We start from the raw sequence: 72,089 nt of genomic DNA, 5'->3' as shown, positions 1-72,089 counted from the left end.
GTCAGGGAGAGGGAAATCCGTAACCACGCCCAGGCCTCTGGCTGGGGAACAGGGGTCACAACATTGCTGTTCTCCGGAGTCAGAGCAGGAAAGGAAAACGTGGAGTGGGAGAAAATGATGCTGAGTTTGAGGGATACGGGAGGCATCCAGTGAGCGGCTGGGTCTGTGGGTCTCAAGCTCAGGAGACAGAAGTGAGCTGGAATATAGACTGGACATACAGAGGTTATCCCCAGAGAAATCGGTGATGAGGACAAGGCCTGGGACACACTGCCCTGCCATGTCCCAGACATTGAGGAAGCTGCCTGAGGAGGGCTGGTGGAGACATAGGAGGGAAGCCCAGACACAGTGATGTTCGGAGGCCAGGGAAAGAGAGTTAAGTACTCCAGGAAGGAATCACCAGCTAGAAGGAAAAAAAAAAAAAAGGCCAAATTAGATAATAACTAATGCATTAAAATCTTAATCCGATTAAAATGTATTTACTGGATTTAGCAACAGGGTCAGTGGTGGTCCTAGTGAGAACAGTCTCCGGGGAGTGATGTGAGGAAGCCAGATTGTAGGGTGCCGAGGGATGGGGATGGGAGGTGAGGAAACCAAGCTAGATTTAGACAACATTTCATGACATTTGACCTCAAAGGGGAGGGGAAAAAAAAGTAGGTGGTAGCTAAAGTGGGGCCTGTGGTTAGAGGAGGGCTTTATTTGTTTAAGACGAAAGTTGTTTAAGTAGGTTTAAATGCTGATAGAAAAGAGACAGACAAAATACAGAAGAGAATTCATCCAAAAATGCTTTCAGATTTATTCATTTATTTAGCCTTATCCCTTCTAGGAGGCTATTAGTCTTTTTTTTTTTTTTTTAATTTTTCTTCTTCTCCATTTCTAGGTGGAGAAACAACATGAAACCCAGAAAGATAAAGTGGATTCTCTAAGATTCTATGTCAGGAAAATGAGAGAGACAAACCTAGACTCTGGGGTTCCACCAGACAGTAAAGCTTCAGGAAGAAGCATGCATTTCCATCCACAGAATCCCTTGAGCTCAGAACAGATCAGAGGAACTGCAATTACCATGCCCCCCATGCCCCACCGCCCTCGACTGGCAGAAGAATGGATCTCATAGCTCTTATCAGACTCTATTGAGCTGAAGCTTTAATGAGCAGCAACAATCTGTTATTTTCCTCTTGTTTGCCTGGCAAGTTGCTCTTTTAATTCACATCAAGAGAGGGAGAAGGAGATGAATATTAAAAGCATGCATCGAGGGACCAAGGGAGGCAGGGAGCCAGGCAGCTCCTCAGTATGCAGGGACAGAGCAGGGTTTGACATGAGGCAGGATCCACTGGCTGAGTCGGTTCTGGTCTCTGACAAGCCTGCCCTTGGGGAATGTTGCTCACTAGACTGCTCTGCTGTTGGGAGAACGGGTGTTTCTGGAATTGTCTGAACTATGGGCTTGGCTCACTCTAAAAATGACAGCAGAAAGAAACTGTAATACTGAGACCCTGAAAGAATAATTTGTTCTCGAGGAAGGAAGTGGGGTGAGGAGAAGGTTTTTGTAATGGGACATAGCTCATTAAAAAGAGCATTAAGTCCCATTGGTCTGGGATGATTTGGGGTATAGGGAAGATGGATGGATAAGATCATAATATCAAAAGTACCAAGGTTTTCCTTTGTGTTTACCCAGTAGTGAGGTTCAGATTCACCAAGTTCACTTCCTAGACTGGTGGAAATCTGGGACAGAGGCCAGCAAATGTTTGGGACTTGTTTGTCACAGCTGGTCCAGATGACCCTGTCCAGATGGGACTTTTCTGCTCTGTGAGTCTGAGAACTGGAAAGAGCAGGAGTTTAATGAGGGACCATAGAAGGATATCTTTATCCCCAGGTGCTACAAAGAATGTTTACCATCAGAGACACACAGAGCTTGTGTTTGCTGATTCAGCCAAGGTCAGTTCTTCTGGAAGACCTCAGGGTTGTTGGCTGATTATAATGGATGAAGGCCAGGATCACTTGGTTGGTTGTTAAGGGTGATAATTCTGTATCAAGCTCAAAATGACACAAGGCTGGCATCCTCAAGATCTAGCACAGTACATGGAATGTGGTAAATGCTTAATAAATTGTTGATTAGCAACTGAGTGAATGCTCTTGATTCTTTATCCCTTTTCTCAAATGATCTGTGCCAGTTCAATCCAACAAATATTTATTAAGCACCTATTATGAAGTAGGAACCTGGAAAGCTCTAGGAAGAAAAAGGAGTCTTCCCAGTTGGAGCAGAGACTGTCAGTGCCTCTGTCCACATCCTCTTGACAGGCCTGCTTCTGGAACAAGCCACTGGCTCCTCACTGGCAGTACTTGTGACTCTCTGCCTTAGGGCTTTCTCTGGTCTCAAGAGCATGCTCAGCCTGCGCACAGGGCAGGCTCAAAGTGTGGTGAGCCAGTGTTCCCAGGAGCAGTCTTCAGCTACTGAAAGATGGAAGTCAGGGCATAGATACCTCAACCTCCTCACCCTTCACGGAGAACAATTCTGAGGTTGCTCTACACAGTCTTCCAGAGGTTCTCAGAGGAAGTGAGTCCCAGTTGCCCACAGCTTCCTGATCAATAGCAAGCCCTATGTTGACTTCCTGTCCTTCCTATTCCCCAATCCCATACAGGTACTTCCTGGGATGGCTTTCCAAATAAACTACTTGTAGTCAAATCTTCATGTCAGGGTCTGCTTTTAGGGGAACCTAACTTAAAAGATGCAATCTGTAGTAAGTATATTTGAGTAGGACAAGAGTGGGGAGGAAGTTTCCACTGCTGAGCAGTTGGAAGCAAAGGTGGGGAGAAGGGAGGTGAACCGTTAGTACACTCTAATGATCACAGCTGAACACCTGCCTAAAAAAGGATAGTGAAAGACAAGCTGTCTGGGAGTAGTACTGCAATCTAAGATTGTAGTGTCCCCCCAGAATATATGTCCATTTAGAACTTCAGAATCTGACCTTATTTGGAAATAGGGTTTCTGCGGATGCAACTAGCTGAGGTCATACGGGATTGGAGTCGGCCCTAAATCCAACAACTGGTGATTTTATAAGAAAAAAAACCACAAAACAAAACAGAGAGATACAGCCAGGGAAGAAGACCACGTGATGAGAGAGTGAGAGGCTGCGGCAGTGAAGCTATGAGCTGAGGAACGCCGCGGATGGCTGGCCGCCGTCAGAAACTAGGAAGAAGCAAGGGAGGGTTCTACCCAGAGACTCACAGGGAGCCCAGAGCTGCTGACACCTCCATTTCAGATTTCTAGCCTCCAGAACTGTGAGAGAATACATTTCTGCTGTATCAAGCCACCCAGTTTGTGGTGCTTTGTTATGGCAGTCCTAGCAAACAGATGTGAAATATAGGCAACCTAGATAAGAAATGTGCAGAACAGAAAATGCTATTTAAACACAAGGTAGGGAGAGTTTTTCCTGTTGTTATTCTTTCAAACCACCTGCGACTCTCTAGCCTGCCCATAGTGTTCATTAATTAGGTAGGAAACCCTAAGAGGAATCTTTCTCCTTTCTCTCTGCCTCACATAGGGCAGCCCTGCAGGCCCAAGGCTGCAGAGACCAGGTCTGTGTTTGCTGCAGGCAGATGCTTCTTCTCTGAACTCAGGGGTGAGGAGGATGTACGAGGGCTCTGAAGGCCCAGAGAAATGTCAGCCCAATGCTCATTCAGTGGGCAGAGAGAAGGATTTGCTGCGTAATGAAATTTGAAAAATATTTACAAAGTAATTTCAAAGCCACTGGTTAGAACATTGGATAAGAAACACAATGAAAGGGGGGCATTGACCAGGTCAAGAGGGGAAAAATGATGTGTAGATATAGGGAGGGAGTCTTGTCTGATTTCCCCAATATTCCTGCAGGGCCATCTCACCATTCCGCATCTTTATAATGAGGTCGTAGAGGAGCCGCTCCTGATTTGGGGCATCTGGGTCTACCTTCTTTTGGTCTTAGGCCTTATAAACCCTACTGCCCGCTGGGTATGATTCAGTGAGGGAATGTTCCTTGCCTTCAAATACTTTCCCCACTTACTCTTCCTACTTATTATTTCCCTACCTTATATTTCTTTAATAATTGACCAACCATTTATTTCCACCCCAAAAATAAAACAAAACACCAAGGAGTTTATGTGCAAGTGACCCTGGGGGCCTAACCCATTAGCTTCAATTTTGACTTACATGTAATCAACAGTCATCAAAGCAAGTTTTGCTGGGGAAGGGGAACGCAAGCAAAGTCTCAGCCTCTCTGAGTTTTGTCTGTGTGACAGTTTGAGTACTGCCCCCCTCTCCAGGGGCTAACACCTCAAGACCAGCTCCTCATATCTTCCCAGCAAACCTATTAGGGCTCTCATGCAGGGCCTTCTTCAATGCTCTGTCTATATACTGTATATGGTATCTGGTCTAGAGCAGGCTTAATGTCTCCGGTCATCACACCAAATACTCACTGCTAGCACGTGCTTTTTTAAGTATCCCAGCTATCCCTCAAGGCATTCTAGAAGATAGCTCATCCATTTCATGGAGGCAGAACGGGAAGTTTACGTCACACAATTCCTAGGTGGCACGGCCAGGACTTGAACCCACATCTCTCAAACTCCAGAGCCTGAATCACTAACAAGACTGTACTTCACAAGGTTCTTTCAATTATTCCTTCAGTCATTCTCTAGACACCTTCTGCCTCTTTCTCCTCTTTCCAGCCTGACCCATAAATGCAGGGTGGGAGCTGTTGTTCCTTCATCTTCCCAGGATTTTGCGTAGGTTGAAGGGAAGGCTAGGGGTAGGGAGAGATGGTTAATTTCACTTCAGTCTCCATGCTTACCTTGTCAAGCAGTTCTTCCCAAATATTTTATTCAGCTGCTGCGACACCCCCAGAAGAGACCCTTCATGTCATCGCTGGCCTTTCAGGGTAGCTTCAACTTCTGTGCCCAAAATAGTCTCTCTTTGAAAGGAAATGGAGACAAAGCCTCAAAATAGTTCTTCTGTGGATCTTTATATAAAATGTGCTTGAAGGCTTTTAAATGGAGAGTTATGACTCCCAGCAAGAGTTTGGCGCCTTTCCTTCCATTTTCCTCCCAAGGCAGATACATCCCAGTTAGCTGAGCTAAGGCTCAGAAGCTCCCCTGGGGCCGGAAATGCTGTTCAGTAGTATGAACCCTACCCTCTACATCCTGCTCCAGCTCCCCTTTTCTGCCTTGTAGTTCCCTGTTGGGAGCATCACTGCTAGGAGTGGGTTGGATGCGGAGGGACAGGACTGGGTCCTGGTCATTGGCCCCTGGATTTCCCAGGGTGGGGACTGGTCTAGTCAACCTCAGAGGCCCAGGGAGAATCAGGGACATTGAGAGAAACCTGGTTCAGGCTACAAGGCTGCCAGGACGAGGTTGGGATTGGTACAGTAGGAGCTCTGAGGGATGCTCCTATGGGAGGCCACCACCCCACAGGACAAAGGTCAGTCAGTTCTGAGATCAAGGCTAGATTCACAGGCTAGGATCCTACCACTTTCCCTTTCTCCTGTTCTTACCCCATCTTCCCTAAGCCCCTCTCTAACTTATTTCCCCATCTTAGGATGCATCAAAATATAATAAAAATAGTGGGCTTTGGAGTCAGGCTGGATTCAAATCAGGGATCAGCTGTGGATTTGGGGGCAAGTTCCTTACTTGGCAGAGCTTCAGCATCCTCAGTGTTTTAACTGTTGGGGTGGCTGTGAGGATTCATAATAGTCCTCATGAATGATTGCTCTTACTATTATTCGCCTATCAACCACTTGCTGCTCCACAAACACTCTTTGCTTCCCACTTTTTGAATGACCCAAGGGTCAAGCTGGCAAGAGAGGGTAAGGGTCCCGGGATAAATATATTCAACCATCCTATTCTTTGAGGGAGACTAGATGCAGAGGAAAGCACTGGAGAAAAGTAGAGACGGAATCCCCAGGACAAAAGAAGTTTCTCTTCCTTAAGGATTTACTGTGGGCCAGGTACCGAGGTATGTTTTCCATGCTTCCTTATTTAATTCAGAACCATCCTACAGGATAAATGTTATTCTTCCCATTGTTCAGATAAGATCCTTAGAGAGGGTAATTAACAACCCCAGAATCAAATAACGAAAGCATGCATGGTTCATATATACAATGGAATATTACTCAGCCATCAGAAAGGATGAATACCCACCCTTTGCTTCGACATGGATGGAACTGGAGGGTATTATGCTAAATGAAATAAGTCAAGCAGAAAAAGAAAATTATCAGATGGTTTCAGTCATATGTGGAATATAAGGAATAATGCAGAGGACCACAGGGGAAGGGAGGGAAAACTGAATGGGAAGAAATCAGAGAAGAAGACAAACCGTGAGAGACTCTGGACTCTAGGAACTAAACTGAGGGTTACAGAAGGGAGGGGGGTGGGGGTATGGGGTAACCGGGTGATGGGTATTAAGGAGGACACGTGTGGTGATGAACGCTGGGTGTTATATGCAACTAAAGAATCGTGGAACACATCAAAAACTAGTAATGTACTATATGCTGGCTAATTGAACATAATCATAAAAATAAGTAAATAAGTAAACAAACAAATAAGACCACTAAAAAAAAAAAAAAAGAATGCATGCATGGGCACCTGGGTGGCTCAGTCCGTTAAGGGTCTGACTCTTGATTTTGGCTCCAGTCATGATCTCAGTGTCCTGGGATTAAGCCCGTGATCAGGCTCTGAGCTGGGGCGCTGGGCAGGAAGTCTGCTTGAGATTCTCCCTCTCTCTCCCTCTGCCCCCTCCCTGCTCTCTCTTTCTCTCAAATAAATCAACAAATCTTAAAATCTTAAAAATCTTAAATCTTAAAAAAAAAAAAAAAGAATAAATGCAAAGCCACCTCTTTAACTCAGTTTTTTTTTTCCTGGTCTGCAAATCAGGAGCAAGAGATGCTTGGAACTGAGAGGAGAGGCGCCCCACTGTCTCCTTGCCCCCGCCTCCCTTGCAGCCCCCGCTGAGGCTGCTTTCACCTCCTGTACCCACTTGGATCTCAGTGTCCTATCTGGCTGGCTCCACAGAAACTGTGCCATCCCCACAGCCAGGCTCCAGGCCCCACCCAAGGCTCTTAATAGGAAGATCTAAAAGGTGTAGAGAGGAAAGGAGGGCCTGTGGGAATAGTCAGTGAAAGACTATTGTAAAAGGGATTGTAAAAGACCAAACAGCAAAGATTTTCAGCTTTGCAGACCATGTAGTCTCAGCTGTGGTAGAAGAACAAAACCGGCCTAGTCAATAGTAACCAACAGGTGTGGTTGGATTATAAAATTTGTTGACTAAAATGGGTGGCTAATAACAAAAACGTCAGGATATTCTCAACCCCCTGTCCTAGGTGATGTGGCTCATGGATTGTACTTTGGGTAGTGAGGCCTGAGAATGTCCAACCTGAAGGCTTTTTGGCTTCCAGGATGCTGGAAGAGCCATTTCCCTGAAAAGCATACCACAGGCATCTGCAGGGGAGTGAGCCCCTCTGGATGAGGGGGAGCTAGTTTTTACTCATTAGTTTTACTTATTTTTACCACAAAGCCCCTAGGGGAGACACAGTGAAGATGGAAAGTTTAACCTATAAATTTTCAGTAGCATTTATATTTTCTCTTCAGCTGGGGAAAGCTCTTCCTTAAAGCCAATGTGTTATATTAAATGACCCAAAGGACCCTGACCTGCTTTCATTAAATTTTTTTCTTGGGTCTTGGCTTGGAAGAAGAGGGAAGATGCAAGGATCACAGTGAGGCTCTAGAACCCAGATTATGACCATCCCCTGAGCTCAGACACCTGCCCACATTTTCAGCAGACTTCAGCACTGCCCTGTCCCCAAGCCTGCTTGCCCTAAATTGATCAAAGTGGAGAGGAACTAGCCTTCGACTTCTTTTTCTTTTCAGGAGGAAGTTGACTCAACTCACACAAATGGGGCATTAATGCTGTAATTTTTTTTTTAACATTTTATATGTCTTCTTTTTTTAACTTTATTTTATTATGTTATGTTAGTCACCATACAATACATCATTAGTTTTTGATGTGGTGATCCACGATCCATTGTTTTCATATAACACCCAGTGCTCCATGCAGTACGTGCCCTCCTTAATACCCATCACCGGGCTAACCAATCCCCCCACCTCCCTCCCCTCTAAAACCCTGTTTGTTTCTCAGAGTCCATAGTCTCTCATGGTTCATCTTCCCCTCCGATTCCCGCCCCCCCCATTTTTCCCTTCCTTCTCCTAATGTCCTCCATGCTATTCCTTATGTTCCACAAATAAGTGAAACCATATGATAATTGACTTTCTCTGCTTGACTTATTTCACTTAGCATAATCTCCTCCAGTCCCATCCATGTTGATGTAAAAGTTGGGTGTTCATCCTTTCTGATGGCTGAGTAATATTCCATTGTATATATGGACCACATCTTCTTTTTTTTTTTTTAAAGATTTTATTTATTTATTTGAGACAGAGAGAATGAGAGAGACAGAGAGCACATGAGAGGGGGGAGGGTCAGAGGGAGAAGCAGGCTCCCTGCTGAGCAGGGAGCCCGATGCGGGACTCGATCCAGGGACTCCAGGATCATGACCTGAGCCGAAGGCAGTCGCTTAACCAACTGAGCCACCCAGGCGCCCAGGACCACATCTTCTTTATCCATTCATCTGTTGAAGGGCATCTCAGCTCTTTCCACAGTTTGACTATTGCGGACATTGCTGCTATGAACATTAGGGTGCATATGGCCCTTCTTTTCACTACATCTGTGTCTTTGGGGTAAATACCCAGGAGTGCAATTGCTGGGTCAGAGGGTAGCTCTATTTTTAATTTTTTGAGGAACCCCCACACTGTTTTCCAAAGTTGGCTGTACCAACTTGCATTCCCACCAACAGTGTAAGAGGGTTCCCCTTTCTCCACAACCTCTTCAACATTTGTTGTTTTTTTCCCTGTCCATTTTTGCCATTCTAACTGGTGTAAGGTGGTATCTCAATGTGGTTTTGATTTGAATTTCCCTGATGGCTAATGATGATGAACATTTTTTTCATGTGTCTGTTAGCCATTTGTATATCTTCTTCAGAGAAGTGTCTTTTCATATCTTCTGCCCATTTTTTGACTTGATTATTTGTTTTTTGGGTGTTGAGTTTGAGAAGTTCTTTATAGATCTTGGATACCAGCCCTTTATCTGTAGTGTCATTTGCAAATATCTCCTCCCATTCGTGGGTTGCCTCTTTGTTTTGTTGACTGTTTCCTGTGCTGTGCAGAAGCTCTTTATCTTGATGAAGTCCCAAAAGTTCATTTTTGCTTTTGTTTCACTAGCTTTTGGAGATGTGTCTTGAAAGAAGTCACTGTGGCCGATGTCAAAGAGCTTACTGCCTATGTTCTCCTCTAGGATTTTGATGGATTCCTGTCTCACATTGAGGTCTTTCACCCATTTTGAGTTTATCTTTGTGTATGGTGTTAGAGAATGGTCGAGTTTCATTCTTCTGCATGTGGCTGTCCAATTTTCCCAGCACCATTTATTGAAGAGACTGTCTTTTTTCCATTGCATGTTTTTTCCTGCTTTGTCAAAGATTATTTGACCATAGAGTTGAGGGTCCATATCTGGGTTCTCTATTCTGTAATTTAATGGTGTTTATCAATTCAGCATTAGGATCCTAAGAGTTCAAGTTTTAGAGTCAGTGAAACTGGCTTCCTTAAGTTTCACTATGTCACTTACTAGCTGTGTGGGCAACTTATTTAAACCGATTTTTTTTTTCTGACTACAGAATGACATCCATTAAAAAAAAGTAGCATCCATAAAATGAAAAAAAAATACAGAAATATCTAACATGTAAAGTAAAAAGTTCACTACCTAAAAGTTCTATCACCCCTGGATAACTGCAATTGAAGTCTTGATATATATTTCTCCAGTATTTTTTAGTGAATATTTTAATATAAAAATATTTTTCTCAAGTGGTCTTATCTTTTGTTATTATGCCTATTCAACTTATTTTTCCCATTACTGTATCCTGCATAACTTTCTATGTCAGTATATAAAAATGTCTCTTTTAACTGGTGCATAGTGTACTGATGTACCATAATTTAATCAACTGAGGTCATTTGTTTAACTTCATTAAGTCTCAATTTCTTGTAATTTCAATGAGAATAATAACAGTGCCTACTTCATAGAGATGTTGTGAGGATTAAGTGAGTTTTTATTTGGAAAAGATTGCATACAGTGCCCATGGTTTCTTAAAAACTCAAATAACGATGATAGCAAATTATTTATATTTCATACCTACATCACAAGGGCCTGCAAGTTGCACGTAATACCAACTTGTGGATACACATGGAACACAAGCATAGAAGGAATAGATGATTGGAAATGCTCCTATCACTGGAAAGTGGACTAACATCTTGAATTTCCAGATGTATACAGTATTTACTGAATCCAGTCAATAGAGAAGATTAATTGGAAGGATTAAAAATCACTTTGGACCTGAATTATCTACCACGGCACAAATCCAACAAATTGTTTGCCTACATTTCTTACTTAGGCATTTGGGACATAGCCAAGGATCTGAAAGTGCTGGATTCTTGTTTTGTACAGTGCCCAACTCATTGCCACCACACACTGTGGTTTATAAATAGGACTTTTGATGTGGTGACACAATGTAATGTAAAGTGCACTTGGCTTGTGTTGAGCAAGTGACATCTATTGCTTATTATCAGGAGTAGAAGTCTGAGCACTTCTCCCCACCGTGTCTTGGCATTGGAGTTGCCAAGAAAAATATAAACGCAGTCAAGCACTGGAGGGAACAATGCTTACGTACATAGAGGAGCAACACAGCAAGATCAGCTTCAGTAGTGAGAGTTGGTCTCCCGTGGTCAATAGGCGCCCCCCCCCCGGGATAACTGACCTGAACTCACCCCTCTTGTGTTGCAGACCCTGTCCCCTTCTTGCAGAATACAGATATAGAGGTGGGTTAGGCCAGGTGTCTTATGACACATGCTTCAGGAGAATAAGAGTATACTGTACATTGAGTCCTGAAACAGAGAAAGATATTCCCACACAAGGTGGTAAGTCCAGCACCGGTTGTGAGGACTATTTATCTGTTGGTAAGAAAGTGTTTCAGGCCCAGATCTCATTCTTAGGGCCAAAAGTGGGTTGAAGGCAGTGTGCATAAGACTGCCTTTTCTAATAGCTTAAACACAAGAGACACATTTGAACTAGAGCCTGCCCCGACAGACCTGTGACAAATAGTATCCTTGATTCTCTCATCAGTGAAGTAGGATGAAAAACTACTGAACCATCCAGACTATCTTGAGGATTAGGTAAGATCATAAAAGCACCTAACAAAAGGCTTTATTGAGATGAGTAAATGTTGAATACATGAATTGGTCATGATGCATAATTGATCATGGGTCCTCTTAAACAGGAAGTGAACACAGCTGTGTAAAAGAGAAGTTGAGGTTAGAGAAGGGTCCACTGTGAGAGTTAATGTGATTTCAGGACACATTTGTAGAACTGTGACAGGATGCAACTGTTCCACTCTGCTCTGTACAGACCATAACTCTGGGCTTGTGTGCGGTCTGGGTGGAGGAAGCTGAGGCTCTTTGGGTCTGGGAGAGAGAGCAGATGGGACACATGACCACCCTCACACCCTTAGAATACCTGAAGGCCTTCTGTGTAGCTCAAAACTCGGTGTCAGACTCCTTGTGGGCAGAATTTGGGAGATTTGGGTCCAACAAAAGGCAGAGCTTCTTCCTAGGCAGAAATGGTCATAGAAGGAAAGAACTCCAAGTCCCCTGACATGTGGGTATGTGAGCAGAGCCTGGTGGTAGTGGGTCTTCATGTTATGGGGGAGATTTAAGCCACAGATAGGTGGTTGGGACAGATGGTCTCTGAGGCTCCCCAGGATCCTGATATTCACCAACACCATGGTTGGTCCCGAAAAGCAAAAGCAACTGCATGTTTACTGGCAAGGACACAAATGCAGAGAAGGAAAAGAACTTTGGGATTCATTATTCAGCCAACTCCTTAAAGTATGTTGGTCATTTCCATACTAATACAAAAGAGGTGGAGAATTGACATATGTTTTAGGTTGAATCGGGTCCCACCACAAAAGATATGCTGGAGTTCTAGCCCCCAGTAGCTCAGAATGTGATCTTATTTGGAAATAGGGTCTTTACAGAGGTAAACAAGTTAAAATTAAGTCATAAGGGTGAGCCCTAATTCAGTACTACTGGTGTTTTCTTATAAAAAGGGGAAATTTGGACAGAGAGACAGAAATGAGTCTTCCCTTTAGAAGATGATGTAAAGATACAGGGAGGACACCATGTGCAGATGGAGGACTGCAGCAATGTAGCTGCAAGCAAAGGAACACCCGAGGCTATTAGAAGCTGGGATAGAGACCTGGAATGGGTCTTTCCCTAGCAGAGGGAACATGGTCCTGCTGACAACTTGATTTTACTGCTGGCCTTCAGAACTGAAAGGCAATAAATTTCTATTGGTGTAAACTGTCTAGTTTGTGGTACATTTTTATGGCAGCCCTGGGAAGCTAATATGACATAGTAATAAATAAGCATTATTGTGCTGGGTGTTGTGGCAAAGAGAGAAAAAAAACACATTTATGAGGTACATGTAGAAAAAAAAGAATAAACTAACTCTTGGCAGTGTGGAACTGGTAGAACATTCTGAGGAAGATAAGACAATTTGAAATAAGGTGCACACTTGACCATAATGAAGTGACAAAATACACAGATAAATAAGCTTATGCATGATGAAGAAATAAAACCACACCACCACAATAAACACATTGAGCATTTTTCTCCCAGAGGACAATTGAAAGTTCTTTAGCTTTAAATTTAGTTTATAGATACAATTCTGAATTTCTCTTTGGAGGACAGATCTGGCTTTAAGATAAGAAAAAGGAGGTCATGGTTGCTGTTGTCGAAATGTTCCCATAGGTGATGTAATTGGTTGGAGACGGAGCCCTGCCCTGTTTCTGTCTTGGTTTGGGGGCAGAGGCAGGATGTGGATTGGGCTCCTGTCTCACCTACAACTTTGTTCTCAAGTTCACGTGCCCTTTGGGCAGCACCAAAATAGCTCTGCAGAAGTTCAAGCTCCTTTCACACCTCCCACAGTCAGGGAGGGTGTTGTAGTGTCAGGCTGGTACACAGCATGGGGATAGGACAAGGAGTATTTTGGAAGAGGAAGAAACAACTATTCTCTCCTCTCAGTTGATCCCAAGCCTTATTATATCTTATGCAATTATAGTTCTCAAATCCTAGAGCAGGAGGAAGCCCTCGGTGTCTAGGAGAACTCTCTTACTTTGCAAAGAGAAGCTGAGGCCTATTAGGAGTAAGAATGGAGTTTTGATGGCATTGTGGGTAGGGATTCAGGACTTGGTGAATTCTCCAGTCATCTTTCCCCCTGACAGTGTAGACAGAGAAACATTCAAGAAATAGTAGCCATGTGGGATACAGAGTGTCACAAGATAGTGAGACTCACTGTAGATCTTTCCCACAAATTTGAACTGGAGAATGTGGCTTTTGCCTCAAATGAACTTCCAATATCCTCTTAAAGTCTGAATGCAAAGCCTTAGGATACTCTTACCCTCTGGCCAGCTCTTAAAAGAAAGGAACCTCAGAGGAAGAAAAGAAAATGTGGGGTGGGGGGCAGAGAGAGGAGAGAACTTAGCTTGCCCAAAGATGCCAGATCTTGCTGCAAAATATCCTCCCAGATGCATAGAAGAGAGACAAGCAAAAGAGGAGTGAGTGATGCCTTTAAACATACAGTGAGTCTACCAATGGGGAAATGCGTTCCAATCAACATTTTAGGCTCTCATCACCAATCACTATAGCTTTCCCTCCTTTTTAGGTAGAAGCATAGAGCAGGGGTGAGCTGAAAAGAGGGTACATTGACAATGAATGGATAGAGAAGATGTCACACACACACACACACACACACACACACAGTAAAATATTATTCAGCCACAAAAAGAGTGAGATCTTGCTATTTGCAACAACATGAATGGATCTTGATGGCACTATGCTAAGTGAAATAAGTCAGATAGAAAAAGATAAATATCATATGATCTCTTTTATATGTGAAATATAAAAACAAAACCAAAAAACCAAAACAGCCAAGTTCTTAGATACAGAAAACAGATTGGTGGTTGCCAGAGGTGGGTTAGGGGAATGGGGGTGCCCGGGGGTGGAGAAGAAATGGGCAAAGGGGTCAAAAGTTACAAACTTCCAGTTTTAAAATAATTAAGTCCTGGGGATATAATGTACAGCATGGTGACTATAGTTAATAACATTGTTTTACACATTTGAGAGTTGCTAAGAGTGGAGTGCCTGGGTGGCTCAGTTGGTTAAGTGTCCAACTCTTGATTTCGGCTCAGGTAATGTTCTCAGGGTTGTGAGATTGAGATCCATGTTGGGCTCCCCAGTCAGTGGGGAGTCTGCTTGAGATTCTCCCCCTCTGCCCCTCCCCCTGCTCATACACACTCTCTTTCTTTCTCTAAAATAAATAAATAAATCTTAAAAAAGGAAGTTGCTAAGAGAATAAATCTTAAAAGTTCTAATCACAAGAAAAAATTTTTTGTGACTATTTATGGTGATGGATATTAACTAGTCTTATTGAGATGATCATTTAGCAATACATACAAATATTGAATCATTATATTGTACACCTGAAACTAATATAATGTATATGTCAATTATACCTCAATTTGAAAAAAGGTTAAATAGAAAGAACAAATCACTGCCTTTAAAGAGATTTGTAATCCTTGCTACTTATCTGACAAACTAGTAAATGTAATACCAATTATGACCACAGACTTTAAGAAAAAGATGTATTAGTCTCTAATGCTGTGTAAAAAAATTACCCCAAACTTAGTGACTTAAACCAATCACACCATAGACATGTATTATCTTGAAAAAAGTAAGAAAAGAAAGGAGGGCAGATAGAGGGGTGTGGGGGGAGAGGGCCAAGACTTCTTGCCGTGAGGACAGAAGAAGGCAAATGGCATAAAAAATGTATTTGGTTTTGTCCTAGTTCCTGGCACAGAGCTCCTAAAACCCTCGTAATTTCCTAAGTAATAGGAATATCTTTTGTTATTCATAATAAGCCCTGTCAATCACACTTGAGTTTGTGCGAATGAGGTGACTTAGGATGGGTCCCTACATAGTCCCAGAATGGGGCTGGTCACAAGAGAGAACATATGATCAGAGGATTGAAACTTGCCTCCTTACCCACTGACCTCCAACAGGGAAAGGGGTGGAGGTTGCAGATTAAAGCTCTATGCATATTCCTGAACAACAAGTTTTGAGGAACTTCCAGGTTGATAAACATGTCAGGAGGGTGCTCTACTCTAGTTCCACAGGGACAGAAGCTCCTGCACTTGAGATTCTTCCAGACCTTGCCCTATGTACCTCTTCATCTGGCTCGTTCTCCTTGACCTTGATAATATCCTTTATGAGAACCAGTAAACCTAAGTGTTTCTCTGGGTCCTGTGAGCCTCTACAGCAAATTAACTGAACCCAAGGAGGAGGTCATGGGAACCTCTGATTTATAGCCAGTTGGTCAGAAGCACAGGTGACAGCCTGGACTTGAGCTTGGCTCTTCTGAAGGGGGGGCAGTATTGTGGGACTGAGCCCTAAACCTGTGGGATCTGACACCATCTCCAAGTAGACAGTGTCAGAGCTGAGTTCAATTTATGGGACACCCAGTCAGTGTCCTCTGAGAATTGGAGAATAGCCTGGTGGTGTTAGAAAACATACCAGAGAAAGTGATTTGCCCATGTCTAGAGCTGGTTAGTTGCACATCTGGGTCCAGTGCTTAAGTGTTTTGATTTCAGTGGTGATCAATTCAACCTAGTACAATTCATTTCAACAGTTACTGAGCACTTAGTCTGGGTAAGGCATTGTTCTAAAATCAGAAAATGAGTGGACAGTCTCTGCCACCTTATGATTTGGTAGGAGAACAATAGCCAAACTATGGAAAGAGCCAAGATGTCCATCGACAGATGAATGGATAAAGAAGATGTGGTATATATATACAATGGAATATTATGCAGCCATCAAAAGGAACGAAATCTTGCCATTTGCAACGACGTGGTTGGAACTGGAGGGTATTATACTGAGTGAAATAAGTCAATCAGAGAAAAACATGTATCATATGATCTCACTAATGTGAGGAATTCTTAATCTCAGGAAACAAACTGAGAGTTGCTGGAGTGGTGGGGGGTGGGAGGGTTGGGGTGGCTGGGTGATCGATATTGGGGAGGGTATGTACTATGGTGAGTGCTGTGAATTGTGTAAGACTGTTGAATCACAGACCTGTACCTCTGAAACAAATAATACATTATATGTTAAAAAAAAAGAAGAAGAAGAAGAAGATAGCAGGAAGGGAAGAATGAAGGGGGGAAATCGGAGGGGGAGATGACCATGAGAGACTATGGACTCTGAGAAACAAACTGAGGGTTCTAGAGGGGAGGGGGGTGGGAGGATGGGTTAGCCTGGTGATGGGTATTGAGGAGGGCACATTCTGCATGGAGCACTGGGTGTTATGCATAAACAATGAATCATGGAACACTACATCTAAAACTAATGATGTAATAATGTATGATTATTAACATAACATAATGAAAAAAAAAACAAAAACAAAAACAAAATACCATAGGAGAAAACAGAGCTGTAGTAGGTCAGTAATGTCCTCACCCCTGGTTGCATATCAGAATCACCTAGGAAGCTTTAGTACTGTACTGACTCTACCACCAGACATACAGGTTTATTTGCTTTTGGGTGAGTCCAGACATTGGTGCTTTTATAATCACCCCATGTGGTTTTAATGGGCAGTCAGGGTTGAGAATCACTGTGTATGGGGAGCAGAGAAAAGCAGAGAGTTGAGGGCCATGGTGAGAGCAAGGAAAGTTCAAAGCTTTATTCAATGAGCTTGGAAGAATGCTTTGGGTTCCCATAGGTGGAACTTGGGATGGGGAAACTTTACCTAGTGGTGAGGAACCACATGAGCAAAACATAAAGGCAAGAAAACATGAGACATGATTAGAGAATACCTGGATGGTTTGTGTGGTTCTCAGAGCACCTAGGGAGTAATGGCAGATAAACAGGAAAGATGGAGTGAAGACTGCTTTGTCCAAGGACACACAGAAAGCACTGGCAAAGCCAGAACCAAAATATAAAGCTCTTGGCTCTTAGATCATATCAGGGAACAAGGTCAAGAAATGAGGCCCCTGGAATCAAAACAGCAGTTCTGAGACAGGATGAGGAAACCAAGCCACAGATTCTTCTCTGGTCAAGTCCCAGTGACCCAGGGCAGAAATAGGCTGAGAACCAGAGAAAACTTTCCAGTTGTATTAGTTTGGAGGAAATGAAGTTCTCTGATTCTTCTGGGAATACAGTGAATCAGGAATGGTTTGTCTTCTGTGAACCACCATTTATATATAATGAAGTGGAGACCAGAAGTTCATTAACTTTTTCCAGGTCACATGTGTGGGAATTTTACCTGGTTTCAAAGTCATTGCGTTTCCCATTTATTTGAATTCTCCCTTGCCTTGTACTCCCATTCTAGGTTGTGTATTGATACTCCTCCATAGAGCCTGCACATAGCTCTGTATTTTATATCTTGTTTTATACTTGCATACTTATGATTCTGTTTACTTTATTAGACTGTGAGCTCCTTGAAGGTAGGGCCACATCTTACCCAAGTGAAATCAAAATTATATACATACTGCATGGAACACTGGGTGTTATATGAAAACAACGCATCGTGGATCACTACATTAAAAACTAATGATGTATTGTATGGTGACTAACACCACATAATAATAAAATCTAAAAAAATATGTGGGGCTCTGAGATATTACAACTATTCATTTATTTTACAGTCACTTAATAAATGATTACCATGTGCCAGGTACTCGAAACAGAGTGGTAAAAAGATTTAGTTCCTGTCCTCAAGAAGCTCATGGTCTATTAAAAAACCTCTCATGAAGAGTGGTCACCGAGCCTGTGTCCTGTCTCTTCTCGCTCTGTTGACTTTACTGATTAATCCTCACCTAGTCGGTCCACCTATAATCCAGGTATCTAATCTCTTCTTTGGCCTAAGGGATAAATTAAATTCTACTGTGTTGATAGGATTCGTCTGGATTAGCCCCTGGAAATGTGATTTGTAAAGTAGAACAGAAATAATAAACCATGACATGGAAAGGCAATTTTTGAGGCAGGCAGATGGACTTTAAACAGTGGGCATAGGGCCAGGCAGCTAGGCTGTAGGTGAGCAAGAATGTCAGTCCTAACATTGGCAATGGTCACTAAGCACATAGTTCCTACATTTCAGGGTCCAGGTCAATAGGCTACACAATATCAAAGTTATTCAGTGCTTTGGGTACGGGACTGTTCAGCTTAGTGATGAAAAAACACCAATACAACAAATTTTAGTTAAATTGACAAGTGCAATCTTAAATTCAGTCCCCAAGTCATGGTCAACTTCTGAAGCTAGAGAAGACTGTGCAGTGTGCCTCTGCCCTTGGTGCTGAAACAAAACCCATAAACTGGGGACCTTGCCCTTGAAGTGCTGGCTATCCCTAAGACATGCTGGTGGTTGGGGGGAGGTACGAAGGTGAGGAGAAGGTGACACATGGTTCTCCACACCACTTTTATTGGGAATGGGATGGTGTGATCAATACTAAAATGCCACAGATAAGTGCCTAGTTGACATAGGTGTTGGGAGTGGCTTGGAAAATCAGCCTTTAGCTCCTCCAGGTTCCTTTATGCCTCTGATAAAGTATATGCATATCTCAATATTGGCTCTTCTTACACACACTGAAAATACAAAACTCAGGCCTGACTCTAAAGCTATGCTCTGTTTTCTCTTCCTTGCACCTTGCCATTATGTTTTGACTGTGATTTACATTCAGAGGAATCAGGTTGACAAGTTTATGGATCTTTCCTATCACATAATGAATCTTATTAGGGTTAATTCATCTTATCTCAATACCTAGTACATTACTGGCACTTTGGAAATAAAAATGAACAGTTAACGCTTGATTATCTGTGGAAAAGATCTAGAGAGGACTATCGACTAGGGAGGATTTCAATTTTCCTCTACACTGTCTCCTCAGTAAGAAATAATTTACAATCTTAAATCCAATTAAAACTTTACCAAACACTCAACCCCATCACTGCTTTATTGCCTAATTTAGGGCTGTGAGTGGGGTGAGAAGCCAAAGCCCAAGAAAGCTAGCCAATGGGTCTGAGATAATGATGTTAATATTTCACATTTGTGTTTTTCTTTAAACTCTTCTAAAGGGGTGCCTGGCTGGTTCAGTTGGTTAAGCAACTGCCTTCAGCTCAGGTCATGATCCCGCAGTCCCAGGATCGAGTCCTGCATCGGGCTCCCTGCTCAGTGGGGAGTCTGCCCCTCCCTCTGACCCTACCCCCTCTTGTGCTCTCTCTCTCACTCTCTCTCTCAAATAAATAAAATAAAATCTTAAAAAAATAAATAAACTCTTCTAAAGTGTCATTACATACAACTCCAGTTGATCACCACAATATGCATACAAGATAGCTGGAGCATCATAATTCCTATAAATATGTAAGACTGAGGCTCAGAGACATTAAATGTCTTGGTCGGCAAAGCAATGTAAGTTATAGCTGATCTTGAAAAGAAGTATGAAGTCTCTTGACTTCCAACCAGAGTTCTTTCCATTGCTTGATAGAAGGACAAGGCAAATTAAGACAAAAGCCTCAGAATCTTAGCTGCTTCACTTGGCAACCCTTATAGGGTCAGTGGAGTTTTGGGAGATGTCTCCTGATAGGAATCATTCCCTTTCAGTTGCAGAGATACTCTTCCTCTCATGGGTGATAACAGAAAGAGCAGAATTATCTTGTGTGCTTTTATTCTATCTGGCAGGCTTAATTTATTCTAGATAAGTCTTGCCTCCTCCCTTAAAGCCAGGCCATTTTATAATTTTTAAGTATTAGTTATCTGCCTTGGTCATTCTTAAATTCAAGTCAATTGCTGGCTTTCAAAACTGGCCAAAAAATAAACAGATTTAATCTGTATTGAGTACCTAATACTCATTTATTTGTTCAACATTTAATGATATTTTTCCCTGTTAGGTGCACTTGATTTCTTGTAGGGAAGCTCTAAGAGGTCCCAAAAATAATTAAGTCCTAAAGGGACTTACAGAACTGTTGAGAGACATGCTATAAAGCTGTGAAATGTTGAGTAATAATATGAACAATTTAAAATAGGAATAGAAGAGCTATCACAAGGCATCACCTGATTGATTGCCAAATAAGTGGTGCAGACAAGAATGTTAAGGTCTTGAGATATTATACATTGATTTCAGGAGATTGAATTGGACTGGGTGTAGCTCAAGGGGTAAACTGTTATAGAGAAGGCACTAACAAAAATTTTCCACCAAAATGCAATAAGGGAGATTCCCTTGACAGGCAGGCTTTAGAGAAAAGAAGGAAGAGAGAGGAAAAAATGCTAGTTTATTCTGAATCCCATGAAGTAAGAGGAAAAATTTTATGATTATGAGACAGACGTATACTTGCAGTCTTTCCAGCATTAAGTAGGAAAAATTAAGAGATACAGACATTTATTTATTAAAAAAATCTTTATCATGTCTATTTTGTTCTCTTCTCCAGAGCCAGGGATACAATGACAACCCCAATAGCCATGACCCCTATGCTCTTAGAGCTTACAGAATAGAAGCAGGGATCCATAAAGTGCTATGGGAGCACAAAGGAGAGACTACCCAGCTGCCTTGAATGCCAGCTTCCTAGAGGAAATGACATTTTAGTTGAGACCTAAAGTTCAGGCAGCAAATAGCTAATTAAGGGAGCTTAGGAGCATAGGAAAAACTGTTTCAAGCAGAGAAAACAGCACGCATGATGACCCAAAAGTGAAAGAGCATATGGTCTATTTCGCAAAAAAAAAGAAGCGTAGTTTGCTGGAACCCAGGGTTTGAGGCAAGAAGTCATAAGAACTGAGGCTGGAGAAATAAGCAAGAGCTAGACTGTGAAGGATCTTGGGCTTTGGAGATAAAAGCCAGGCCTGGGGAAGAGTGGGGGGAAAATACATTCTCGAAGGGTTCTATCTAAAGAATGGCATGAGATTTGCGCTTATGAAAGGTCTCTCCAGATGCGATGAAGAGTATTTTGTAAAGGGCAGGGAGCCTAATTAGGAGGCTGTGAGACAGTCATTCAGGCAAGAGATGATGGTGCTGAACTAGAGCAGTAGCCATGGGAATGAAGAGAAGTGGGTGGGTCTGACGGATAGTTAGGAGTCAGAATCTGCAAGATTGATGATGGGTTGAATGTGGAGGGTGACAGAGGGAGGCATCAAGGATGCTCCCAGATTTCTGGCTGTTCCTGTATTTTGCAATTGCATGCTGCCTGTCACTGATTCATTGAATGAATGAACCTGGGCATGGACTCCCTGCATGGTTTATTTGACAGGCTGATTTAAGGTGAGTGCACACCCTTCCACCTCAGTCCCTAACCCTGCTCTCATCTCTGTATGTTCTATCTCATTTCTCTCATGAGATCCTACTTAAATCCCAGGAAAACTTAAATTGGGTGTGTAAGGTGGTAAAGGAGGAAGAATAACTAGAGGATTAAAGATGGTCATTTTATTCAACTTGCTTTTTTGGTTTGTTTCCAGAAGACACGTTTATTTTTCCCTGCCTTTGGTCTGGTCCACAGTATGAATTTCTTTTTCTAGATGTGTTTGCTGCTCCCAGTGACAAACCAGTGCTACTTGGAGAAATAAACAAGTAATCCTTTGCTTTGTGGATGGCAGGGAGGACCTGACCTTCATTCAACAGCTAATAAAACACTGTCTCTTACTGTTCTAAGTACATCCAGGATCATTTTCCTAACAGATTGAAGGAGTGAACCATGGAAAGCTATATCTGGCTTTGGGCGGGGGAATTCCCCTGCTTGTTACTTAGCTGAAAAACCTGTCAGAGGCAAAACAAATATCAGAGCAGAACTGTCAGTCCCCAAGCTAATAGTGTTGTGTATGTGAGAGGGAAGCCAGGGGAGGCCAGAGAGAGGTGTCTGACAGATGGCTCAGCTTCCAGGGGACAAAAAGGGCACCTGGACCTCAACACAGGAGCCAGGGAAATTATTTAGGTAATTAGGCAGTGCTCAGCTCAGGCTCAGGTGGGTAAGAGTGGGAGGGAGCTTTGGCAGACATCTTTTTAGACAGCGCCTTCAACCTGCTCCAATTATTTTTAGAAAAAGCCTGGATGGTTCCTCCAATCCTTTCCTTTCTGCATTAGAAACCAGAGGATATAGCTTTAAGTCTGCAGTGAAAATAGCAGTACTACATCAATTTTGTGTGTCTCTGAGACTGACGAACATCCGTTCCAAGAGAGCTTTCCCCTCTCACTGAGGTGAGGTGTGACAGAAGCGTGACCGAGACCCTTGTTTCCATCAGCATTTCAACATATTCCCAAGGAGTTTGATCCTGCTTGGCAGGAGCTTCTTGCCGGCTGTGGTGGCGGAAATAAGGAGGGTTCCCCGTTTGTGAGCTGCTTTTCATCTTGGTGGCACTGTTTGAAGCACGGCATCATTAGCCAGGCTGGAAATGGCTTTCAAGGATTCCTTGGCTCAAGCAGGCGATGCACAGAGACTGCTGTAGGTGAACAGAGGACAGCCCTTGGAGGCGTTGTGTCCTGTGGGAAGGCTCAGACCATCCTCTTGTGGCTGCAGTCTTCCCAGAATTCGCAAGGGGTGGGGCAGGGGCTCTTGGTATCTCCTGGGTCACTTAGTAGGTCACAAAAGTGATGGGACAAGGGTGTGTCACAGCCTAGACTCTGGGGTTCCACCAGGCAATAAAACTTCAGGAAGAATAACAAAGATCATTCTCTCTTCCACTTTTGAGGCCTGCTGTGGGCTGGGTACTTGATAATGTTTAGAACCTCACCTTTTTTCTCACGTCAGAGACTGAGCCCAGGTCTGTGTGAGGGGAAACCCATTACGTGGACAGAGGGAGTCTAGAGGCTCTAATTATAAAGATTTCCAACCCCTCACACCAATATTCTCAAACTTTGGTTTCTATCCTGGTCATTGGGAACATTTGCTTTTAAAAGGTAGGTTTTCAGGGTTGGCTTCAGAGTCTCTGAATCTGAATCTCCAGGTCAGGAAGAGGAGACCGCCTGTACCTTTAACAAGCCCTTTGGGAGCATGAAACACACATAGACATTTGAGAACCATTGCATTTAAACAGCTATTCTTGAGAACTCTGCATTCCTCAGGCATACCAGAGGCCTCAGAGCATGCCAGCTCAGAGGTGTGTGAGGGCTCCCGCGGGGGTGAGGGCAAGGGCGGGGGTGGGTGGGAGCCTCACGTCCAAAACAAAGGGTCCGGCCAGCCTCTGCCAGGACTGTGTTGGAGATGCAGAAGGAACTGTCAGGCCATCTCAGCCAGCCAGGAGCGCGGGCTCTGTTTCTGAAATGTCAGAGCGGCTCAAGAAACCTCTCTGGAGAGCCGCTCCCTCCCAACGAATGAGATAATAATTGCGCTGAAAATTCCAGAGAAGCAGAGCCTTGTAGAACACATGGGAAATTTTAATCACTTTCTCAGAATGGCTTTGATTAACATTCTCTCTAGCCCTTCCTAGGTGCATCCTAAGCCTCCCTCACTCCAGCTGACAGGTAATTAGTGTTCTGGCTAGGGATGGAGGAGCAGGCTGCTCAGATCGATGAACATAATGCACATGAAGACACTGAAAAGACTGCACACAGAAGGGACTGCTCCTGTTTCCCACGCGGTTCACTCCTGGTACCCAGGACCACCCAGAGGCCTGAGCACACCACATCACTCACACTGATGCTCCTGCTGTCCTCCCCCTGCCCAGAATGTCCTTCTGTGCCTTCTCCGCCTCTGAACTCCCACTCTCTTCTCAAGGCTGAGTGCAAATGGAACTGCTCTAGGCTCTCTGTTCCCCCTGGCAGAATTAAGCACCCCGTGCCCACCTCTACCAAGGCCAATAGAAAAAGGCTGCAATTTCTCTGGCAGGTTGTAGCTGCTTCATAACTATTCTTTCTGTATCGCATTTTTTTTTTTTAAATTTGTGTGTCTGTCTCCCCTTCGGGATAAAGAATGAGCTTGTTCTTGGTATTTTTAATAATGCAAAGCCTGGACTAGTAGGTGCTCAGTAAATGTTTGTGAATGAAAACAGTAAGTAAGTTATCAGTCAGAGACTGGAAGATATGAGGTGGAAAGATATGACTTGCCATGGCATCCAGAGCGTTCCTAGAATGCTGGATTTATCTAAGATTTACGCTAAGAAACGTATGGAAGGAGCTCTTTCAATTTCGATACATAAGCCACTAAGAAAATCCTGGCTAACATACCTAGTTCTAATGTCATCAGATCTTAGTTGTGAATGGTAGTGCTTTATGTTGTTCTAGTTTATAGTTCAGACAATTCGCCTCTTCATGCCTCAGTTTTTCCATCTGCAATGTGGGACAGAGCAAATCGTGATTAAAATGAGTAACCCGCCACCCCTCCTTCTTTGATACATCTTTAGAAGAAGACAGCTGTCACTGGGGGCGGGTGTGTATAGCTCTTAGGGAAACAGAGCCATTTGTTACATGTAGCAAGAAGCATGAAGGGCAGGCTTTGAGATGCAGGAAATGAGAGCTAAGGAGAATCAGAATTGCTTTTTTTCCCTCATCTTTCTCTGACACCACACTCTGCATTAACTTACCCTCCCTGCAAATAGGCAAGAACAGGATTCATTGCACTGCTAGCATATTACAGACAGCCTTCTACTTAAAGTGGGATCCTCAGACCAACACATCTGCACCACCTGGGAATTTCTTAAAAATGCAGACTCTCTTAAATTCCACATATGAGTGAAATCATATGTGGAATTTAAGAGAGGGGAGGGGAGGTGGGTGGAGGGATGGGGTAGCTGGGTGATGGGCATTAAGGAGGGCACTTGATGGAATGAGCACTGGGTGTTATATGCAACTGATGAATCATTAAATTCTATCCCTGAAACCAATAATACACTATATGTTAATTAAATTGAATTTAAACAAAAATTTAAAAATTAAAAAATAAAATACCCCCCCCCATTGCAGACACTCATGCCCCACCCAGATCTACTGACTCAGAATTGGAATTTTAATAAGATCCATAGGTGATTCATACGCATTTCAATTTGAGAAACACAGGCATAGAATAGTCTTAAAAAACATTTGTGAAGGTGAAATGAGAAACAGGGAAGAATAGATGCAGAGGGCATTTAAAAAGGTATTTTGTCTGTCAAGATATAGTGAAATGGAATGAATTTTCTCATGCAAATAACCAGAAAAACACTGTGGTGGGGTGATGGGAGAAAAGAAGGAAGGCTTTTATTTAGCGGCAGCATTAATCCGGGAGTTGGCAGAGAAGAGGAAAAATCAGTGTGCGACCAAAACAGTGCATCCGGCCGAGACAATGAGGGGAGACTTAACAGACCTTGGAGAGCTGACAGCTCTGCTAGCCCTGCCCTGTCTGATCTGTGGTGTCTGTTCCCAGACCTGCCCACTCACGCACCATAGCCAGACTCCCGTGAGCCAGGAGTGAGGGCGGTGGCGGAGTGGGGATCAGGGCGTTCTGGTTGTTTCACAATGAGTTCTCTCGTTTTCATTTAGCTGGAGTGTTAGACTGAGTCCTCTCCCCGCACTAAGTGGTGGGGAATTCTGGGATACTAAATGCGTGTGTGCGTGTGTGCGTGTGTGCGTGTATATGCGGGCGCACGCACACGCACGCTCTTGTGTATCCACACGCATGCGCACATCTTCAGTTGCGGTACCATTTACATCTAACACAATGCACAGACCTTAAGTGTTCAGTTTGACGAATTCTGACAACTGTTTATGTACACCTATGTACTTACCAAACCGGATAGATGTTTCCCTTACTCCAGAGAGTTTCCACGTGCCCCTTTATAGTCAATCCCCTCTCTCCCCAACCACCAGAGGCAGTTTCTGATCATCATACCCACAGATGAGTTGTGTCTGTTCTTGAACTTCATAAATGAAATCATACAGTATAATCAGGAAGTATGTACTCTTCTTTGCTTCACTTTTTTCACTCAGCATACCGTTGAGAACTGCCATGCCAGGAGTACCGCGTATGCCCGTAGTACATTCCTCTTTACTGTTAAATAGTAGTCCACTGGATGAAGATAATTCAATTTGCTTATCCATTCCCCTGTCACATTATGGCTGCTTATAATTTTTGGCTCATATAAGTAAGACTGCTCTGAACATTCTTGTAGAAACTGTTTGTGGGCATTTTTTGTTTTTCTGTTTCTTGGGGATAAATATCTAGGAGTATAATATTTGGGTCACAGGTAGATTCATGTTTAAATTTATAAGGACAGCCAGTTATCCAAAGCGGTTGTAACATTTTAGCTTCTCTCATGAGCAATGCATGACAATTCTAGCTGTTTCATGTCTTCACCTCTTGAGTTGGTGTTATCAATCTTTATGATTTTTAGCCATTCTAGTAGATGTGAAATGGTACGTCACTGTGGTTTTAACTTATATTTCTCTGATGACTCATGATGTTGAGCACTTTTTCATGTGCTTATTGGACACTTATATATCTCCTTCTGTGAAGCATCTGTTCGAATCTATTGCTTGTTTAAACCAAATTGTTATCCATTATTCTTGATTTGTAGGAATTCTTTATGTATTTTGGATATAAGTCCTTTTTCACATGTATGGATTTCAAATATTTTTTCCCAGTCATTTTCCTATTCGTTTTCTTAATAGTGATTTTTGATGAGCAGAAATTTTAATATTTATGAAGTACATTGATTTTTTAACATTTATGAAATATTTTTTTCTTATATTCCTAGTGATTTTTGGGTCCACAGTAATCTATGCCTTCCTCAAGGTATAGAAGAATACAAAACTATTCTCCTATGCTTTCTTCTTGAAGTTTTATGGTTCTAGATTTTGTATTTAGGTCTATGATCTATCCCAAATTTTGTTTGTGTAAAGTGTGAAACAGAGAGTCAGGTTTGTTTTATTCCACGTAGATATCATTGTTCCAGTACTACTTGCTGAAAAGAATTTTCTTCTCCATAGAATCAACTTTGGGCTTTGGTCAAAAGTCAATTGACTTCATTTGTGTGGAACTGTTTTTGGACTCTGTATTTTGTTCCTTTGGGTCTATTTGTCTATCCTTATTCCAGACACCACACAACTTGCTTACCACATTTTTACTGTAGTCCTTGAAATCAAGTAGCATAAGCCTTCCAACTTTTCTTAACTTTTTAGAAACTGTTTTAGCCATTCTAGATCCTTCATATTTCCATAAAACTCTTAGAATCAGCCAAAACATTTCTTTTAAAAAATCTGGAAAAAAATTGAAAAAAAAAGTCTGTGACATTTTGATTGGTATTTCATTTCATCTATAGATTGATCTGGAAAGAAAGTCTATGTTAATATTGAGTCCTGCAATCATGGATATGGCATATATCTCCACTCACTTAAGTCTTTTTCAGTTTCTCTTGGCAGTGTTTTGTAGTTTTCAGTGAATGCATCTTGCACCTTTTTCATTATACTTAATCCTAGGTAGTTTATCTTTTTGATACTACTATGAATGGTATCTGTATCAGTTGATATATGAATGGCTACTATATCAATTGGTTTTTATATATTGAACTTAATTTATGTTTCAATGTTTAACCAACTTTGTGTTTCTGGGATAAACTTGCTTAGGTAGTGTGATCTTTTCATAGATTCCTGGATATTATTTGCTAACATTTTGTTAATAATATTTGCATTTACCCTAAATGTAATGTGATGTAGTGTAAATTGTGTAAAAAGTGTAAATTGTGATGTAGTGAAAAGAAGGGCCATATGCACCCCAATGTTCATAGCAGCAATGTCCGCAATAGCCAAACTGTGGAAAGAGCTGAGATGCCCTTCAACAGATGAATGGATAAAGAAGATGTGGTCCATATATACAATGGAATATTACTCAGCCATCAGAAAAGATGAATACCCAACTTTTACATCATCATGGATGGGACTGGAGGAGATTATGCTAAGTGAAATAAGTCAAACAGAGAAATTCAATTATCACATGGTTTCACTTATTTGTGGAACATAAGGAATAACATGGAGGACATTAGGAGAAGGAAGGAAAAAATGGGGGGGGGGGGGAATTGGAGGGAGAGATGAACCATGAGAGACTATGGACCTGAGAAACAAACAGGGTTTTAGAGGGGACGGGGGAGGGGGGATTGGTTAGCCCGGTGATGGGTATTAAGGAGGGCACGTACTGCATGGAGCACTGGGTGTTATACGAAAACAATGGATCGTGGATCACTACATCAAAAACTAATGATGTATTGTATGGTGACTAACATAACATAATAAAATTTTTTTTTAAATTTGCATTTAAAAAAGTAAAGTGAAAAAAGTAATATTTGCATCTAGGTTGATGAAGGTCTAATGGTCTGAAGTTTGGTTTTTTAATAATGTCTTTGCCTTTGATATCAAGATTGTGCTGGCCTCTTAAGGTGAGTTAGAAAGTGTACCTATTTAGCGTCTATATTTTCTGAGTTTATGTAAATATTAGTATTATTTATTCCTTAAATATTCAATTGAATTTATTGTTGAACTGTCTGGAACTGGAGTTTCCTTTATGGGAAGACTTGAATTTAATTTCTTTTCATTATCATTTGGATATATGGCTTTAGATTTTCTGTCTTGTATCAGTTTTGGTAATTCGTGTCATCAAAGAAATGTAGTCACTTAATCAAAATTGCCAAATATATTGGCATGGAGTTTTCCATAATGTTGTTATATTTTCCTTTTAATGTGTGTAATATCTTTAGTGTTGTCTTCTTCATTCCTGATATTGGAAATTTATATTTTCTCTTTTTGGTTTTTAATCAGTAGGTGGGTTACTATTGCTGCATAACAACTTGTCCCTACATTAGCAGTTAAAAAACACCACTTTAATTTACTAATGATTTTATGGTTCAGAAATTTGAGAAGATCTCAGCTGAACAGTTCTTGCTTGGAGTCTTCAATGCAGTTGAATTGAGCAACTGGGCCTTTAGTCACTAAGACTCCATGGACTCCAAGATGGCTTCCTCACAGGCTGGAAGTCGGTGCTGGCTATTGGCTGGGAGCTGGGGTGGGACTGTTGATGAAGTGCCTCCATGTGGTCCCTCCAGCATAGCAACCTTCCTTCAGAGCGATCACTCCAAGAAAACCAGGAGGAAGTTGTTTGACATTTTTTTTGATGAGCCTTGGAAGTAAAGCAGTACTACTTCTTTTTTTTTTAAATTTTATATTATTATGTTATGTTAATCACCATACATTGCATTATTAGTTTTTGATGTAGTGTTCCATGATTCATTGTTTGCGTATAACACCCAGTGCTCCATTCAATACGTGCCGTCTTTAATACTCATCACCAGGCTAACCCATCCCCCCACCCCCCTCCCATCTAGAACCCTCGGTTTGTTTCTGAGTCCATAGTCTCTCATGGTTCGTCTCCCCCTCTGATTTTCCCCCCTTCATTTTTCCATTCCATCTTCTTCTTCTTCTTTTTTTTAAAAAATATAATGTATTATTTGTTTCAGAGTTACAGGTCTGTGATTCATCAGCATTACACAATTCACAGTGCTCACCATAGCACATAACTTCCCCATAGTCTATTATCCAGCCACCCCATCCCTCCCACCCCACACCACTCCAGCAACCCTCAGTATGTTTCCTGATATTAAGAATTCCTCATATCTGTGAGATCATATGATACATGTCTTTCTTTGATTGACTTATTTCGCTTAACATAATACCCTCTAGTTCCATCCACGATGTTGCAAATGGCAAGATTTTTTTTTTTTGATGGCTGCCTAATATTCCATTGTATATATATACCACTTCTTCTTTATCCATTCATCTGTTGATGGACATCTTGGCTCTTTCTATAGTTTGGCTATTGTGGACATTGCTGCTATAAACATCAGGGTGCACATACCCCTTCAGATCACTACATTTGTATCTTTGGGGTAAATACCCAGTAGTGCAATTGCTGGGTCATACAGTAGCTCTATATTCAACTTTTTGAGGAACCTCCATACTGTTTTCCAGAGTGGCTGCACCAGCTTCCATTCCCACCAACAGTGTAGGAGGGTTCCCCTTTCTCCACGTCCTCGCCAACATCTGTCATTTCCTGACTTGTAAATTTTAGCCATTCTGACTGGTGTGAGGTGGTATCTCATTCTGGTTTTGATTTGTATTTCCTTGATGCCGAGTGATGTTGAGCACTTTCTCATGTGTCTGTTGGCCATTTGGATGTCTTCTTTGGAAAAATGTCTGTTCATGTCTTCTGCCCATTTCTTGATTGGGTAATTTGTTCTTTGGGTGTTGAGTTTGATAAGTTCTTTATAGATCTTGATACTAACCCTTTATCTGATATGTCATTTGCAAATATCTTCTCCCCTTCTGTTGGTTGTCTTTTGGTTTTGTTGACTGTTTCCTTTGCTGTGCAAAGCTTTTTATCTTGATGAGGTCCCAATAGTTCATTTTTACCCTTGCTTCCCTTGCCTTTGGCGATGTTTCTAGGAAGAAGTTGCTGTGGCTGAGGTCTAAGAGGTTGCTGCCTGTGTTCTCCTTTAGGATTTTGATGGACTCCTGTCTCACATTTAGGTCTTTCAACCATTTTGAGTCTGTTTTTTTGTTGGTGTAAGGAAATGGTCCAGTTTCATTCTTCTGCATGTGGCTGTCCAATTTTCCCAACACCATTTGTTGAAGAGACTGTCTGTTTTCCATTGCATGTTTTTTCCTGTTTTGTCAAAGATTAGTTGACCATAGAGCTGAAGGTCCATTTCTGGGCTCTCTATTCTGTTCCATTGATCTATGTGTCTGTTTTTGTGCCAGTACCATACTGTCTTGATGATGACAGCTTTGTAATAGAGCTTGAAGTCTGGAATTGTGATGCCTCCAGCTTTGCTTTTCTTTTTCAACATTCCTCTAGGTATTTGGGGTCTTTTCTGGTTCCATACAAATTTTAGGATTAATTGCTCCATTTCTTTGAAAAAAGTGGATGGTATTTTGATAGGGATTGCATTAAATTTGTAGATTGCTCTAGGTAGCATTGACATCTTCACAATATCTGTTCTTCCAATCCATGAGCATGGAACATTTTTCCATTTCTTTGTGTCTTCCTCAATTTCTTTCATGAGTATTTTATAGTTTTCTGAGTACAGATTCTTTGCCTCATTTTCATTTGTTTCCATGAATTTTTTTAATTCTTCTTTAATTTCCTGGTTGACCCATTCATTCTTTAGTAGGATGCTCTTTAGCCTCCATGTATTTGAGTTCTTTCTGACTTTCCTCTTGTGATTGAGTTCTAGTTTCAAAGCATTGTGGTCTGAAAATATGCAGGGAATGATCCCAATCTTTTGGTACTGGTTTAGACCTGATTTGTGACCTAGGATGTGATCTATTCTGGAGAATGTTCCATGGGCACTAGAGAAGAATGTGTATTCTGTTGCTTTGGGATAGAATGTTCTGAATAAATCTGTGAAGTCCATTTGCTCCAGTGTGTCATTTAAAGTCTTTATTTCCTTGTTGATCTTTTGCTTAGATGATCTGTCCATTTCAGTGAGGGGGGTGTTAAAGTCCCCCACTATTATTGTATTGTTGTTGATTTGTTTCTTTGCTTTTGTTATTAATTGGCTTATATAATTGGCTACTCTCATGTTAGGAGCATAGATATTTACAATTGTTAGATCTTCTTGTTGGATAGACCCTTTAAGTAGGATATAGTGTCCTTCCTCATCTCTTATTATAGTCTTTGGTTTAAAATCTAAATTTTCTGATACAAGGATTGCCACCCCAGCTTTCTTTTGGTGTCCATTTGCATGGTAAATGGCTTTCCACCCCCTCACTTTCAATCTGGAGGTGTCTTTGGATCTAAAATGAGTCTCTCGCAGACAGCATATCAATGGGTCTTGTTTTTTTAATCCAATCTGATACCCTGTGTCTTTTGATTGGGGCATTTAGCCCATTTACATTCAGGGTAACTATTGAAATATATGAATTTAGTGCCATTATATTGCCCATAAGGTGACTGTTACCGTGTATTGTCTGTGTTCCTTTCTGGTCTATGTTACTTTTAGGCTCTCACCTTGCTTAGAGGACCCCTTTCAGTATTTCTTGTAGGGCTGGTTTCATGTTTGCAAATTCCTTTAGTTTTTGTTTGTCCTGGAAGCTTTTTATCTTTCCTTCTATTTTTAATGACAGCCTAGTTGGATATAGTATTCTTGGCTGCGCATTTTTCTCATTTAGTGCTCTGAATATATCATGCCAGTCCTTTCTGGCCCGCCAGGTCTCTGTGGCTAGATCTGTTGCCAATCTAATGTTTCTACCATTGTAGGTTACAGACCTCTTGTCCCAAGTTGCTTTCAGGATTTTCTTTGTCTCTGAGATTTGTAAGTTTTACTATTAGATGTTGGGGTGTTGACCTATTTTTATTGATTTTGAGGGGGGGTTCTCTGTGCCTCCTGGACTTTGATGCCTGTTCCCTTCCCCAAATTAGGGAAGTTCTCTGCTATAATTTGCTCCAATATACCTTCTGCCCCACTCTCTCTTTCTTCTTCTTCTGGGATCCCAATTATTCTAATATTGTTTCGTCTTATGGTATCACTTATCTCTCGAATTCTGCCCTCCTTATCTAGTAGTTGTTTATCTCTCTTTTTCTCAACTTCTTTATTCTCCATGATTTGGTCTTCTATATCACTAATTCTCTCTTCTGTCTCATTTATCCTAGCAGTTAGAACCTCCATTTTTGATTGCAACTCATTAATACCCTTTTTGATTTTGACTTGGTTAGATTTTAGTTCTTTTATTTCTCCAGAAATGTTTCTCTAGTATCTTCCATGCTTTTTTCAAGTCCAGCTAGTATCTTTATAATCGTCATTCTGAACTCTAGTTCCAACATCTTAGTAATATCCATATTGTTAGGTCCCTGGCAGTCAGTACTGCCTCGTGTTCTTTTTTTGAGGTGAGTTTTTCTGTCTTGTCATTTTGTCCAGAGAAGAATGGATGAATGAGAGAACAAAATGCTAGCAGGGTAACAATGACCCCAGAAAAATACACACTAAACAAATCAGAAGAGACCTGAAACTAGGGGAAAAGAAAAAGAAATAAAGAAAAAAGAAAAAAGAAAGAGAAAAAGAAAAAGAGAAAAAAAGAAAAAAAGAAAAAAAAGAATATGTTCATATATGATCAGGCTGGTGAATAGATCAGTGCCACACACTAGATTCTGGGCATATTTTGGTCTGTTAGAAGAAACTGCCTCCCAAGATTTTAAAGAGAGAAAAACATATATGCACAAAAATAAGAGTAAATACAATGAAGGGATGGAATATGACTGTAAAGATGAAAATTATAGAAGATTTTATAAAAGGAATTGATAAGATATGAAGTTGGTTGAAAAAAGAAAGAAGAGAAATTAAAAAACAAACAGGGAGCAAATGTGATCAAGCAGGAGACTAGAACAAAGCCATACACTAGAGATTTAGGGTATAGTTTGTTAGAAGAAAGTGTATTCCAAAATTTTAAAGAGAGAACAACTTATATATATACCAAAAATAAGGTTAACTACAATGAAGGGATAGAATATGACTCTAAAAATGAAAAATAAAAAAGATTTTTAAAAAAGGGATTGATAAGATGTTGGTTGAAAAAGGGAAAAAGAAAAATTCAAAAAAAAATAGAAAAAGAAAAAAGAAAATTAAAAAAATTAACTTTGAAAGACTAAAGAATCATGGGAAAAAAGCCATGAATTCTATGTGCAGTATTCCCCTAGCGCTGGAGTTCTGCTGTTCTCATTGATCAGTAAACTTGGTCTTGGCTGGCTGTTCTTGCTGATATTCTGGGGGAGGGGCCTGTTGCAGTGATTCTCAAATGTGTTTGCTGGAGGCGGAATTGCCCTGCCCTTGCCAGGGCTGGGCTAAGTAATCTGCTTGGGTTTGCTCTTGGCAGCTTTTGTTCCCTGCAAGCTTTCCATACAGCTTTGGAGGACTAGAGTCAAAACGGTGGCTTTCCAATCTCTGCCCCAGAGGAGTCAAGAACTCAGGGCCCCACTCCTCAGTGCACCCCCAGAGTAAAGCAGTCAGTCACTCCCATCTCCCCATTCTCCCACCGCACTCCGTTCTCACCCAGCCTGTGACCAAGCATTTCTATCTCGGGCACACAACCCCGCCTGGAGTCTTCAAATCCAGCAGATCCCTGTGGTGCACTCCTGTGCCACTCCTCCCAGGGGAGGAAGGGGAGTCTCCCCGGATCTGCCACTTGTTGGGTCCCTGCTGGAGGAGTAGTGGCCTGACTGTTCTGCGGATCACGGTTTATGGCAACCCCGAGCTGAGAGCCCGCTCCATGGCTCCATCTCTGCAGCTGGCTTCCCTGCTCTGATACCTGGGTGCTCTGCTGCACTCAGGCACCCCCGGTCTTTCTGTGACCCTGAGGGCCCTGAGACCACACTGTCCCAGCAAGGGTTTCACCCCCCCACTTAGCCACTGGTGCAACATCTCTCAGCAGAGCAGACTTCTAAAAGTTCCGATTTTGTGCTCCGCTGCTCTATCACTTGCCTGTAGCAGCTGACAGAGGCCCTCTCCCCCGCCGTCTATCTTCTCATATATCACCTAGGATTCACTTCTCCACACGTCCTACCCTCCAGAAAGTGGTTGCTTTTCTGTTCAGAGCATTGCTGCTATTCTTTTCCTCAATCTCCTGTTGAGTTCATAGGTGTTCAGAATGGTTTAATACCTATCTAGCTGAATTCCTGGGACCAGACGAGATTTAGGTCGCCTACTCCTCCGCCATCTTGCTCCTCTCCCAGCAGCGCTACTTCTATCAACTTACAAGCAAAGTCACCAAGGCCAACTCAGATGAAGGGAAGGGAATACAGATTATAGCTCTTGATGGAAAGGGTATAAAATTTCAACCACATTTTATAACCTTCACAATCAGTGTAGGTGGATTTTATCAATTTTGTTAATCCCTTCAAATAATCAATATCTGCTTCTGTTGATTTTATTTGCTATTTGTCCTTTTAAAAAATTAATTGATTTCTGTTCTTATTTTTATTATTTATTTTCTTCTACTTATTTTGGATTTAATTTGTTCTTCTTTTTCCAGCTTATTAAGGTGGAAGTAAGCTTAGATCACTGATTTTTAGGACTCTCTTCTTTTTCTAATAAAGGATTTAAAACAATAAATTTCCCTATATGCACAGCTTTGCTTACGTCCTGCAGCTTTTAATATGTTGTGAAATTATTGCCATTCAGTTAGAAATATTTTCTTATTTCCCTTGTGATTACTTCATTGACCTTTGGTTATATTGCTTAATTTCTAAACATTTGGAGCTTTTCTAGAATTAAATTTAGCCATGGATAAAAAACATACTCTATATAATTTTGATCCTTTGAAATTTATTTTCAATAAATATGGTCTATATTAGTAAATATTCTATGTGCACTTCAAAATGTTGTGTATTATGTGGTTTGGGATATAGTATAATATTCTATAAATGTCAATTAGGCCCTGTTGATAGTGATCAAGCCTCTTATATCTTTACTTATTTTGTCTACTTGATTTTATCAATTACTGTATGATGAGTTTTAAAATATCCAACTAGGATTGAGGATTTGTCCATTTCTTCCTTTTATTCTCTCAACTTTTGCTTCATTTATTTTGAGGTTTTGATATTGGGAGCCACTTACATGTTTTTCAAGGAATTGGAAGATGTCAGCAGGATGATGGAGGATTCATTGAAATAAAATATGTTTGCCAATGATCCTAAACAGCCTTTGTCACCATTTCAGTAAGGAAAAGAAAGATAGCAAAAGCTGACTGTACTTCAGTGAAGGGACTAGTTGGTTTTTGTATTTATTTGTTTGCTTTAATTAGGCATTTGTCTCCCAAAAACATAAACTCTAAAGGCCTCAACAAGGAACTAAGATACTATCCAGACCCTGTCCCATGAACATGCTTCTAGGAACCTGATGGACAGCAACTAATTCTTTCCCACCTTATTAGACAGTATAGTCTTGGGGTTTTATTTATTTATTTATTTATTTATTTATTTATTTATTTATTTATTTATTATTTTATTTTTCAAACATAAAACAAAAGAACTTTATTTATTTATTTTATTATGTTAGTCACCAGACAATACATCATTAGTTTTTGATGTGGTGATCCATGATCCATTGTTTTCGTATAACACCCAGTGCTCCATGCAGTATGTACCCTCCTTAATACCCAATCCCCCCTCCCCCCAAACCCTGTTTGTTTCTCAGAGTCCATAGTCTCTCATGGTTCATCTCTCCCTCCAATTCCCCCCCATTTTTCCCTTCCTTCTCCTAATGTCCTCCATGCTATTCCTTATGTCCCACAAATAAGTTAAACCATATGATAATTGACTTTCTCTGCTTGACTTATTTCACTTAGCATAATCTCCTCCAGTCCCACCCATGTTGATGTAAAAGTTGGGTATTCATCCTTTCTGATGGCTGAGTAATATTCCATTGTATATATGGACCACATCTTCTTTATCCATTCATCTGTTGAAGGGCATCTCAGCTCTTTCCACAGTTTGGCTATTGCAGACATTGCTGCTATGAACATTGGGGTGCATATGGCCCTTCTTTTCACTACATCTGTGTCTTTGGGGTGAATACCCAGGAGTGCAACTGCTGGGTCATAAGGTAGCTCTATTTTTAACTTTTTGAGGCACCTCCACACTGTTTTCCAAAGTGGCTGTACCAACTTGCATTCCCACCAACAGTGTAAGAGGGTTCCCCTTTCTCCACAACCTCTCCAACATTTGTTGTTTCTTTCCCTGTCCATTTTTGCCATTCTAACTGGTGTAAGGTGGTATCTCAATGTGGTTTTGATTTGAATTTCCCTGATGGCTAATGATGATGAACATTTTTTCATGTGTCTGTTAGCCATTTGTATGTCTTCTTGGGGTTTCATTTAAATATAATCAAATCAAACAGGTGGGAGGGACATTAATCAAAACTGCTGATGCTCCTCCATACACCACACAAAAATAAACTCGAAATCAATGAATGACCTAAATGTGAGACAGGAGTCCATCAAAATCCTTGAAGAGAACACAGGCAGCAACCTCTTCAACCTCGGCTGAAGCAACTTCTTCCTAGACACATTGCCAAAGGCAAGGGAAACAAAGGCAAAAATGAACTATTGGGACTTCATCAAGATAAAAACTTTTGCACAAAGAAACAGTCAACAAAACCAAAAGACAACTGACAGAATGGGAGAAGATATATGACATATATATGACAAATGACATATCAGATAAAGGGCTAGTATCCAAAATCTATAAAGAACTTATCAAACTCAACACCCTAAGAACAAATAATCCAATTGAGAAATGGACAGAAGACAGGAACAGACATTTCTGCAAAGAAGACATCCAAATGGCTGACACATGAAAAAGTGCTCAACATCACTCAGCATCAGGGAAATACAAATCAAAACCAGAATGAGATACCACCTCACACCAGTCAGAATGGCTAAAATTAACAAGTCAGGAAACGACAGATGTTGAGGAAGATGCAGAGAAAGGGGAACCTTCCTACACTGTTGGTGGGAATGCAAGCTGGTGCAGCCCCTCTGGAAAACAGTATGGAGGTTCCTCAAGAAGTTGAAAATAGAGCTACTGTATGACCCAGCAATTGCACTACTGGGTATTTACTCCAAAGATACAAATGTAGTGATCAAAGGGGCACCTGCGCCCCAATGTTTATAGTAACAATATCCACAATAGCCGAACTATGGAAAGAGCCCAGATATCCATCGACAAATGAATGGATAAAGATGTCGTATATATATACAATGGAATATTATGCAGCCATCAAAAAATTGAAATCTGGCCATTAGCAACAACATGGATGGAACTAGAGGGTATTATGCTAAGCAAAATAAGTCAATCAGAGAAAGACAAGTATCATATGATCTCACTCATATGTGAAATTTGAGAAACAAGGCAGAGGATCATAGGGGAAGAGAAGAAAAAAAATGAAACAAGATGAAACCAGAGAAAGGGACCAACCATAAGAGACTCTTAATCTCAGGAAACAGACTGAGGGTTGCTGGAGGGGCGGGGTAGGAGGAGGATGGGGTGGCTGGGATGGACATTGGGGAGGGTATGTGAGTGAGTGCTGTGTATTGTGTAAGACTGATGAATCACAGACATGTACCCATGAAACAAATAATACATTATATGTTTTTAATAAAATAAAATAAAAACTAAAAAAAAACAAAACAAAATGCTGAGGCTCCAGGTATTCTTCCCAAAGAGCCATGTGAGGATGGCTGATGAACATTTATGAGACTCTCCTGTGAGTGCAGAGCTCTGTGCTTGCCCCTGAGAGAGACCTAAAAGGAAACCCGAATTCAGACCCTGCCCTTAAAGAGTTTATACTCAGGCTGTGTAATCTAAAACTGCTAAGAGAAAAATTTTAAAGGAGGATAATGAAAAACAGTTTTCTACTTGTACATGGAACTTTAAAGTTTATATATATATAAAGTATATACACACACACACAATGGAATATTACTCAGCCATAAAAAAGAATGAAATCTTGCCATTTGCAACAACATGGATGGATCTAGAGGGTAGCACGCTAAGTGAAATAAGTCAGTCAGAGAAAGACGAATACCATACGATTTCACTCATATGTGGAATTTAAGAAAAAAGCAAACAAAGAAAAGAGACAAACAAAAGACAGCCTCTTAAATACAGAGAACAAATGGATGGTTGCCAAAGGGGAGGTGGGTGGGGCTTGGGTAAAACAGGTGAAGCACTTATCTTGTTGAGCACTGAGAAATATATAGGATTACTGAATCTTTATATTGCACACCTGAAGCTAATATAATACTATATGTTAATTATACTTGAAATAAATAAATAAATAAATAAATAAATAAATAAATAAATAAAATAAAGTTTACTATACACTTCTGTATATATCGGTGTCCTATACTGCTCTTAACTACTCTGAGTAGTAGGTGGTACAGGCATTGTTACTCCAGGTGTGCAAAAAAGCTTAAGGTGGGCCCATGAGCCCACCCTGGCTCCATCAGGAGGATTACAAATCTGTACTCTGTTGTCTATTTGTTATACAGTCTCTACCCTAAAGCCATAGAGAGAGCCAGTTCTGGGTCCCAGGCAGCATAGGAATGAGGTCTGACCACACTCCTCCCTTTGCTGGAGCGTACTGGCTAAGAGCACGGACAGGATGCCAGACTGTCTGGGTTTCCATCCCAACTCTGCACCAACCAGCTGTGGGATCTTCGCAAGTTACTTAGCATTTCTGTGCTGCCGTTACCTCTCAAATCAATTACTGGCAGACTGAAATCAAATCTATGGAATCATCTGTGATGACGATATCTATATCTCAAAGGTTTTCCCAAGGGGTGAGTTTGGATTTGTAAAGTGCTTAGAATAGAATTTTAGAAATATATTTCCCATTATCCTTGTTATATTAAAATAGGAAGCACATTCAGTCTTCCAAATGATTGTTTATTGTGTGAGTCAACCACGTCGGGTATTGGTTTTACAGTCTAAAGCTCTACCATCATTTGCTTTCAAAATCATAGTAGCACCTAGTATGTTCTACAAAATTTATAGTCACCTCCTTATTTCCTGCAACTATGTATTAAGTGCTTACTATGTCTCAAATACAGACCAAGGCCATGACATATAGGATATTATTTAACCTTCACAACATATCTTTAAAGACTCCAACTTTGATGGAATCTAAGAGTGAATTAGCCATCACTATCCCTGCTTTTGGATCCCCTCAAAACAGGGACTGCTCCCTCCACTCCTAATCTAGCTTCTTGGCCAAACTAACTGGGTCAGCCTGCCAAATGGTGCCTCTGGAAATATTGGATACTCTGATCTTTCACCTGTCTGGATTGAAAAGGCAGTTTCAAGCCATGCGGGCATAATAGGGTATAAGAGATAGAAACAGAGGATTTGCAATCAAGCAGACCTGAGTTGAAGTCCTGACTCTACCCTTTACTATCTATGTGACCTTGAGAAAATTCTTTACCATTTAGTCATCCATCCTTTCATTCATTCAACAAGTATTTATGAACATCTGTGTAATTCCAGGCTCTGTTCTAGGCATTGAGGACAAATCAAGGAATAAAACAAACAAACAAACAAACAAACAAACAAAAATGACATTCACCTACATGGGCCTCACACTCTGGTGGCTTTATGACTCAATTTTTCTTCATTTAAAATGAGATAAGAAAGTAAAACCTTCTTTATAGCATTGTTGTGAGATTAACTGGGATAATGTAGGGAAGGTGCTTAGCATAGCATAGCTGGAACATATTTAAAAAATGACAGTGTCAGGGAAAATATGAAAACCTTCCTGAATTTAATATTTTTCAGACATCTCTTGATTGACATAACCGGAGAGGTGCCTGTCAGAATAGTAGTGATTTCTAGAATATCTGGTCTGAAGGTTACTCTTCCTTGGTCTCTTTTCCAAAGGTACCTGACCAAAAGATGAAATACAGCTAAGAGCATTTTTTTTTCCAGCTAAGACCTCTTATAGCAATTTAAAAATATTTATGATAGTGTATAGAATAAATTGGAAGAAACTTCATTTACATCTTTAATCAAGGAAGCAGCATAATTGGCTGTTTAATTGTCTGCCCATCATTGTTAGTCTCAATTCTTCAGATAGATATTCTAGGCAAGACTGAAGGCCAGCATTTCTCCTTTAAGCCTATTCTAAACGTAAATAGTATAGCCCTGAATCTGATCCTACACATAATAGTAATACAGGGATTAAGTGAATAAAGAAGATTAAGATGGAATGAACCTCTCATCAATTCAGAACAGAAACTATATTAAAAAAAAGAAGAGAAACTATCTATATTTGTAAATGTGTGCTCTGTCTTCTCTCCTGTTTCAGTGGATAGACACTGCCTCCATCCTATAAAAGAGCAGTCCTTAGATCTGGTTCCATCTCTTCTCTCTGCACTAGAACCATTGCCTAAGTCATTTGTCTCTCCCTACTAGACTATAAGCTTAGAGGCAGGAACTTTGTTTTACATTTTTCTATCTTTTTTATGTCATTTAGTCTAGCACACAGTTGGTTTTCATTATGTGTTTGTTGAATTGAATTGAAAAGACATTGACTTCCTCTCAAATCATAGCTAACAGATTATTGACAGGCTAAAATCAAATTTTTCTAATTCCGTCATCTTGTGGTTTTATAAAGAGTTCTAAAAACATCAAAATAATGATGACAAAGTAATTTAAAAGCACTTTGAATGGAATTCAGCTAAAGCCATTTGAAGGCTTAGGTTTAAATCTTTTTATAAACAAAATGCTATTTCAAAACAATAAATTTATCATAGATTCCAGTGAAGAAAAATTACTACTAAATTCAGAAGTAGGAACTGCCTAATATACCTTTTTATTACCTACCACCTCTTTTTAGCTTACTTAAACAACTTGGCGTAAGTGTTAGATAATGTGGTTGCACATTTCTCTGGTTATAACAAATAAGACAAATATTCTCTTCTATTTGAGGACACGACTTTGTTGTTTTTAATTGCGTGTGAATGTATAAAGAAATTGTAGAAGCTGCTAAAATTTTTGGTTAATAATTTCAGGAATATGAGTGAACAGAGTTAATAAAAAAGGAAGAGTAGAAGTTTAGTCTGGGGGTGCTGGGTGGTTCATTCAGTTAAGCATCCAACTCTTGATTTTGGCTAAGGTCATGATCTCAGGGTCATGGGATTGAGCCCTGTGTTGAGCTTTGCTCTGGGAATGGAGCCTACTTAAGATTCCCTCTGTCCCTCTGCCCCTCCCTCTACCTCTCTCTCTCTCAAAAAAAGTTTTAGTCTGGAAAACTTAGGAGCAAGGGTATGGAAGAAAGAATTGAGAGATAAGAATCATTCAACAATATTTATTGAGCACCTACTGGTGTTAGCCACCATCTAGGTCCTGTAGACACAGAGGTGAACCCTGCTCTTGTGAAGTTAACATTTAAGTTAGGGGAGAATTCATTCAAAGAATTTCTAATAATGTTGAACCTCAAAAAGAAGGGTCTTTACCCCTTAGCTTCCTGGATATTCACAGTCCCTTTCTACCAACAAGCTCCACAGATTCAAAGAGATTAGGAGGGAAAAACAGAGTCAATCACAAAACTGCCGCTGTTATATGACCTTCCTTGGGGCATGGAGTACTTACTTGTCCTTACATTTTATACAAGCAAGACAGACTATTCAAGTAACCATTCCATAGACAGAAAGATATGCCCCAAGGTGACTGTGTCTACTTATACTGAAAACTGACTGGCAGTTGCCCTGCTAAAATTTTAAAATAAATAATCACAATAATAACAGATAAAAGAAAATAAATACTTCTTGTGTTACCAGACATCTCCATAACGCATCTATCTCAAAAGGATTAGAGTGAAAATTTAAGAAGATAATGTGTCTAGCATGGTGCCTGGTATGAAGTCAATTACACACACACTTCCTTCCTCAGCCACTATGAGAAGTTTACTGCCTCTGCCTCTGAGAGAGAATACAAATCAGGCTCCTAATCATTCAGCACAGGCCGCCAGCCCCACCTCCTGCACATCTGGTATATACAGCAGGCGAATCCCTCTTTAATCAACAACTCAGAATAACGGCGTTTCCGACCCTCATCAGAGAATTCAACCAGGAATTGATTGCAAAGCAGCTCTTGCCAAACGCTTGCGGGGGACAGCAGATATTTGAAAGAAACTGAGTAATGAATACATTATCTCCATGCATTCTTCTAAGCTTTTTCTCTGAATTAAGAAATCATCAGAACACTTATCTGGACTACATTATTGCAGTTTTTTATAAAGCCCTTTAAATTAAAATGTGCTTCTCCTTTTTTTTCACCCACTTTTTAGATAATTTATATTAAAAATATCTGCCTAGCATGGGACCTGGCCCACAGTAGGTCCTTCACAAGCATTTGACTATTCAAAGGATGAATCTGTTTGAACAAAAACTATGGTCCCCCCAACCCTTCACTATAGCCAAAAGTGGAAATAACATCCGTTAGGATTTCCTTTTTATTCCTTTTCTCTCTAGGGAACTGCTCTCCATCTTTCACATCTTGGCTGGAGGTCACCTCCTTTCTGGTGCCTGCCCCCTTCCCAGGCAGGGCTCTAAGTTCTTTCTGCCCTGCCCCGCCTCTATTAGAGCCCCATGCCTCAGGCTTTTGCAATTGTTTGCACTACTGTCTCCTTGCTGGACTGTGAGCCACTTCAGGACACAACTGTTCCTTTTTCATCTCTGTCACCACAGTGTAGGGCACAGGGCCTGGTCCACAGCAGGTTAATAAATGTTTGAATGTCAAAAGAATAAATAAAGCAGTTCAGTGTCCCTTATATACATACCAACTGAACATTTCTTCCTTGAATTCAGTAACAGGAAAACTTGATGTTTTCAATACATTTTTATTGAGTTTCTGCTTTATGCAAAACACTTTCCTGATGTAACAGAGATCTCTGTTGTCCCTACTACTAAGGAGTCCTACTTCAGGTGAGGGAGACAGACACATCTACAGGCATATTCAAGGCGATATGGATTCAGTATTCTAATAGCAGTACAGGGAAAATGCTCAGGGGAGCCTGGGGATGGAAGAGATTAATTCCAAAATGAAGATAAAGGAGGCTTGTTGCTTGAGGTTGACTTTGAATGGACAGAATTTCAAAAGACAGATATGGGGATGAGAAACAGCTTTTACCTGTCTGTGACTCTGAGGTTTCTGAGAGCATGAGCTGTATTTTCATCTTTGTATCCACAAATGCCTAGTATGGATCTGGCATATGGTAACTTTTACAATAGATGCTTGTTGGAACACAGAGTTTATGAGTCTAATGGTAAATGAAAGACTGGAAAGGATGGTTGAAACCAAACTGGGAAGGACTCAGTTCTTTTTGTTGTGAGTAGCCGAACATTTTTGAGTTGGGGAGGGATGCAATCAGATCAGATTATCTGTGAAGGATGAATTAAAGGGGAAAGAAATTGGAGACCAGAAAAGCAGCTAGAAGATATTTAAAAGGTACAGGTGAGAATCAATGAGGATGTGAATTAAGCAGTGGAAGTGGAAGGGGCAAGGAAGGATGAGGATCTCCTGCTTTTTTTGTTTTTTGTAAAATTTGTCTATTTTAATTTCTTTTTTACAATAGAATAAATAGTTCTCTCAATGATTGCAGACACATAAAACTGCTTGGTAGTATTCAGAAACATCACAGTAATGGCGGTTTTCCTGACTGGTGTACTATTTTCAATAATCCTAAGGAGTTACTTGTATGAAACTGCTGTCAAAGCAATAAGACTGCATTTATGCATCTATCATTTTCAGGACTGTTGGTGACCTGGGCATATTTTTCCCCCAGTAACCTCGCCTCCTTGTGTCACAACACCCAACTCACTCACATTCACCTCGATGGCCAGACGTTTAGTAATAACACTCAAAGTTGTACATAGTGGGAATGAGAGATTCTTCTTGACACTAAGTATTGGCAGGCAACAGGTGGCTTCCAGTTCAGGATGTGTTGTGGGCCTTTTTGAAAAGTAAGTCCATTGGCCTAATGAATCTTTCATATTTAGGTGGTTTTTGAGTTAAGCCATTTCCAACGTAGGCTACTTAGTAACCATCCTCTTCCACGCTTTCTTCTTTCTCTTTCCTGTTCAAATAACTTTGAACACTTCTGTTTCTCCCTGGGCATGAGCTCTTGGCAGAGGAACTTCCCATTTTCCCGCTATCTATTTTCATTTTTGTTAATCATATTGGAAAGCACTTTAGCATGGACCGTCCCTCTCTCTCCAGCAGATATGCAGGTACTGCTCCTTGTGGAGTCTATTCATCATTCTTTTGTTTGGGGTTTCTCTCTTCATGCATCGTTTTTTTTTAAAGATTTTATTTATTTATTTGATAGAGAGAGAGTACAAGTAGGCAGAGCGGCAGGCAGAGGGAGAGGGAGAAGGAGGCTCTTCAGCTGAGCGGGGAGCCCAATGCGGGACTCAGGACTTGATCCCAGGACCCTGAGATCATGACCTGAGCTGAAGGCAGACACTTAATGATTGAACCATCCAGGTGCCCCTCTCTTCATGCACCTTGATAATCTTTTTCATTTGTCTTTTCTCAGCATGGTGCTGTTTATGGCAGAGCTTAACTTTTTGACCATCTTTTTTGCCTTCCTTGAACATTCATGAACCTCTCTGACCTTCTTTCTTTACCTTTTTCTCATGGTAATCCAAACAATATCCATAGCATTTATGGTGTAATTCAATATATTCATTTTGTGGCATGGTGACGGCTGCCAGGTATAGATGGGATGTGAAGAAGCTCTCAATTTTCAGGTGTCAGAGACCCAGGAGCTGACTCCATGCAACCTGCAACGGGAAAGGGCAGGATCTTCTGGTTTCAAATTGACATTTCTGCTTACTTTCTGTAAAAATATCACTGAAGCACTAAGAAGGACTAGAATAAAATATGCATTCCATCACTGGTAAAACTAGGAAAACATACATAATCCCAAGCCACAACATATAAATAAGACGAAAACTATATGGGATGTTGGGAATTGATTTAGCAGAGCAGAGAAAGCTTAAAACAAACAAACTTAAGTGTCTGTGGATGGGTATATTAGTGAGAAGCAATCCTATTCACTCTGAAGAACCCAGAAGAGATGAAAAGCCCAGAGGTATCAGGTGCAAAGAAGGTAGACATGTGTTATAATTGAACAGGCTAATAGGTTGAACATCTGTAAAAGGATCAGTTCAAGCTCTAGGACCCAACCCTGCCCAGCCAGGTGACTACCCCTCTCTCACTTTGGTGGGAGAGAAGAGATTTATTCTTGAGAGCAATTGAACCCAGGACCTTTGAGTTCAGAGACAGCAGGCTTGGCAGAGGGCTTGGGGGAGGTGGCCAACTGAAAAGACAGGAAATACATGAAAGGCTGCATCCTGAATAGTGAGGCACTCAGTCCCCTTCACCTACCCCAGAATACCAGCTGCCACACTTACACCCTCAGGAGAGGAGAATGGATTGTCCTCTGGAGAATCTCAATGGCCCTGGCAGCAGAGGGGGTAGAGAAACACACACACACACACACACACACACACACACACGTATATTTCCCCATGGAAAAAACATCCTGTCCATAGGTTGAACTCCAGTAGTCATCAAGCTTGCCCAATCACGGAAGACTTCCAATCAGTCTTCCAATCATTTTAGTCTTAAAACTGAACAGAAGGGGGGCGCCTGGGTGCCTCAGTTGGTTAAGCATTTGCCTTCAGCTCAGGTCATAATCCCAGCGTTCTGGGATTGAGCCCCATCAGGCTCTCTGCTCAGTGGGGAGTCTCCCTCTTCCTCTCCCTCTGTGCTCTCTCTCTTTCTCTCACTCTCTCTCAAGTAAATAAATATAATCTTTAAAAAAATGAACAGAAGGTAGGGGTTCCTGGGTGGCTCAGTCTGTTAAGCATCTGACACTTGATTTCAGCTCAGGTCATGATCTCAGGGTCGTAGAAGTGAGCCCCTCATCGGTCTCTGTGCCCAGAGGGAACTCTACTTGAGATTCTTCCTCTCCCTCAGCCCCTCCCCCTGCTCTCTCTCTCTCAAATAAATAAATAAATCTTCTAAAAAAAATGAACAGAAGGAAAATGGTCTAGATTTTTGAGAAAGGCCTACAACATAAAAAACAGAGAGAAAAGAAAAAACTAGGAGAAGAAAATTAATTTTAAAGAAAGCAATAATTAGCATCCTCAGAGAAACAAGGATGCTATAAAAAAGGTACAATAAGAGAATAAAAAAAAAGCTTTTGGAAATTAGTAATATAACTAAAATTAAAAATTCAAAAGAAGAGTTGGAAGATTAAGTTGGAGAAATCCCACTGAAGTAGAACACAGACAAAGATATTAATAATTATATGGAAAAGATAAGGAAATTGGAAGATTCTTCCTCTGATAGCAAACCAAGTGAGGTCATAGAAATATGGAACAGAGAAAAGGGATAAAACAAAGAAATAATTTGGTGATATTTTGGAAAACCAAAGTACCAAGGTATCTAGATTAAAAGTCCAAAAAGTGTTCCTGCCAAAACAAACCTTTTAAAAGGCTGCACCAAGACACATCCTCATGAAATTTCAGTACACCAAGGATAAAGAATTAATAGAAAAATGTTCCAGACCAAAAAAACCAACAACAAACAAACAGGTTACATACAAAAGTTTACTAATTAACAGCTAGCTACCCTGGAAGCTAGAAGAGAAGGGAGAACTACATTCAGTATTATGAAGAAAAATTATTTTTTATATTCTAGGAATATACAGTTATCAAACTATCATGATGTATGATGATAGAATAAAGATTTTTTATAATTACAAAAATCTCAACAAACCTACCTCTATTGTATCATGTCTAAAGAAACTGCTAGGCAATATGTTCTACCAAACAAGAGGAAGCATGAGGTCCAAGAAAGGAAAGGAGTGAGGGGAATGCCCAGGTTAGTGGTAAAGGGAAGTCTCAGAATAAGAGGTATGTAGCTGACCTGGACAGTAAACAGCTCATAGAACAGGAAGACTTCAGACTCCAGGAGACAACTCTCTTGGGTGGATGCAGAGTAGGGATATAAATGATAGCAAGAAGTTGTTGGAGGAAATGGGGAGATTAAGCCAGTCATCAATACATAAAATACTAAGAAAATGGAAAAAAAAAAAAAAAGAAAGCAGCTATTAACCATGTGAGAAACTAAAGTTGAATAAGGAAATGGAAAAAAAAGAGACAACTATTAACCATGTGAAAAAACAAAGTTGAACAAGGAAGCAGCCATTATAATAGCCAATATAATATAACTACTTGACACAGCAGTAAACAGCTTTTTATGTGTTTAAGGTAGATATTAAATACTGACTGAAATGAAATTGTGATATAACTGTACAGATAAAAAGATAAAAGAGGAGAAGTCATATAGAGGGGTTGGAGGAGTTTGAGAGAGCTAAGTAATCATGCGTTATCAGAGGACATCAATACATTATAACTGATATTGGAGAATCAAGAAAAAGCAGTACAGTCTTATTTAGATTCATAAAAGTAAATATTAGTAGAAATGGCTAAAAGAATTGACTGGTTACAACTAGACTAGGCTACCATATACGGTGGTTGTGCATTTCACAACACACAGAGTGTTTAAGTGGTATCCCCAAAGTTGACTTTTGCACAACCTGCGCAGCCTTATGCAGCAGTTCTGCCTCCTGGGGGCAGGACCAGCGTGGGGGCAGGCTGATGTGAGAAGGGGACTGCTCTACCCAGTTACAAACATGTTAACCCTATTTGCCTTTTAAAATTATGTGTTTAGGGGCGCCTGGGTGGCTCAGTCAGTTAAGCGGCTGCCTTCGGCTCAGGTCATGATCCCAGGGTCCTGGGATCGAGCCCCGCGTCAGGCTCCCTGCTCAGTGGAGAGTCTGCTTCTCCCTCTCTCTCTGCCTACTTGTGCTCTCTCTCTGTCTTTCTGTCAAATAAATAAATAAAATCTTTAAAAAAAATAAAAAATAAATAAAATTATGTGTTTGATTTTTAAAAATCTAAAGTAGAAAGGACAGAACTGTACACTAAACAGATTAAATTTTAATCTGCATAATTAAAACTTAATACAAAAATTTAAATAAATTTAAAATTGTCTTCAAAATAAAAAATAAAACAAAACGAAATGAAATGAAATAAAAAAGAGGCGAGTACAGATTTGAGACATACATTTTTAAAAGCTCATTGGGATTTGGCAGCCTCTGAAGGATAGGCAGATGAAGAGGAGACAGTAAAGATTGTGGAGAATAATCAGTTAAATAGGGAGGAGAAAAAAGAAAGGAACTTAGTATCCTAGCCCTCAAAGAGTTACCAGAGGAGGTAATGGCCAACAGCGCCACATGCTGGTGAGGGGGAATTACAAGGTCTTTGGCATCAGAGGTCCTGGCCCTGAGTCTAACCCAGCTCTGCCAACCTCCAAGTGGTGGTATCCTCACCAAAAAAAAAAAAAGGTGATGACGATAATAACCTCATAGTACCCTTCTGCTGCTGCTTTCATGAAATACAGAATGACAAGCTTGCTGGAGTAAGAAATCCTTTCCAGCACCCAGTTTTACTTCTTGGCTCTACCCTCTTCAAACTAATTGAAGTATTATCTGGGGGAAAGGGCTATGCTATTGAAAATTAATTTTATTTTCAAAGTTATATGAATTATTTCCAAGGCCCCTGAGAAGATTTTTTTTTTTTTTTTTTGAGTTTGACAGGTCAGGCTCCACTTCCTTGAAGTTGGGATTTCAGAGGCCCCTGGAGAATGCCATGGAAACTCTCTGACCCTGAGGACTAGGTATAGGGGACCAGGTAGGCAAACCAATTTCCTTCCCGCTGCAGGACTCCAGTTGCAAGATTAGCTTCCCCTCCCCTGGAACTAGACACAGAACAGGGGCATGCATGTGGTACTATCTCAACTCAATCTGGGCCTGGCTTTCAGAGAAGACAGATTGGATCTTGAGCCTGGAGGCATTGAGCCTAGAGCCTGAAACCAGGAAGGAGCAAGAAATATCTGGGAGGAGGAAGAAGCTGGAGTGGAGGGCTGTTCCCAAATCACCAAAATCCCTATCTTCTTCTAGCTTCATAAAGGAGGCCCCCTTACCGTGACCAGACCCTGTAAAACCGCACGGGGCTGTTGAGGAAGCCCCAACCCGACTCTCTTCTGGCATCTGTCAGCCCCAAGGGAATGCCTTCTGCTTAACCTGCTGTTGGGCTTCATGGAATTCCAAAGCAGCATAAAAAAAAAAGACAGTTTTATAGAGCATACCCTATGCCAGGTACTGTTTTCAGCACTTTACTTACTTTTAACTTTTGTACAGAGGAGGGCAATGAGGCACAAAGAGGTTAAACAACTAGTCTGATACTATAGATAGGCCAAATATTAGAGGCAGGCCCCCATGAACACTAGACTCTCTAGCATAGCCTCATGATCCTCAGCAACCAGTTGAGAAGCAGAGGTTCCTCCCCTCCTCAAAAACCTGCGATGATTCCCACTGACTTTTGGATAGAGTATCCAGGGTTCTTGGTATTCAAGGTTCTTTCTTCATAATGCCTTCCTACCTTTCTAATGTCATCTACACTATCTAGCCACAAACCGATGTGCCTGCTACACTGAGCTTCTCACTCTTCTGAACTGCCCTGAATTCTCACACCTTTGGGCTTTGGCCATTCCTTCATCCTAAAGTGCAGAGTAGTAGAGTGAGGGCAAATAGATGGGATTTGGAATTAAACTGATCTGTATGTGTTTAGTCTCTTTCCAGTTGTGGCAAAGATTGCTAGTTATCTTCTGGATATCCATTCTCCTTGTATCTAGAAATAACAGAACCTGATTTTTGATGGACACATTATTATCTTTTTTTTATTATGTTCAGTTAGCCAATATATAGTACATCATTAGTTTTTGATGGAGCATTCAACGATTCATTACTTGCGTCTAACACCGACACATTATTATCTAAGACTGTTTGATCATGTGACTTTTAGCCAATGATAGCTAGGTGAAAATGTTGTGTGGAGTTTCTGGAGGTTTTGTATATTGGAATAGTTGTGGTTTCTTCCTCCTTCCTCCATCCTGCTTCTTAGAACACAGGTGTGATACCTGGAGCTCCAGCAGCCATCTTGCACCACAGAGATGAGGTCTACATACGAGGGATGCTGGGGCAGAGAGCCTGAAAAATCCTGGGTCTATTGGTCAGGGTCAGCCCTGAATTACCTGCCTTTGGACTTCTATCTCATTTAAGCTTCTATTTTTCAGATGTTTGTTATTGGTAGTTAATCCTACCTTTAAGTGATATACTAGGTAGCAACACTTACCTTTCTGGGTCTAAACCTCAGCAGTGAAATGGAGAGAATTATACCACTTGGTAATGGTGGAAAATAAATGACCTAACATGAAAAAAATGCTATATTTGCTGGCAGGCTGGGAGAGATATTTTTGGGAAGGGGAGCATTTCAGGATTGAGCAAGTCATGCCACAGCTGTTCCTACATATTTCCCTGAGCCAAGCGCCCTGAGTTTTACTTCACCCAGTCACTGGGTGGCTTAATGCTTTAGTAAGGAGTCAGTGGACCAGGTGACCTTTGGGGGCCATCCAAAATTTAAATAAAGCAAAAGTCTCTCTACATTTACTCTTGTCCATGTCTATGGACAATCCTGGTGGAATATGGCTCCCTTTCTTTAGATACCATGTGAAGACCATGACAATTCTCTCTAGGAACTTCCCAGCCATCATAGATCTGCATATGTAGCCTTTCTGTCTCTCTTTCTTCTCCCTTGCTTCTCTCTCTCTTTGTCTTCTCTTTGTTCCTGTCTCTGCCTCTCTCTCTGTGGGACTAAGAGAGGGATATAAGAGATAGCAAAGGAATGAATCAGCGTGAGGATCTTAGGGATGGTGGGCTCAACAATTTCTAAACAGGCTGAACCTGAACTGGTTAAACAGACCTCTTTGGGGTTTAACCACAGTAGATCTCTTGCTCTTTTTTTAGGGGGGTGGGGAAAGGGCAGAGAGAGAACTCCAGGCAGGCTCCACCACCAGCATGGAGCCTGATGTGGGGCTCGATCCCATAACCCTAAGACCATGACCTGAGCTGAAATCAAGAATCAGATAACCAGGCTCCCACTTGCTCTTTTTAAAGGTTCTAAGCACTTTCAAAATTCAATGTTTCATGTCAATTTCTTCCTTTGACTGAAGTGCCCCCTATTCCTGGTTTGCTTGACAAACTTCTGCTCTTTCCTTAAAGATTCAGCTTAAATGTCACCTTCTCTGAGAAGCATTTTCTGGCCCAGTTAAACAATAAACCATATGGAGGCAAGATTGGCATCTTGTCATGAAAGCAAGTAACCTTCCTAGATATGTGTCTGAAGAGAAAGTTGCTCTAAGTTAGCTAGAAGATGAGCCAAGGGAACATCTGTGGAGATGGTCACAACACCCCCATGCTAACAGGAAGCAATCTGGGGTCCAAATGAGCCATCAACTGAATGATCAAGGACTCAGTGCCATTGAGCATGGCCAATGATAATTTAACAAAGAGGAAAAAAAAATAAAGCAGGTGTAATTCCAGCCCTAGCCTTAACCATTCTCAATAGGACATTCAGAGAACCTTTAACTTTGCTCAGTGAACTCTTCTTGAAGCATCCTTCAAGATAAACTGATTACAGGGGTCCCACCTTATCCGTGGGGCATAGATTCCAAGACCCTCAGAAGGTGCCTGAAACTGCAGGTGGTACTGAACCTTACATACACTATGCTTTGTCTTATACATACATACCTATGATAAAGTATAATTTATGAATTAGGCACAGTAAGAGATTAACAACCATAATTAATAATAAAATAGAACAATTCTCACAATATACTGTAATAGAAGTTACATGAATGTGGTCTCTCTCTCTCTCTCTCTCAAAATATCTTATTGTCCCGTACTCATCCTTTTTCTCGTGATAATGTGAGATGATAAAATGCCTGCATGATGAGACGAAGTGAGTACAATGACGTAGGTGCTGTGACGTAGAGTTAGGCTACCACTGACCTGACCACAGGTCAGGAGGATCATCTGCTTCCTGACTGCAGTTGACTTCAAGTAACTGAAACTGTGGAAAGCAAAACCACAGATAAGGGGGAACTCCTGCAAAACCTGTGTGCCTCGGGAACTGAAGAACTAGCTTGCTGCGTGTGGTTGTTAAGCAGTTGCAGTTAAATGCTAGAGGATTGCTGCCAAAACTAGTGACTTTTGCTGTAACACACGTGACCTTCTTTTAGTCTGTAATTAGACATTAGAGATAATCATCTAGAAAGGGTACGCCTAATTCATGATATTAATGCCATGTAAAATGTTTTAATTGTGGTAAAATCTGCATAACATAAAATGTGCCTCCTTCACCATTTCTAAGTGTTCACTGCAGTAGTATTAAGTACATCCATGCTGTTGTGCAAACATCACCGCTATCCATTTCCAGAACTCTTTTTTATCTTGCGAAACTGAAATCTGTACCCATTAAGTAATAACTTCCCAGCCCCTGGCAACTGCCATTCTACTTTTTGTCTCGGAATTTGATCACGTGGTACCTCAGGCAAGTGGTGTCAAGCACAGTGTTTGTCCTTTTGAGACTGGTTTATTGTACGTCGCATAATGTCCTCAAGGTTCATCAATATTGTAGCATGTATCAGAATTCCCTTCCTTAAGGCTGAATAAGGTTCCCTCATCTGTATAGACCACATTTTGTTTATCCGTTCATCCTTTGATGGACATGTGGGTTGCTTCCATGTTTTAACTTATTGTGAATAATGCTGTTAAGAACATGGTGTACCAGTAACTCTTTGAAAAACTGCTTTCAATTTTTCTGGATATACACCCAGAAGTGAATCTCTAGATCGTATGGTAATTCTAACTTTAGTTTCTTGAGGAACCATCATACTGTTTTCTATAATGTCTGCACCATTTTACATTCCCACCAACATGGCACAGTGCTCCAATTTCTTCAAATCCTCCCCAGCACTGGTTATTCTCCCTCCCTCCCCCTCCCCTTCCCTTCCTTACCTTTCTTTCATTTTAATAGCAGTCATCCTAATGAGTATAAGGTGATATCATTTTGATTTGAATTTCCCAGGAACTAGTGATGTTGAGTATCTTTTTGCCATTTAACATAAGAAAGCATTATCTATACATTCTCTTTTTTGTAATAGGGATGTGTGAGTAATCACACCAGTGTTATCAAATCACTGGTATGCAATTTTTTTTAAAAGTCCAAACACATCCCCTGTTTATCTCATTCCACTTGGATGATGCTATCAGATCCATCAAAATCACATCTAACTCCTCCAACTTTTAGAGCAGCGAAAGGCTTGTTTTGCACAAGCATCAATAACCAGGGGTCAATATCAAGATCATGTAACTTTTCTCATAACCAATTCCTGTTCATGGAGGCCCACTTAGATGCTCTTCTATGGCTTTGAGCTTTTTTAGGCAATGAGAAGTCTAAGATAAATTCATTTGAAAAATTCCTGGGTGGCCTTTTCTGATTTCTGCTTTACATGTTTTTTCCCTGTCAAGCAAGGCACCAGGAGGGTAAGTCCTATATTTGCTAGAACAGAGTGTGAATAAAATCATTTTAAGGTAACGGCAATCCATTCAGAGCAGATGAGAGGAGAAACCTCTCCTCTGAGGCATCCAAGGTTTAAAAGATTCTTTGGTAGTAGCTCAAATGGAGCTGGGAAAAACCTGGTGCATTTATGCCAGTGCCCTGTCCTCCCCAGCATAATCATAAGCACAGATGGGCTCCAGGGAAGCTATGCAAAGGTAAGTGAGGGATAACATGTATACTTTTTACTCAGACCACAGCAAAAAAGCGCTAATCACAACATAGAATATACACTAGAGATAGAAATATAAATCCCCCTGAGATGTATTCTGTGAACTACCATTTAGTACCACCGTTTCTCAAGGAAAGTCAGTTTGGCAAGGATTTTTTTTTTTTAAATTTAGATTAATAAATCTATCTCTGAAAGAACTCTCTATAGGAATCCATTCATTCTCTAAAATCTTGAAACAAGGTCTCACTGGAGGCCTTGCCAATCCTGGTGTTTAGGTCTCTAGAGATGTTATTTGAGCCTGGAGAAAAAAAATACATATTATCAGCAAGAGAAGACTGTTTGAAGAGACAGGGCAGTGTGGACAGGAAGACAGAGTGTCTTCATCCTCTCAGGGAAATGAATCAAGGCCAGATGAAAGGAATTCCGTTCACCATGTTGCAGAGCAAAGCTTGACTGAGATAAGGATGGCCCATCCATTAAAACTGCTATCAAAATCACCCCCCACACACTTTTTCTTGAAAGTCACAAAAATAAATGTCCCACACCCATAGAAAAAGGGTGTTCTAAATGAGAAGTGCCTAAAGGCATGTTAGTTTGTGGGGAACAAAGGGTTGACCTTTTATTTATTTTTTAAGATTTATTTATTTATTTTAGAGGGGGGTGGGGGGATTGAAGAGGAGCAGAGGCAGAGGGAGAGAGAGAGAATCTTGATCAGACTTCCTGCTGAGCATGGAACCTGACATGGGGCTCGATCCCGCAACACTGAGATCATGACCCTGAGATCATGACCTGAGCCAAAATCAACTGACTGAGGCATCCAGGTGCCCCCAAAGGGTTGACCTTTTAAAGTATGCTTTACAGCAATGTCCACAATAGCCAAACTATGGAAAGAGCCTAGATGTCCATCAACAGATGAATGGATAAAGATGATGTGGTATATATATATACAATGGAATATTATGCAGCCATCAAAAAGTGAAATCTTGCCATTTGCAATGACGTGGATGGAACTAGAGGGTATTATGCTAAGCAAAATAAGTCAATCAGAGAAAGACAAGTATCATATGATCTCACTCATATGAGGAATTTGAAAAAGAAGACAGAGGATCATAGGGGAAGGGAGGGAAAAATGAAACAAGATGAAACCAGAGAGGGAGACAAACCATAAGAGACTCTTAATCTCAGGAAACAACCTGAGGGTTGCTGGAGTGGAGGGGAGTGGGAGGGATGGGGTGGCTGGGTGATAGACATTGGAGAGGGTATGTGCTATGGTGAGTGCTGTGAATTGTGTAAGAATGATGAATCACAGACCTGTACCCGTGAAACAAATAATACATTACATGTTAATAAGAAAAATAAAACATGATTTAGACTATATTCTGGATCCACAGAGGGGTCCATACACTAAAATTAGCATATAGCATCTGCCCTCTTAACTATATAAAGTATATAAAAATATAACATCTGCCCTCTTAAGTATCCTTTGGGTGGTTCCGATTGCTTTACTCAACTTGGGCATTTAAAATCCTCCAGAAAAGGACTTAAAACCCTCAGAAAACCTATTATACCAGAGTGCTTCCCATAGGACCTCAATTGGCCATGTTGCAGATAAGGACTTTAGTTAATAAGGAGCAAGGCAGACAGACAGACAGACACACACACACACACACACACACACACACACACACCACCACCACCACTACCCCTAGCTTTCTCATAGAGTAGCATAGCACAGGGGATGGGGGATCTACAGGGTTAATACTCAGGAGTCAGAGCCGGGGTTGGCATCCTGATCACACTGCCTCCTAGCTGTGTCTTTGGGAATGTTATTGAAACTCTCTAAACCTCAATTCTGTCATCTGTAAAATGGCAATAGAAATGTCCTATGTCAACTAGTGTGCTTATGAGGATTAAATGTGATTATTCATATAAAGCGCTTAGAACCAGGGCTGGTGGTACATGCTAAATGTTTAATAACTGTTATCTGTTATTATCATTATGAATTTTATTATTATATGATTTACCCCTTCCTTCCAGTAAGCAATCATGGCCTACCTCTGCCTGGCCCCATTCCTTTGGTCTAAGGTAGAGTATGTCCAACCAGTTCCTGGAAACGGGGTATCTTCAGGGTGTCCAGATGAGGTCACCTGCCCTGTTCTGCTTCCCTCACTTCTTAACAAATACTGTTCCTGACTGTCCTCCCCCATAAACCTCCTGACTGCAAATCTCTGCCTTAGAGTCTATTTCCCGGGGAAACTGACCCATGACAGACCTCAACCACACTTGCCTCCCCCGTGCCCTTCCCAGCACCCCTTGGGCTGCATCCTAGAAGAGAGCATGTACAGCTATCAGAAATAGGATCAAGTTGTGACAGATACAGCACAGATCTATGAAGTCAGCCATATGAATCCCTAGGTAAAACAGATTAAATGATAGAAATAAAAAGGATTACATGGAGATGGTTTTAAACTAAACTAAACTAAAGCAAAAAGCTTACAGATTAAAGAAACACGTGTTAGACTGGATGAGATAGACAAGGTTCAAAATAAAAGATAAAAGACTAGAGGCTGAGATTCTTCAAAAGTAAAAAGAAATGAGAGATTAAGATTTCAAATGAGAAGGTAAAAACTCAGGATATGAAAAGCTCAAAACACACACAGATTAGACTTGCTGATTAGGAATAATATTCAAGAGCTAAAAGGTAAAAGAAAGAGAAAGAGAATTTAGGATGGTTTAAAAATAAAAGCAGCTCCTCAAAAGGTTAAACATAGTAGTACCTTATGATCCAGCAATTCCACTCCTAAGCACAGACCCAAAAGAACTGAAAGCAGGGTCGCAAACAGATACTTGTACACCCACGTTTGCAAGAGCAGTATTCACAGTAGCCCCCCAGTGGAAACAACACAACTGTGGATAAACAAAATGTGGTATGTGTGTACAATGGAATACTATTCAGCCTTCAAAAGAAAGGAAATTCGGACATGTGCTACAACATGGATGGACCTTGAAGACATTATGATGAGTGAAATAAGCCAGTCACCAAAGGACGTACTGTATGACTCCGGTTACAGGAGGTACCCAGGGTAGTTAAATTCACAGAGACAGAAAGCCGAATGGTCGTTACAGGGGCTGGAGGGAGAAGGCATGGGGAGCTATCTAGTGATAGGGTTTCGGTTTGGAATGGTAAAGAAAGTTTTCGAGATGGAAAGTGATGATGGTTGCACAATAATGTGAATGTTGTACTTAATACCACTGAATTATATACTTAAAAATTATTAAAACGGGAAGTCTTGTGTATATTTTTCCACAATAAAAAATGTCTCCCCCCAAATTAAAGCAAAAATTTATAAATCAGAGAAACATGTAGTTAGCCAAAAGGAAGAGAGAGAGAGCGATCCCAGCCAAGGGGGCAAGCGCTGGCTCAGAGCGGAGCTTGGTGAGAGCAGCAGGTGCAGCGCCCTTCACGGAGGAGCAATGCCCTTGCTCTCAACCCACGTCACAGTCATGTTCCAGACATGAGTCTGGGTCTTCCAGCAACACGGAACATGCAACCCCCTGGAAACTTCGCGGGCAGTCACCATAATCCATGTTGAGAAGATGAAGTGTGCCTGAGAGCAGGGAGAAACTCTTCAGAACAGAAATGGGGAAGGGAACATCAAAGCCAAGATGGATCCTTGGGACTCACCCACTTATTTTGACCAGCACTTTCGGGGGCAGGGGCTATTTTAAGCTGTGTCTGAAGGAAGTCTTTCCTATGGGTTGGAAGGGAAGTCTTGGCAGCTATCCCTGGGGTTTCCTGACAATTGTCCCCTCTTTCCTGACATTCTTCCAAGCCCGTAGTTCCAGCACGGAGACTCTGTCTCACCGGGCAACTTAGGCTATGAAAATACTCCCAAGGAGGAAGCTGCTTTTCCAGGTATGGAGGAAGTGGAAAGGCTAACGTGACCCAGATTGTACCTGCTTCTGCTCCCGTGTGAACAGCTGCCAAGACTTCCCACCCAGCTGCGGCCAATGCCAGTGTTTCTCCTCATCCCTCAGAACTCCAGATTTTCCAGGAAGGCATCCTAAAGTAATTCCATTTATGATGTTCCCTGAAGATTCAGTCATGTATTTGCTCATTTGGCTATTCTTTCATTCTACAAATATCTATTCCAGAAGTATAAAAATTGAGTGCCTCACATGTGACACTATGCTAGGGTTATGGTAGGAATTTTCATGGGATTGATTTTTTAGCACAAATACTGCCATTTTAGAGGAGAGGTTATAAGCCTAGAATTGCTCTATCCATTATGATAGCCACTAGACACATGTGGCTATTTCAGTTTAAATTAAGACTAAAAAGTCAGCTTCTGAGTTGTATAAGTCACATTTCAATTTGTCAATAGACTCATGACTATTGACTACCATATTGGACAGTGCAGATCTAGAACATTTCCAAGAATTCTGTTGGACCATGATGGTCTAGGGAGTTGGGTGAATTGCCACGGCTCACATAGCCATCCAATAGTTCAAATCCAACTCTGTGAACAAACATAATTTTCCACCTACATTTTTGCCAAAATAAAAATGAGACAGAGAATTATTCTAGTTCTAAACACCAACATATTTGGAAGAAAACAGAACAAAAATAGAGAGCATATAAGTATATTTTTTTAAAGGTATCCAGGTAGCTAACTTCAGTTAGAGTAACATAACCAGGTGTCTGACTAAACGTTTTCATTCATACAAGTCCTTAAAAACATTGAAAGCATGGCTTCAGTGATTGCCAGGGGCTGTTGAGGGCCATGCCCTTGTTTTGATTATGGAAGCACTGTTCTGACCAGGATAGAAACAGACTATGCAGACCCATTCCTGATGGAGACAGGCAGATCCATAGGCCACTGGGTCATTGAGGAGAACTTCCGTGGAAGGCAGGAACAGAAGTTTGAGGCCTGCCTCCAGCATCTGGACAAGTTTCTTAATTTCTTTGAGAATCAGAATCCTTATCTCTGAAATGAATGTAATACTACCAACCTGGCAAGGCCATTTTGAAGATCGAATGGGATGATTTATGTGAAAGTGCCTCAAACACTTTAAAGCATTAAGCAGATATCCTTGTTAAAATGCCATTCCTGTCACCTTGGGGCTGGACACTTCCACCTCCCTTCTTGCTGCATAATTAAACCCTACCACACCATTTCTCAGACTTTGTGGATGATGTTTCCATCTGTGCAGAGTTTGATGCATGGCCCTGACAACAGAAGTAGAAACTCCCCATCTTTTATTATTATTAGTGTTGTTATTTCTGAGTATCGAAAGCAACAGTGTTGGCAAACAAAATAACCAATCAACTGAAATTACTTCCAAAGGCCAGATGACTTTAGCTTAGCACTGTCTCTGACTAACCATCTGAGCCAGCTGGGGAAAGATTGGATTATCCTTTTCCTTATTATGGCTACTGATTTGTTCCTAGAGTTGGGGGCCAAGCTGAGATGTGGTCGTGCTAACTGGCCAGTTTTCCTGAAGGAAGAATCTTTGAGTAGAGATGCGGCCATGCCATCAGACATGAACAGAAATATGTACAGTAGTGACAAGTGCCCATAACTCTATGCAATGGATTATTCTGATGGGCATGAAAGGATGTGTCAGAGAACAGAATGGTAGTGTGGCCCCCACATTTTTCAGCAGAGGACAGCTTTTATTATTTGTCCCCTTTGGAATCTTGTGTTATATCAAGGATATTCACAATAAAAACAATCACCACTTCTATGTACTGAGCACTTACAATGTGCCCTTCAAGGACATAATTTCATTTAATTTTATAGAATAACCCAAAGAGATAGGAACTATCATTATTCACATTTTTACAGATTAATAAACCAAGTCTTTGAAATCATGGTCTTCCTTCAAAAGTGCATTGATTAGACACTTGTACATTTGCTCAGTTAAAAAAGAGAACAAAACTGGAGATGTGTTACTGTCTAACAAAACTTCTGATTGTCTCAAAATATCCAGTGTTGCCAGTTGATACAATTCTAGTCAAAGCAGAAACATCTGAAATTGTGGTTAGCTTATAGGTCTTTATGGTAGGTAAACATACAATTTCAATCAAGCTTTTTGAAATAATGAAAAGCCCCTGTGAGATCATCTAGAGGTCTGTGTTTGCCGGGCCAAGGACCACTGGGACCCTAAAAGGATGACTGATCTGACCAAAATTCATCATCAGAATCCCCTTGTGTCATCATGAAAGGCTGAAAAACCCTTAAAAATATTTTTTCCAGGTTGAAAGCAAATCTGTTAAATCTTCAGACTTAGTTATATATTAGACAATGCTCTCTAATGTTAGTTAGAGCTCACTGAAGGCAAGTATTGGCATCAGCAAGAACAATTACAGGGCTCTGTCTTGAGTCCTGTCTTCTGCTCTGTTTACCCTGAGTAATTCCATGACATCCTCAGGATTTGAATTTTATCTATGGGCTGATGGCTCCCAAATACATCTCTCTCTCCAGTCCTGACATCTTCCCCAAGCTCTAGATGGCTTGACACTGCGTAGCAGGTATCTTAAGTTAACGAGTCAAAACAGAGCTCTTGATCTCGTCCTGGCCCCAAATCTGCTCCTTTGTCATCTTCCCTACTTCAACAAATGGTAGCACCCTCCAACAAGAAACTCAAGTCAACTGAGTCTACCCCTTCCCTGTCACATCCAATCCCATCACCTCTATTTCCAAATAGACACCTCTATATCCCACAAGTGTATCCTCTCTCCCAGCTTCCCTCCTCGTGCTCTAAACCAGGCCAGTGTCATCTCCCTGGACTGTCCCAAGAGCTTCCTGTTGTCTATGCTTCCTCTCCAGAACACGTCAAATCAGTGGGCAACAGATAACCACTTGGTTTTGGCTTCAAATTAAAAATGGGAGGAAGTGAACAGAAAGGACAGAAGGAAGGGTCTAAAGTAGACTTAAATATAAAAATAATTTCTTATTGAAATAGTGAATTCTTGTTTGTGTTGGGGGGGTGGTATTGACTGGGAAGACGTATGAGGGAAGCTTCTGGGCTGCTAGAAATGTTCTATATCTTGATCTGGGTGGTGGTTATGTGGGTGCACACATACGTGCATATGTTATACCTCAGTTTTTAAAAGTTAAAAAAAAAAAGAAAGAAAAAGGAAAGAACTTCTTGCCAAGATTCCAAAGACAGTTTGGCAGCACATAAAGGGATGTTGTGGAATCTACTTTCCTGGCTTGCTTTCAGAATGGGATGGAGTCCTAGCTGCCTGGGGGTGTTCAGTGTCTAGAATTAAAGAGATGTAATCAGAAATCACATTTGTTCCACTTAATTCTACCCTTGGCCCTGCGCTAGGTGCATCATGATGAATATTTAATGTGTCACTTAAATTTTGTCACAGAGGAGTATTTAAGGACAAAATGAATAATTAATATGCTGAGTGGAGAGTTGTTTGAGAGTATCTAGAGTATCCTCACTGTGGAACCAAGTCACCATGGGGTCCAAAGCCATCTGCTTGTCAGGCCTTTCCTGGATATGCCCAAATGCTACCGTATCCCTTGGCCTCAGAAATGAGCCAGCCCAAAGCAAACCAGGCTCTGGTGAGAAAAGAATGTCTCAGCAATGTTCATTTCTAGAGGAACACAGCAACATAGTCTGTGCCACCCCAAAGAAGCCAAGTTGACTAATGGTTTTCCCTCTCTGTGCCTATTGGCCAACGATGGGACAAACTGACCAACCATCTGGCTTGCAGCTGAGTAAACGTGACCGTGACTGAGTTCCGTCGTCATCTGCAGGCAGGTGCTGCGCTTGCCGGTTGGTTGGGGTTGGTGTGCAGGAGAAGACGCATGAATACAGAAGTTACAGCAGGCACTCCCCAGTTCAAAGCCCTTGCTGAAGCCCCTGCTTCCCAGGTGTGTGACTTTGGGCAAGTTTCTGAATCTCTCTGTGTGTAAAATACCATAGGCAACAGAACGAATCTCATGGGACTCTTGTAATGATTTTGGAGGTTAATACATGTAATTAAAACAGTCCTGGCATGTGACATGATTTTTACAGATATGGAAACTATGAGACAGGTAAAGTTAAATAATCTTCTTGTAGGAATAGGTCACAATCTCAAGTCCATCTGACCCCAACCAAGCCTGTGTTCTTAACCACTACTCTCTGCTCTCTCTGAAGGCACTGATTCCTGATAGAGGCATGCTGGGCAGCAGGAGGCAGGGGCAGGCTGACCCTCTGTCTGTGGGGAAGGGAGCGAGGCCTCCTGGCACTCATCATCGCACATCATGCGATTCAGGTTTGAGGGCATAGGAATGCCATCTGGAGACCTGAATTCTTATCCAGGCCCTGTCACCTCCCAGCTGTGTAACCTTGAGCAGATCGCTCACCTCCTGGCCTCAATCTCGTCACCTGTGCAGTGGGAAGTTGCCCCCACTTGACAATCCTCTGACCCTGACGTTCCAGGGTCCAGACTCCCCATAAGCAGCCCTGCCCATAGCAGGTACTCTGGTCCAGGAGGTGGCTATGTTGGGGGTGCAAGAGGCTGAGGGCTACTGCTGTGTGGGTATGTTTGAAGGCACCTCAAATGACAAATGTGTCTGAGCAAATTTCTCCTGTCCTTGCCAACATTGATTTTTCCAAGTGTGGGATCGATGCGTTGCTGAGATGGAGAAAGGAAGAGTACATGGTGTTCTTTCCTGAAACCACAGAGGGCAGGCCCTTGCAGAGCCGTCTGCCTCAGTAGCCTGCCTTTGTGACTCTCTCCGGGGCATCTACAGGCACGGTGCTGACTCCGTTGTCCGGAGGGCCGGCAGAGTGTTGGGGGGGGGGGGCAGTGTGGATGGAAGAATTAGAAAGCACTGTTCTCTCTGGTTTGGAGTCCAGGGACACATGCCACCTGACTTCTAGTCACAGCTTCACTGCTTCCTGCCTCTGGAACCCCAAGTCAGTCCCTCTCAGGACCTCGGCTTCCTAATCTATCAAAAAAGACAATCCTATCTGTGACTAGCTTAGAGTATTAGAAGGTACATGGAAGCTCCTTGCACATCGTCAACTTCAGGAGGTGGGTGTGGTCTTCCTTTCCATGGGAAGGTCCCAGTGCTCGACAGAAACCATTTACAAGTCCCTCCAGCCTTTGGGATGAAGACTAAAAGCATCGGTTTCTCGAGAATATAGTTCTGCCATGGTGGCAAGAGTATCCAAGAGTATCTAAGAGCATAGCCATGACTTTCTACTTAACATCCAAAGCGGGGTCTGGGTGAGGAGCATGTAAATCTAGACTGAATCCAGCAGGAGAGACAGTGTGATGAAGACCAGAGCACTGTGCTTGGTGTTGGCTGGGCAAAGATAAGCTGATGGTCCAGAGGGAAGGCAAATTGGTTGGACAAGGGCAGTGTATGGTGGAGGCCGTGCAGGTGATATGGGCGCATAGAACAAGGATGTCTGACCCAGGTGAGGTGGTGGTGTGCAGAAAGCAGGGGGTTCTTCCTGGAGAAGATGATGTCCAAGGTGACACTTGAAGGGTCAATAGGGGTAAGAGGGAAAATAGATGTTTTAAGAAAAGGAATTCAAAGCAGTTGCCATTGCATGTATCTAGGACACAAAAGAATGGCGGCCTCAGGGGTCCCTGGTGGTTCAGTTGCTTAAGCATCTTGATTTTGGCTCAGGTCATGATCTCAGGGTTGTGAGATTGAGCCCTGCATTGGTCTCCACGCTGGGCGTGGAGCGTGCTTAAGATTCTCTCTCCCTTTCTCTCTTAAAAAAAAAAAAAAAAAAAAAAAAAAAGCTCCATCAGGGAAGCCAAGTAGTTGGGAATGGCTGGAGTGTAGAATCCTACCATGGGGGGTGTGGGGGAAGGAGAGAGAAGGGAGCACCAAGAGAAGCAAGGGAGCAGAACAGAACTTTCTTCTGACTTCCAATATAAAATACTGTAAATTCCATGGCAATCAGTGAGGGTAAGTGATTTGTCCAAGATCGTGTTAGGAAAAAAATGACCCAGAAGCATGTTGGAGGTGAAGTGGTTATGCAAACATTCCTAAAATGGCTACAACACTGCTCCCCAGACTATCTCCCAGAGATTTTGCCATGAGACATTGCAAAAGGTGATTATCACAAGAGGAGCTGCTTAGCAGGTGGATAATATATTGAATATGAGGTATTTGCAGAACAGTCAACAATATTCCAGATGTGCCACGTTTCCTGTGTCAGAAGAAACTAATCATAGTCCAGAGACAGGAAGCGTGTGTGTGTGTGCGCGCATGCGCGGGCCTGGGAGACAAAAGCACAAAATCAGCCTAATCTGACATTTCACACTCTTGCCGTGACCTTGGCAGATAACCTTTATTCAGCCAATTAAGATTCTTCATTCTTCACTCATACTTCCTTGGGCTTGAGCCCATTATTTAGAAATGGGACAGACAAATGCCAGATTAAACAAAACAAAACAAAACAAAACAAAACACTCCTCTCCTCAGCAGTACTGCCCTTCATTTGGAATTGTCATTGTCAAATGTGAGAAAGGAAAATCCAGAGCAGCTTAGTAATTCCCCCCGGAAGAAAGCAGCGAGGCGAGGGGAAGCTGAGGCTGGAACCCAGCTCCCTGTGTCTTGACCCAAGACATGCTGCCCAACGCCTGCCCGGGGGGATGTTTGTCTTACGCCGCTATGCCAGAGGTGATGGGGAAACAGAAAGTTATGTCCCGTGTGGGACCACCCTGGACTTTTCTGCGTGGCCATGGGTAACCCCATCTATTAAATCCCTACAGAGGGGCTGGGGTACAAAGACTTCTGTCGCCTTCCACCCCAAACCCCATCCTGACCTTTGTTTCCATGATCAACGTGACCTAGAATGTCAAGTGGGGAGGATCGGGGACATGGGGGCTGTTGTTTTAGGAATTATGCCGCTTTATCCCGGCTAATCAGGGACCGCTCACATGTACTGCAACGAAATCTGCCAACTAGAGCCAAGACTCAGAAGTGTATGATGTGAGACTGCAGCAGCAACAGAGAGGAGCCAACTAGCCCCTCATTTTGATTGGCCTTCCATTCCCTTCATGCTCATTACCCAGGGGCCCGGGAGTGAGTCCCTGGCCCAAGCGGCCTGTGCAGGTGCAATGTCTGTAATCATAGAGTGATCTCCAAGATCCTGGGCCAACCGCAGGGAAACCAAATTGGGAAGAGCTGCAACCAGGCATTCTGGAGGATTCTCCCCCTCCCGCTTGGCGGGGGCTTATTGTTTGCTGACTTTAGATATCCTGTGGTGGCGCTCTGCCCTCTAGTGGTGAATCTGTGGAAATGATCATGTCTCGTTGGCAGCCTCATTCCCAGAGCACCGGTGACTTGAGCCCCAAACCTGAGCTGGCTTCTCTTGAAAGCCTCCAGAAAAGGGCCCTGTTTCCACTGGCTTCCTGCAGACAGGCAAGACAGAAGAAGCATGCAGGGGGATAGTGAGGAAAAAGTGGGCACCTTGTCACAAAGGTCTGCTGTTGTATAAACCATGGCGGGCTTTCTATAAAGAAGTAGTCTCCCTAACCCCTGTGGTGCCACAGTGGGACAGTGAATGTCCCTAGCTAATGGTGTTAATATGGCTTTTTTTTTTTCTACCTCCCCTTATTTCTCTTGGCCCTTAGGTTTCTCCTGTCTCCTTGCCAAGACAGTGTCAAAGAAAGCTATTGGTGGATTGGAAGAACATGATCATTAGCCACACTTGCGGGAGGAATTCCGCTCCAGGTTGATCAGGTAGATTCCATGCTATGTTGACCGTCTTTATAGTGAGTAAAAACCATTAACAGCAAAGTCTTCCATAGCGCTTACTTGCTCTGTCCAGGCAATTTTTTAGGCTACTGTCCTGTGTTTACACATTTAATACTCACGGCACCTTACAAGGTAGGTGGGGTTTACTCCCATGTTACAGATGAGGACACAGGCTCAGAGAGGTTAAATAAGTTGTCAGGTAGAAGCAGCAGAGCTGGAGTTCAAACCTAGACCATCTCTTAATTCCCCTGCTATCCTGCTTCCATTACTCGTCATAACTCAAAGTAGGAGGTCAGTGGAGGCCGAGAGCCTGGATGCACAGAAGTAATTAGAGCTAGAAGCTGGGAACGCCTGAGGCAACAGCAGGATTCCTGGATCTCACCAAGCGAAAGTCAAGGCTGGGTTATCTCTCTGAAGCAGACGTTGCAACAAAGGGTTATCTGAGCTGGACGTCCCTGAGGGTCGTCTCCAAATGAGACTGAAATCAATGGCTTCCACAAGATGAATCAAGGGTTGACAAATTTTAACTTAGAAACTGTTAAGTTCCTGGGGCGCCTGGGTGGCTCAGTCGGTTAAGCGTCTGCCTTTGGCTCAGGTCATGATCCCAGGGTCTTGGAATCCAGCCCCGCGTTAGTCTCCCTGCTCAGTGGGGAGCCTGCTTCTCCTTCTCCTCCCCACTTGTGCTCTCTCTCTCTAAAATAAATACAGTCTTTAAAAAAAAAAAAAAGAAACTGTTAAGCTCCTTGGGTATAGGAATATTTTAATAGTGACCAGCGTCTAGCAGTGCTTTGCACTTGGCAGATATATCATTCATGTTCTTGGGACTAACATTTATTAAATAATTACAATAGGAGTGCCTGGGTGGTTCAGTCAGTTGAGCGTCTGACTCTTGATTTTTGCTCAGGTCATGATCTCATGGGTCATGGGATTGGGTCCTGCTCAGCGGGGAGTCTGCTTGAGATTCTCTCTCCCTCTCCCTCTGCCCTTCCTCCTGATCGCTCTATCAAATAAATAAACAAAATCTTAAAAAATAAATAAATAAAAAATAAACATTTAAAATATGCTGGTAGCCTTTTAAGGGCTTTACAGGGATGATCCCATGTAACATTTGCTACATCCTTGTGCAATATCCTCGTGCAATATCCTCATTATCATTACCATTCTCATTTCACAGGTAAGGAAACTGAAGCACTGAAGGTTAATTAACTTTCCTATGGTTGGTCACCCAGAGGATGAAGTGAGGCTTTTAACCCAGGTAACGGGTCTCCAGTGTCTGGTCCCCTAACCACCATGCTTGCTGTCTTTCTGGGTTAGAAGGAGGAGAAGAATTAAGATAATAGGAATAAAAAATCCTCAGGCTGCTCACTCTGGACCAGTTCTTCCCTAGAGGAACAGTGATGGGATTCAGAGATTCAAAGTACATTTTCTGGGGAGAAAGACAACAGCAGATAACCTTTATATGCCAGCCAGCTGTTGAACTGAGTGCTTTTAAATCTCAGAGCTCCTTAATATGGTCAGTCCTACTATCATTGCCATTTTGTGGAGGAAACTGAGGCATAGAGAGGTTAAGTAACTTGCCCATGGTCACCCAGCCAATAGGTGGTAGAACCGGAATTTGAATCTAGGTGGTCTGGCTCCCAGCTCTGGGCTCCTAACCACTGCTCTGTACTGCCTGGAGCCTTTGTTAGAGTCAAAAGGGGGCCCGAATATCCTGCAAATACCTAGACCTGTTACTCAAGAGAAGTTAAGCCATTTCCGCTTTTCTCGCCATATTAAAACTTAGGTTTTCTTAAGGACACAGGTTGATGAGAGAGAAGAAAACTCAAGGATACAGATTAAGGAGTTTGATCTAATGGCTAATTATTCCATTCCACAAAAAGTTCACCTGTGGGAGGGAAAGGACAGGTTGCTGTTGCCTGGGCAGTCTCCTGACTATTCTCGGTCCCTTTTTGTCCGAGCATGACCCACAACTCCTAATGCCGGGCCCATCTCACAGTTGGAGCACAATGTCTCATAGAATCAGATTCTCAAGAGCAAAACCAGACATGAAGGTCAACTATTTATATGTGCTCTTATTCCCCAAATAATTTAGGGTGGCTTAGCTACCATTCTAGACCCATCTGGTAAAGTGTTATTTGTCTGTCTTCACCTTCTCCAAACTTGTCCCTTCTTCCACCCTCTCCCAGAAACCTCTTTGCTCTCTCATTGTTTCCAGACCTGACCCTACTGGTGAAGATAGAATAGTATTTGCCCCCCTGCCCATTTGTTAAAATCCCATTTTCTTCCTTTTATTTCTCAGTTGGTTTTCCTTAAACCTGATCTCTTTCATCCAGGGCTAACAAATTGAACTCCTGGGCATAACTTTGAGAAAATAAGCTATCAAATTAGCACTTCTCGTGAAGGAAATTCCGAAAAGACAAGAGGAAGGGAAGAACTATTGATGCAGATGTAAAATAAAGTGGAATTCCAAACAGTAAAGCCATTTAGGAAAAATTTATTCTTTCTTTCTTTCTTTCTTTCTTTCTTTCTTTCTTTCTTTCTTTCTTTCTTTTTCTTTCTTTCTTTCTTTCTTTCTTTCTTTCTTTCTTTCTTTCTTTCTTTCTTTCTTTCTTTCTTTCTTTCTTTCTTCTTTCTTTCTTCTTATTATTTTATTTTATGGAGAGAGAGAGAGAAAGAGAGCATGTGAGTGGAGGGAAGGGCAGAGGGAAAGAGAGAGAATCTGAAGCAGACTCTCTGCGCCCAGCGTGGAGCCCAATGTAGGGCTCGATCTCACCACACTGAGATCATGACCTGAGCCAAAATCAAGATTTGGACGCTCAACCGACTGAGCCACTCAGGCGCCCTAGGAAAATTTTTAAAATAGAAGTTGAGGACCAAAAACCTTAAAATAATATTGAACCCACTACTTTGTCCAGTATGGGGACTTGTGTTAACATTTTAAATTTGCAACTATTCTGTTCCGTTTCCTGTTAGAAAACTAACTAGTAACTAATCAACAAGTAAAAGGGGGTCTTCCATTGTGCATGTGCCAAAGGAGATATTTTTGTGACAGCCTACTTCAGAAATGAGTGCTATATGCCCTATAAAATGTAACCTAAAATCTGCTTTTGCATGCTGTTCAATAATCGGTAGCCCCTGGATAGTATTCAAATGGGTATCTCTGATTTCTGAAGATACAAATTGGTTCCAACATTTTATAAGGAAAATTTTCAAATGTACAAAAAAGTTGAAATAATTTCTACAGTGAACATCTGTGTATCTACCATGTAGATTCTTTTTTTAAAATTTTATTTATTTATTTGACAGAGACCACAAGCAGGGGGAGCAGCAGGGGGAGAGGGAGAAGCAGGTTTCCCGCTGAGCAGGGAGCCCGACTCGGGGCTCAATCCCAGGACCCTGGGATCATGACCTGAGCCAAAGGCAGATGCTTAACCGACTGAGCCACCCAGGTGCCCCTACTGCCTAGATTCTATCGGTAATAATATTTGCTTTATCACATGTCTATTCATATATTTATTTAGCAATTTTTCTCATTCTTTATGTGTTTCATGGTAAATTGCAGACAACTATAGATAGAGATCTGATAGAAATATAATATATATTACCTTCTTTTAGGAAAGTGTCAAAAATTTCCCTATAACCAACTGAAGACTCTTGTGGATACATTATCTTATTAATTTTGTGTTTGAATAATTACTGTTATTCAGTACACAAGATGTTCCCACTTTTTCTGTGAAATGGAAGCAAGCCTATCTGCCAAGAGATAGGAAATAGTTATGATGTTTGGGGGCTAAGGAGAGAAGTAAATATTTTGAATAGCCACTGAAAATATGAGTAAAAGCTGACTTCTGGTGGTTAAGAGAATTGCCAAGCAGTGCAGTGGAGAACTGACACCATATTTTTGAAGTGGCACCAATCTGCATGTTGTCAGATAATCCATGTTGGGAAGATGTCACAGGAAGACTATGGGACAAGAGGGTTGAGGATGCTACAGAGAGAGGGTTCATAGTGACATAGCTGAGACACCTGGAGAGGGGCAAAAGTAAAAATTGCAAGGCACTGTTAAACCTTGAGGACAAAGGCACAGTGATCGGATGTAGTGATCAGCCCGTAGGTGTGACGATAGTAAGAGGGAGAGCACTAGGCATTCATTAGACCTTAGTTATCATTCATCATTTCAGAGATGGGGCATGATGAAGAATAAGATGTGGTCAGGAATGCAGTGGCCAAAGGAAAAAGGAGGTCAAGAAATTAGGAAGTTTTCATAAAATGATAAAAGTTAAAATTACGTAGATGAGTCATGTGCCAAAGTTGTGTATGTGGGATAGACCTACTTGTGGCTGGGACAGTAGGAGGAGGGGGTTCCTGGAGGAATTCTAGGAAGATTTTCCTCCCTGATAAATGATGTGGCCAGACCTTCCCTCTCCATTTCTGCTTTTGTGTATAGTTGCTCAAGGGATTTTTTTTTTTTTAATGTGTGGAGTTACTGCAGCAGAGTTGCAACCAATGAGAAAGATCTAAAGACTTGCTGAGAAGGCATCTCAGAGCTCTGACAAGGCTGAGCTGCCAAAGAAACTCCACAACTACCTACCTCTACCCTAAGGAGATAACATCCGTAATCATCCAGAACCTTCCTACGCCATGCTTATGGAACAGCGAGGGAAGGTCGGTACAAAGAGCACAGATTGTCGGTGGGGGGATCTTTCCCAGACTTTCTACCCCACAACCTGGAATACCTTAATCTAAGAAGAGAGCAGGGTTGACAGCTTTTAACAACTGATTATCTCAGAACACACTGGTAAACTGGATAGGGTTGGAATTAGATAATTAATTACAATGAGTTCCATGAATCATTGTTCAAAAGTTTCATGCTTTTCTCTTTGTTTAAATTGACCTGAAAGCCTGAGGGACTTCATTAAAAGTCAAGAGTGTTAAACACCAAAGGAATGTAGCTTTGTTTTGATTTAATCTGCTTTTAATGAGAAAATGTGGCCCAATGATTATATATATGTAATTAAGATTTAAGAATCAACTCCTCTCTGACACACTACTGGAGTTATTAAATGTAATCTTTTATGGGCAGGTTCTTAAAATCACAGAACTATGAGTTCCCGAGGTGTCAACGTCTAGTGCGTTGGGGTCCCTGGGTAAGGGTCTACGAAATCACCAGGACACAGGGGATGCAGAGCAAAGGCAGCACTTGCAACTGCATACTGCCGTTTATTTCTCACGTAGCTATATACTCGCAGAGATCAGATAAACATAACAATGTATCAAGCCAACATCCGTGAAGTGAAATATACACGAAATTCAATAAGAACAAAATACATCCTGTTTATGCTTGCAGAATAAAGAATTCTCTTAGCCATCCTTCCTTTGGAGACAACATGTTCTTTGTCTTTAGAAAGAACACTTCTGTTTAGAAAGATACACTTTAAGCTAGGCAAGAGCCACTTCCTGCTGATCCAGGCATTTAGGCCTTGCAACATGAGATAAGGGGAAGAGAATATTTTCTCCTCCTGGCCTAGGCCTGCCTGGCCGTCCTTAACCTCAGTGCAGTCCTCAAATGATCTGGGCCTGCAAGGGTCTTACAAGCCTATACCATCTCACCGAGGGACTGTGAATGATGGAGCAGTTCCAGTCAAGGACTTTCCTTCTTTGAAGAGATACTGTGGGGGCGCCTGGGTGGCTCAGTTGGTTAAACGACTGCCTTCGGCTCAGGTCATGATCCTGGAGTCCCTGGATCGAGTCCTGCATCGGGCTCCCTGCTCAGCAGGGAGTCTGCTTCTCCCTCTGACCCTCCCCCCTCTCATGTGCTCTCTCTCATTCTCTCTCTCTCTCAAATAAATAAATAAAAGTTAAAAAAAAAAGTTGCTAAAGTAG

At 41.6% G+C, this 72,089-nt stretch overlaps 1 pseudogene; it reads right to left on the bottom strand.

Annotated features, from left to right (window-relative positions):
• Positions 1 to 44,413: 44,413 nt before the first annotated feature.
• Positions 44,414 to 45,404, bottom strand: LOC123858275 (ribosome biogenesis protein NSA2 homolog; annotated as a pseudogene).
• Positions 45,405 to 72,089: the final 26,685 nt, after the last annotated feature.

The sequence above is a fragment of the Mirounga angustirostris genome, unplaced genomic scaffold, assembly GCF_029215605.1.
Source record: "Mirounga angustirostris isolate CCGP_5_RB_7025 unplaced genomic scaffold, mMirAng1.0.hap1 SCAF_4, whole genome shotgun sequence".
Classification (NCBI taxonomy): Eukaryota; Metazoa; Chordata; class Mammalia; order Carnivora; family Phocidae; genus Mirounga; species Mirounga angustirostris.
This window is presented reverse-complemented; position numbering and strand designations above follow the sequence as displayed.